General features: G+C 41.8%; 1 protein-coding gene across 1 annotated transcript; it reads right to left on the bottom strand.

Annotated features, from left to right (window-relative positions):
* Nucleotides 1–35,520: 35,520 nt before the first annotated feature.
* Nucleotides 35,521–38,506, bottom strand: LOC311516783 (uncharacterized protein; the record flags this gene model as incomplete). Its single annotated transcript, XM_084621120.1, has 3 exons — nt 35,521–35,526; nt 35,564–35,624; nt 36,780–38,506. 3 exons carry the CDS (start codon nt 38,504–38,506, stop codon nt 35,521–35,523), a joined length of 1,794 nt encoding a protein of 597 aa, XP_084477246.1.
* Nucleotides 38,507–72,089: the final 33,583 nt, after the last annotated feature.

The following is a 72,089-nucleotide window of genomic DNA, read 5'->3' as shown; positions in this document are numbered from 1 at the left end:
CTGGAGCGTGATTAGGGACTTCAACATCTCTGCTCCTCCGTCATTTTTATCATCAGCTCCTGGTCCTTTAAAATGCAGTCCTCACTCTCTTTTCTGTCCTGCCTTTCTATTTTAAAATTTCTCCTTGGGGATCTCTCTCCACTCCCTGCATTCTTTTTTGGCTTCTGAGGTTTGGAACACATCTTGGAACATGTCTTCTTTGCTTCACTTTGGTCACTTCCTTATCTGGCAGAGGCACTTTGCCGATGTATAGGGGGTTCCCCTGAAGGCCACATCTGCAGAAGCACAAGAAACAATACATAGAATATTGTTAGTTCACACATAGCATTGAATCATAGTAAAATACACTTCTTGTAACATACCAATCACTTTCTCACTGTCTCTTAGCAAGCACACATCTCTGTGACCACCCTAAACATGGTGAGTTCGGCCCCGGTGGGAGTTGGGCATTCAAGATGGGGCAAAGGGTCTAGTTGATTTTTAAGTGGATCATTGCAGGGGATTCTGGACAATATTGTAAATTCTGCCACCATTTTCCATAGGTGAAGGTCACTAAAGGCTATACCTCATTCTTGAGGGTAAGCGTGCAGCTTCAGACCCTGACCCTGTGTTGCTCACCTGTGTGCCACACAAGTGATTGCTGAGTTGTGAAGGAAAGTTTCCTACATTGGGGGAAGAAACAAAGCAGCTCTGCCAAGGAACCTCCAGCAGAGGATTGCTGAGTACCCCCAGGAAAGTTTCCTAGAGATCTCTCTGGAGGATTCCCGTGAAATCTTGGTGTGCATTAACACACTGTTCCACCATACTGCATAGCTGCAGAGAGGAATTTGGAGAACACTCAAACACAGTTAGTCTTGCACATTTCTATGCCTTCACCCACTTCTACAATATACAGATCAAAGGACAGCTGTATCACACATAACCAAGCAGCATCAACTCAAAAAGATCACTTACCAGGGCTCTCCTCTTCTGCATCATGTGCGTTAGAGACAGACAGCTGGGACTGGCTAGACCCCTCCAGAGTGGAAAGAGGTCCTGACTTACCACGCCACCAGATGGCCCTGTTGTGTGCTCCACATCGTCCTTCAACTCAAACTCCTTGTCCACAACTTTGTCCTTGGCGTTAGCTCCATTGTCCGCTGCCTCCAGCCTCTCCAAAGTATCCATGGGGTTCGTGGCAGTGGAGGTGGGGTCGCTGTCAAGGATGGCATCCAGCTCCTTAAAGAAGTGGCAGGTCTTTGGCACAGCACCAGAGCAACGGTTTGCCGTCCTTGCCTTCTGGTATGCCTGCTTCAGCGCCTTTATCTTCACACGACACTGCATTGTGTCCTGTTCATAGCCCTTTTCCAAAAAAGCCACAAGAAATCTGCCTGCAGATATTGAAGTTCCTATGGCTGGAGCGAAGCTGGGACTGCACAGCATCCTCTCCCCACAGATCCAACAACTCAGCTGTGGTCCTAGCAAGAGAGCGTTTGCCGGATGGAGCTGTAATGGACAGCTGGGTGTGGTTACTTGGCAGTTTAGCTGTACTACCGTTGTTTTCAGTTTTCTGTAGGTTTTCAAAACATTTTGAAGTGTCTTCCTTTAAGCTATGCCTTATGCCTTTGTGAAAAGAGTCCTGAGAAAAGTAGTGCTAATGAAAATCAGAGGGGGGAGGGATAGCTCAGTGGTTTGAGCATTGGCCTGCTAAACCCAGGGTTGTGAGTTCAATCCTTGAGGGGGCCATTTAGGGATCTGGGGCAAAAATTGGGGATTGGCCCTGCTTTGAGCAGGGGTTGGACTAGATGACCTCCTGAGGTCCCTTCCAACCTTGATATTCTATGATTCTATGTTAGGGACAACTCTGTAGAGCTGTGCAGACCGTGGCCCATTGAAGTCAGAGTTCTGTGCGGGTTCCACCCCAGAGTTGGCTGAGTGAGAGTGATCCTTGAGTTTCTATAGATATATACATCTGTAAAGCATTAGCTGATCCTCTTGGTGAAAAGAACTATATAGTAAGGTGCTTCCTCTCTGTGACCCATGCGATACCTCATATTCAAATGTGCTCCCAATATTTTGCTTAACTAGTTTTGTGGAATTTGACAGTGCAAATATCTCTAATGGGATTGCTCTGAAAATCTATTTTAGGTCAAATAGCCCACCTAGACAGAGGTAAATAATTATCTCTTTAGACAAGCACATCACACAATCCATCAAAATCATTATTTAATTTTCATAGATCACTTCAGCATGTTGAGGTAGTTAGCCTGGCAAATGAAGAAAATAAAGTATATGTGATCTTGATTTTTCTAATGGCATTCTATTCCAGGTGACTGAATTCAAGTTCAGTGACTATATAAATCTGGAAACTTCTTATTCAACAGATCTGATTATTATAGGTGTTCAGAGTTTTATCCGCTTACTCTACTAGCAAAACTAAACCTTCACTACTACAGTACTTACTTCAGTTAGTCCTACAGAGCTGGCACAGTTAAGATACAGAGTCCTACTCCTTCTTCCATCTTGTACAACATCAATAGAACTGTACAGTAAGTTCCAGTTGCTTTCAGGTGGATTAACTTTTTGAAGGCAATAGAGATGCATCAATTCAACTGGGGAACAGTGGATTCCTGTGATGTAATTAAGAGTCTAAGTTGACCTGCAACTCCTTTATTACAAGTGATATACAAAAAGGAAAGAATTAGAATCCAGCTTGAGATTGTAGGGCCAACACGTAGGAGAAATTGAGCATATTTTATATGGAAATAATTGAGAGATAACTATGTTTTATAGACTCACTCTTAGGAGTAGAACAGTACTTTCAGGGCAAGGACTATTTACATGGGCATTTTCACACACACAATGGAAGCTGGATAGGCACAAAGGCCACTGCTAAGAAATAGCATGAGTAGAGCTGCAGGAAATTTTTGGTTGAAATGTTATTTTCACTGAAATGCAGATTTGGGTCAACTAAAACATTTGGCAAATTTGGATTGAGTTTGCTGAAGTATTTAAATTTGGGGGGGGGAAATCAGAAAATATTTGAAATGTTTCATTGTCACATGATCATAATAAAATGTTTCAGTTTTTCAATTCAAAATGACTTTTCACTTCAAAATTTTCTTCGTTTTTTTTTAAACATCTAAAAACCTCAAAGAAAATTATCATATTTTACTTTTCAGTTTGCTGAAAATTGGTGGGTTTGGGTCAACCCCATATGATTTTTTTGCTATTTATTTTGCATAGCCCAATTAATTTAAAAAGTCTGTTATTTGCATAGCTCTAGGCATAAGAAAACCTATGGCGGTTGCCATTTAAAAATTCAGCATTTGCTACAGTTCTCCTCAGGTATCCTTAGAATAACAAATCATTGTAATTGAGGGTATGTGCTAATTGCAATGTAAGCCCAGGTTTAGTGGGACTTGACCTGTGTAGGGAACTGTTTAGTGAGCTTGAGCGTCTACATTGTATTTTAACTTTACATTGTATTTTAACTTTGTTAACATTTTTCTAACCTGTGCTCAAACCTAGGACTCTGGCATCCACATTGCAGTGCACATACCTGAGTCAAAGTAACCATATCCCAGGGTACCTAGCATGCACCCACCCCAACATATGGTCACTCTAGCCCTAGGATCATGGTGCACTGTGAGAAAACTTTTCTGCATGCTCTGCACATTACCAGGAAGCAGCTTGCTTTGCAAAAGGCTTGATTATTTCACTCTCCATTCCAAACTCAGGAGGCCTTGGATTATGAAATGAAAGCTGGCATGAGTATATTAGTTGTGCTTTGCCCCACTCTGTGTGCTTGCTTTTTAGCTAGTAATTGCTGGAGATGACCTGTGAAATCCTGTTACTTTCCCCTTTTTTCTTTGAATACCAGCCAATATTATGTTAGTCATGAAAATGACACAAACTGTAATTCCAGATGATGCTATTTCATAAAGTTGTCAGTGGTTATTAATTTATAGTTCACAAGTAAGGCAAGGGGAAAGGCCAGATAAGCTTCATTTCCTTTGGCATATTGTGTTTGGATTTTTTTTTTCCCCACTGGCATAGAAATGCTGCTAATCACCAATTAAAACTGCTCATGCATTTTCACTCATTTGTAATCATTTTTTAAAATTAGATACTATATTAGTAAGATACAATCAAATGTGATGGCAATCCCCCTTGACCATTAGTGGACTCAAAATAACATCCCTTTGAGCTTAGGGTATCAGGAGTTCTATTCTGCATGTTAAAAGGGAACAGGGGAATTTCTAAAGGGAATCTTTTCTGGAATGAGATTCTAAAAGGGATTAAAAATTGCATCTTGTACCTAAAGTGAACCTCACTTCCACACCATTTGTTGTTTCAGCCTTGCCATCCAACAGCTATGATAGTAAATACTGTGCCTTAGGGTGGCATCTAATTAAACCAAGCAATGCAGCAAACAATGTTCATTTAGAAGTTGTATCACTTGCAACAGACCTTGTTAATTCAAGTTAAATTACTTCTAATTTATGGATTTAATTTTGAATTCTCTCACTTCACATTCCAAGTGTGTGGCTGTGTCCTATGAGGTTTATACAAGTTTATTTCATGAACATGGGCAGTTCAAAGCTCACCAAGCTTGAAATTTAGTTAGTTACTTGTAATTGAATTTTCTCTGGTCTGGGAGCCACAGAAATGGTCCTGGTAATTACACCTGGCCCACAAGAATAGAAGAAGAATAAGATGACACATGTAGACAGCTACTTTTATACTGCAGATGGAACTGACTTTTCAACAGGAGGCTGAATTCTGTCTGTAGCCATCTGATGCATGATCAGACATTTCCCCACCCCCTTTAGTGAATTCAGAATCATCATCATGAAACAAACTAATTGGAATGTAATATAATATAATATAAAAAGGTCTTCGAAATGGGAGGAGTCTAAAATGGAACAGAACGAAGACGACCCCGTTATGTTATCATAAGTCATGCTTCATGAAAAACAAGTACTTGCAATGAGTTTTCATAAGGCCCTAGCTTTTGTTGATGATCCGTCCCTACCCATGTTCACCCCCACCCCAATGGCTCCACTTGCCAACTCCTGACTATTTGGAACCTCTTTGCTTTCACCCTCACAGACAAGCTCTGATCACCCCTTCCTGGCTGTGATACTCTGTGTCCTCTGGTGAGCCTTTACGTGGGGTTTCCGTGCAAGCAACATGGGAGGGGAAGTGAGCCTTGCTGAGCTTCTCTGTTGTGATAAGGTTACAGCCCTAGGTAACGACCAGGTACAATGTTCCTGACAGCCAAGGGGCACCATGCTTTCTGTACCATTTTGATCTTACTAAATATGTATAAAAAGTTCACCATATTGTCAGGAATAATAATAATAAATAAAAACTTACTCTTATATAGCAGTTTTTATCAGTGGATCTCCAGGTGCTTCATGAAGAAAGTCAGCATCATTATCCCCATTTTACAGATGGGAAAACTGAGTAATAGAGAGGTGATGTGACTTGCCTAAATCACCCAGCAGGCCAGTGGCAGAGTCAGGAATAGAACCCAAGTCTGCTGAATCCCAGTTCCGAGCTCTATAAAAACCAATCAGCTAAAGCAAGCAAATTCAACCCAAACAGTTTGTGACGTTTCAAAACATTCAGCAAACTTGAAGAGGAAAAAATGGTCACTCAGCTAGCATTCGGCTATACTGGATAATCTCTGGATATTAGGCTGCTTTTTCCACCCTCAAACGGCAAAAATATGAGGTTCTTTAGCCCCTCCCCCTCCCTAATTTTAACCCTTTGGAAAGGTTGCTGATTTGCAATTTTTAAATGTTCTCCATATGGCATGCATTTTCAGTCACACATTTATCAAAGGAACAAGACTAAAATTATGAAAAAGGCCACTGCCATCACAATTAAAATGATACATTTTGAGCTATATGTTCAAAGTATTGCATAAACTCAGATTTGATGATTCCTAGCACTGTCCACAGGGAGGTGATATTCTGATCTGCAGCTATTTTATGGGGCAGAGTGGGCAGCACAGATGAAGGACAGACTGCAAGCCCTCCTGTCCCCCCCAGATATTGTCACACTTTCAGCTTGCCAAGTTGTCAAGTACACAGTCAGTAACCCACAAGTGCATACAAGGTATGGTCACTCGTCACTTCCAGACACTTTGTGGCTTCTGCACATATCCCACAGTCTGCACTATCAAAGCCCAGAGCAGAGCAAGCCTTAGTTAAATGTCTCTGCAGCTTGAATGTTTTGGGACATGGCTAAAGGGGGAAGCCACAGGCTGCCCGGAGAGTTTAAAAAGGGACTTGGCAAAAAAGTACTGTATTCCACCAATAGATTCCAAAGACTGAGTATGAGATCCAGAGAACTTGATTCACTCAATCATTTTATATAAATATTAATCAGCTCAGATAAAGTGAGAAGAGCGAGATCCTTTTATTTATATAAACACACAAACACACAGAGGGAAGGTTCTGGCCTCTTTTCTCTTTACATGAACTATCCAGTCTTGTAGAGGTATTATACTTTGGGGTATTTCTGACTAAAGTGTTTAGTTATTGACTATTGGTCATCAAGTATATTTCCTCTGTAAAGATTTTAAAAGGGAAAAAGTTAATATGGCAGTTAAGTAGAGAGCGGCCCAGCCAATAAAGTTCAGATCCAGATCCCAACCCAAAGTTTCCTAAAATTCAGAGTGTTTTGGTTTGGGGCTTGGACTGATCTCTAGCAGTAAATTTGCCTTAAAAAATCTGGTGGGGTGTCCTCATTGGGAGACTAACTGCAGAGTGTTGAGGTATAAAAATAGATGGCGAGGTTTCTTCCAAAGTCTATTTTATATAGTAGACTAATATGGCACCTTATATCTAAAGTGATGTTTTGCTTTTTTCACCGATTTAAACACCAAACGTACAATAGTCCACCTACATTTCACTTAGATTGTAAGGTCTTTGGGACAGGGTCTGTCTTTTTGAACTGCTTCTAGCCCTGTGGGGTCCATCCTGGTCTGCTGATGGGGCTCACAGGTGCTAACTTAAATAATAACCATTTTTTAGGTAATACTTCCACTTAGAGTCCTTGGGACTAATTCTGAATGCCCTTACATCAGTGTAAATTGGGAGTAACACCATTGACTTCCATGGAGTTCTTTCTGATTTTCATTGATGTTGGTGAAAGGAGACTCAGGCCCCCAAATTCCAGGTATGCTAAAATTCTTGGAAAACTCATTAATACACACAAATTAATGTCTCTGTCTGAAGTAGTAATCATATACTTTTCTCTCATATCTTCACAGAGGCATAAGAAAGATTTAATACACCAAACAATGAGGAATAATAATTTAATCCTTTGGTACTGGCTAGTCAGTACAAGTCCCAGGCAAAGATCTCATCCAAATAGCTAGGACAAAGGGTCTGGAATTAATATCACTTTGAAAACATAGTGGAGACTTGGCGCCATCTTTGTATCTTTTTCCACAATCAAGAAAAATTGGGCATTTCTAGACAAGATGAGAACTAGTTCCTTCAATAGCACATGTTCTCCAGCATGTAGTGGTTCAAGACTGAAAAACACACAGTTGTTAGTTCTTTTAATACTTTCCTATAACTCAGGAAAAGCTTGTCTTTACGAGTGTTTTTAACATATCTGAAGACATCAGGTTTGGAAATGAAGATATTACGGCCCTTTATAATTATATCATGGTCAGGCACACAGTGCAGATCTCTGGAGCTCAGCATATGTCAAGTGTCCAGCCCCTTCTGCCACAGCTTTCCAACTGATGACCTCAAGACCAAGTTCTCTTCCTACAGATCCAAACTACTGAAACTCATCAAAAGTAATGTGCCACTGACCACTTCCATGCAGCCCCCACTCCACTGAAAATCCAAATCCAGCAGCCCAATCCCCAAATGGAAACCATGTGTTCCCTTTACATAGACTGTACCCTCTCAGATTTCCCATTCCTTCCTGTATGTGGCCAGCCACCTCCTTCCTTTCAGCTTGGAAGCCTTCCAGAACACAGCACAGTAGCAGTGGGAGTCAATGGGGCATCCGATGCAGACCTGAACTACGGCAGGAAATGTCTGACTGCAGCAGCCATAAATCAAATATGAACACGTAAAAGGAAAAGAAACCCTTGCAGGAACAAACTTCAGACTAGAGAGAACTGTGGGAGAGAAGCTATGTCGAAAAATCCCCCAAACAAAAACAAGTGGATAACCAACCCTCATCTGAGAGATCAGCTCTGTATCTTTAATGGTTTTCACTTTTGCAGGCAGTTTAAATGTAAAATAATTAATTAGCTCCCTAAAAGCTCTTTGGGCATTGATATTATTATTATTTTATTTGTTCTGCAGTAGCATCTAGAGGCCCTGCTCATTGATCAGCCTTCTATTCTGCTAGGCACTCTACACGCACATAGCAATCAAAGCTTTCCTCCCCAAGGAACTTATCTTGTAAGTATAAGATGAGAGGCACGATGGATACAACAAACAGATGGAGGAAGCACGGGTAACAGTGGAGTGTTCATGGTGAATGTAATAAACCATGGTCGCAGGACACCAACTGACTCGCCATTGTTAAGTGTTTTGTCCTATTAGAGGTGAATTTTAAGGAGAGATTTAACGGGGAATAATGAAGTGGCCCTGTGGAATTTTATGGAAGGCCTTTCCTATGCATAAAGAGTACCATAGGAGAAACCATGAAGGTGTCTGTGGTAAAATTTGACTACTGGACAATCAAGTTTGGAAGCATACGCAAAGTAGAGATGTGGTGGGGAGGCGATGACTCACTAACATAGGAGAGAGAGTCTGCAAGGTGGGGCTAAACCTTAAAAGTGAAGAAAGAGATTCTGATGAGGTGGAAAATGGGGAGCTGCTGGAAGGAAGGAAGGAAGGAAGGAAGGAAGAAAGGAGGAGGTGCCTGGTGGAAGCAGTAAACCTGGATGTTGAATTTTGCCACAGCATTTTGAATGGATTTATGTACGGCAAGGCTGACTTTTGTCACGGCCAGGAAGGACGAGATTGCAGGAGTTGAGCCATGAGCTAATGAGGCCCTGGATGATCTGTGGAAAGGATGGAAAGGCTAGGTCAGGAAAAAATTGTGGGGCATGGGCTACAATTCCAAAATATTTTCTTATGCTACTTTCCTATATCCAACAAAACTGCAGGAAAATGTCATATAAGGTGCCCACCTGGATTGACAGAGACATGACTGGATGACCTATCAGGTCGCTTCCGTCTCTCATTTCTAACCTTTTACTCAGAAGAGTAATCCCACTGGAGTCTCGTTACTTAGGGCAGGTCTACTCTACCGCCTAGTTGATCTAATTTATGTCGCTTAGGGGTGTGAAAAGCCTCCCTGCCCCTGAACCATGCAAGTTTCGTGCTGTCCACACCAGCGCTCCCCCACTGACATAGTTTTCACTTCTTACCAAGATGAAGTGATTATGCCGACAGCTGTATCAGTGCAGTTCACCGATGTAGCACTGTCATGTAGATTTGCCCTTAGTTGCTCCTAACATGTCACAAATTCCAAATTAAATATTCCAACTTTTCAAATTCAGACAAGCCCTGAGATAAGCCCACCTTCAGCAAAAATTACACCCTGTATCCCACAGCTGCAGGAGAGTTAGGTAGTCCAGGTTGATTCCGTAAAATTCAGTTCTGACAATGTTTTGCTTTCAGATTTGAGTTTATCCCCAGAGCTAAGGATGACAGAAGCCGGGGTGAGAACCAAGCCCTTAAAGAGCTAACCCAAAGCAAATATTTGTACAAACCCCTTATAAAGTGACTCTGAGTTTCACAGAGTAATTACTCTTTCACCTGCAGCTAAGTTTCTTCTTCATTGGTTACACAGGCCATTAGTTGAATGAAGGTGGCAAAGGAGCAGTTACCAATTTTTAAAATACTGTAAAGGAAAGCAAGCTTAGGTGGAGTCATGTATCTGTTAAGGAGGAAGGGGTCATTGAACAGGGCGCAGACTGAGAAAATTATCTTCTTGAATTTATTGACACTGACCGTTTGTGAGCACAATAAGAAGCACTAATTTAGACACTTAACTGAGCAGCACAAATCCCTTATTTTCAGGTGCTTTTAGGGGCATCAGTGGCACCTCTGGAAATAATCCTATTTCTTTATCTATGCAGTTTGGCATGTCGTCATGCATGAAAAGTAAGCCCTTAAAGATCACTTCAGACTGTTTTGATTTGATTTAGTTCTTTTTGCAGCTTGCACAGTAGGTTTACAAATATACTGTTTATCCCCCCATTAGAGCATCTTCAGGGTCTTTCATTACTCTTTCTTCACCAGATTACTATTATTTTTTGTAGTAGCACCAAAACGCGCAAATCAGGATTGGGCCGAACAGTGCCAGGCACTGTACTGACATAGTGACCCCTGCCCACGGGGGCTTATACCTTGAAACAAGACACAACAAGTGCACAGAGGCTTCGTCATGTTCCTTCCCTACCTATCAAACTACACTGTGTGGCTAAATCCTCATGAACCCTTTTGTGAACAAATCCCTTGTATTGCAGATTCCAACTAACAGCTAAAAGTCCAAGTACATATATATAAAAAATATTCTTACAATGACTTTTGTTTGTCTCCCCCCCCCGCCACTTGTTTTCTTCTTCCTATCTAATACTCCTCTATACAACATTTGTTATTGGGTAAGTTAAAAAATCCAGGTATAATGAATCTGGGAAATGAGCTGTGCAACTTTTTCATAAATAAGAAAAGCTCCGAAACGGTAACCAATAACACCATCAGCTGAAGAGCTAAGTAGGCAGAACGGCTTCAAAAAGCCCATGGGATTGCACAGGACAGATGAATGAGTTCCATCAGAGAGATGAAGAAGTTTCAAAAGTAAGGAAGATTCTTCTTGATTTTTAAATTAGAAACAATTAGTTCGCAAATATGCCTTCCATTATTCCATTTAACAACATGCCCAGTTACAGTAGGATGCAGAGTACATTATACAGTTAGGTTCTTAGTATTTTAGCCATCCTGCTTTTTTTTTTTTTTTTTTTTTGGGTAGGATATGCCAACAAGAATGTGGCTCCGATTCTTTCATAGGCTGTAGGTATTACATATTAATCCACTGACTGCAGCTCTTTTGGGTTAGCTGGGCTGGGCTGCTGCTTATGCTGTTAGCACTAGAGCTGTGAGAATAACTGCTTTTTTTGGTTCCCTGGCAGTTCTGAAAAGTTGGGGGAAAAATTGTTTTGGGTGAATCTGAAACTAATTTGTTTTGAATTTTCAGTGAACTGAAAAGTTGAAGAAAAATTCATTTAAAGTCAAATAAAATGTTTTAGTCTCCCCAAACCAAAATTTTTTGATGTTTTGTTTTTAAAATTGAAGAAAATTTTGAAACAAAAGTAATTTGAATCGAAAAATTGAAATGTTCCATTTCAAAAATGTCCAAAAACAAGTTTGGGCAGCAATAATTTCACCCAGTGCTAGTTAGCATCCCGGCTAAACAACTGAAATTTAAAAGCATAACTATTAGGTTCAACAGCAGGGCAGGTCTGTTTTGTATGTTCCTGAGACATGTGACAGCAATAAAGAAGTTAAAATGTTTACATTTTTCAATGGTGTATGCATAGTAGTTGATCCAAAAACTATTTCTAACTCCGTTGTTTACATTGTTGCTTGTGTTTCTTATTTTTACTTCAGTAGAGAGTAGCAGTTTTGAGGTGATGTCTCTATGCACTTTCCTGAGATGACTTCCAGGGTCATCTTTCCACTTTTATATTTATTTATGGTATTTGTTAAATTTTTATTTAGAGATTTTTTTTTAAATCATACCCTATACAATGGCTCCGGGACCATGCACATGAATTATTAAAACAATACAAACATGAGTTGTGATGTTAACTAAATCTAAAAAGACTCAACACCACAATCATCAGTAAGCAAAGTATCTCAAAACTAGAGCTGGGCAAATAACAGATTTTTCAGTTTTCTAGCCTTTCCAAAATAATTTTAAAAAATTGTTTTGAGACAAACCACAAACTAAATCCTTCAAATTTTTTGGCAAATCAAAAAGTTGGAAGAAAAAAGGTTTAGGTCGAACAAATCATTTTGTTCAACCCAAAACAAAATGTTTCATTTAAATTTTGAGCATTTTAAAATGTTTTTATAACATTTTATACATAAAATTTAGGGAAATTTAAAAAAAAATTCATTTCAAGTAAAACAAAAATGAAATGTTTCATCTAGAAAATGTCAAAACAAAATATTTTGACTTTATTCAGGTCTTTGTTTTTTAGATTTTTTTGGTGGTTATTTTTTTTTCACCCAAAACCATTTGGCAAAATTGATAAGATATATTTCAGTGTTGCTAAATCTGTTTCTTTGTTGTTGTTTTTTTCAGGGGAAAAAAAAGTTTCAATTAAGAAATTTCTCCCAGCTCTATCAGGCAAAATTCTGAGAACTGCATAGAACTTGATTTCCTCTTCCATATGTCTTTTACACTGGTGAAATTTCATTGACTTTCATGGAATTAAATTTAAATTAACTCCTGATTTAAATAAACAAAACTAAGAGGAAAAGAGGCGCATAGGTTGTTATTTGATCCTTGGGACTGGCTATTTGGTATCTGATGCAGCTTCATTATGTGTGGTATGGAGTAGGGCATGCTAAAATGACTGTAAGGAGCTCTAGCTTGCACCTGCCTATGACCTCAAGGCCATTTCAATGGTGTTTCATTGATGTGAAACCAGAGTAACACAAACTTCAAGTACATAAAAGGTTGTTACAAGGAGGAGGAAGAAAAATTGTTCTCCTTAACCTCTGAGGATAGGACAGTGGTTTGAGCATTGGCCTGCTAAACCCAGGGTTGTAAGTTCAATCCTTGAGGGGGCCATTTAAGGATCTGGGGCAAAAAAAATTGGGGATTGGTCCTGCTTTGAGCAGCGGGTTGGACTAGATGACCTCCTGAGGTCCCTTCCCTACCCTGATATTCTATAGTCAGTTTCCAGCTACTCTTGCTTTGCAGACCAAGAGGACCCAGCTTTCATAGGCTTAGAAGGCACTGGCTTTCTGCTTGTCTTTATATTCCCCAAAGGTCATGGTCTCTGTCTCAAAAGTCAGGATGGCTTCCTGGGGTGCAGATTCTGTCCCCAGTAGTGATTGTTAAGAGGTCTTTGCCCCTGCTTGTTAGCTTGATGGCTTTGTCTCCCTTATATGTGAATATACTTGCATTGTCCTCTGCCTGTGTTCGAGCAGATCAGATAAATACACATTGCTTTGTCTTGGACAGACTCGGCATGTGCACTGCTTGCAAACACATTTAAAGAACATATTTCCAGCACACCTTTATAACATTGTGTATATACCCAATACATACACTGCACAATGATTTTTGGAACCAGCATGTTACCAGTTTGTATGTGATACAGTGCAAGGTATCTAAAAGGTGTCATGTATGACAACGGTGTGTTGGGACAATGAATGTGTCAGGCCTGATGTGAGTTACAGAATGGTGTACCCTCTGCCACAAGGTATTGAGGGGCTCCCAAGGTCACAATCCTGCCATTTGTATGTTTAGTAGGCCCCTGGAGAGGGCACTGGAATGGGAAAATGGTTTGGTGTCTGAGGCCTATTTCACGGCTAACTGTTGTTGTCTTGTCTCATGGTAATCATATCAGGCCAAGAAGTTTGAGAATGAATTCAGCGACTCGTACAGGGTCCTTTGTAAGGGCTTGATCCAAGGTGTCAATCTGAAAAGCTTCCCTTTCCTTACACTATTACAATCCAAAATGTAATCAGATGTTAAAGCCTGCTCCTGACACGTCTTGCAGAATGAATTGATTAGTTCTATCTCTATTGATTTTCATTCCTGCAGTATGCTCTGTGCAACCTCATGATAGTGATGTTATTTTCTGAGGTGCTTTGATATCAATCGGATGATCTTTCATCTTTTGACCATTTATTTCAGGCAATATTTTTCTTGATAGGGTGTTGCTATCCTCAACCATTGTCTCTCCAACCTGAGTTTCCAATCTTCCAATTTTGGCTAGGTCATCAGCTTCCTCACTCCTGTATATGCCAGCATGTTATGGAATCCATTGAATAGTTAATTTTATTGCCTCACTTTCTGATCCTTTGAGCCTCATTATAAATTGTATTGTTGATAGTACTATAGTAGAATCTATTATGAAATTTAGATTTTTTTTGTTACATAACTGCACTCACAAACAAGATAATGTAAAACTTCAGCATCTACAAGTTGAAGCATGAAGGTTTATATGAATGTTTCCACATATCTGGCATGTAAATATCTTGCAACACCGGCTATAACAGTGCCATGCGAATGCCTGTTCTTACTTCCAGGTGACTTTGTAAACAAGAAATGGGCAGCATTATCTCCCATAAATGTGAACAAACTTGTTTGTCTTAGCAATCGGCTGAACAAGAAGTAGGGCTCAGTGGACTTGTATGAGGTGAATTGAAAAATACCATTTCTTTTGTTTATTTTTTTTACAGTGCAAATACTTGTCAAAAAATAATATAAAGTGAGCGCTGCAAACTTTGTATTCTGTGTTGTAACCAAAATCAGTATATCTGAAAATGTAGAAAAACATCCAAAATATTTATAATAAATGTAACTTGGTATTTTATTATTGTGCGATTAAACGACAATTAATTACAACTTTTTTTTAAATCTAGTTCGGGGTTTTTTGCGTTAATCATATGCATTAACTTCAATTGAGAGCCCTAATTAAAATCTCCCCAGATAGTTGTTTGGCAGCAATTTCCCAATGCTGTTGCAATATTCTCTTTAGCTGTCAACAGATTGTCGATTGGGCTGTCATCAGGATGATAGACATTGACAACTCTTAACTACTGATCCCTAAACCTGATAATGATACAGTCTGCGTCCCCTTTGGCAAGACTGAATTTGATCTCTGTTACAGAACTGGAAATAGAATGCATATCTGACTCTGAGTCCTGTGCTTTAACTGTAAGACCATCCCTCTTCTCTTCCTTTGTGTGAATATTCAAACCTTGCATTTATCCAATAGACACAGCACTTCCCTAAAATTCTTCCTGTTAGATGCAAGCTAAACACCTCTTTTTAGTATCTTTATTTTCCCCAGTCACATTCAGAGTCTCTTGATAAGGTCATGGCAATGCTGCGATCATAATCTCATTCCAGCTTTTCTTTACTCAACAAAGTTTTCCATGTTCTTGATTAAAAACTGATCACTCACTGTCAATAATAATAGCCTCTTATAGCTAAGCTCATTTGTGACATTAAATAGCAAGTCTTGTTATAGTCATGCTGATTTATGAGAGGTGGGTGTTCATGACTTTTATTTTCTGGCACAGAGCATGAAATTTATTAAAAATGCAAGGCAGCAGGATGAAGACTGGCACAGTCTTGACAGTGTAGACTGGTTAGATATACTTTGGTGCTTTACTTCTAGTTTATATCACTCTGATTCAAGTGGTTTACAGAGAATTTATGCTTGGTTCACTTCATCACTCTCAGAAAATAGTGTTAATTTTCACACCAGAACAATAATGAACAGCCACAATGCTTATGGATGTGTGTGGTATTTTGATTAATGTATTTGGTCATTTGTGTGGCTATTATTACATATATTAATTCATAATTGTTATAACTGCCTAATGCTCTCTGTGTTGGAAAAGTTGTAGCACATATTGAGATGGTTTTTTTATCCCAGACGTGCCTGGAAAGGGGTGAATGTGGACTGAGAAAGGGGCTAATGAACCCGGCAGGCCACAGCTGAGGGGAATGAGGTGGCTAAGTAATCCCCTGACTGAATGAGAGAGCCCAGCTGAGGAGAAACAAGTTGGGCTGGATTTATAAAGACAGGAAATTGGTAGCAGAAGGGGTTGCTGGGAAAGGGGTTACAGTGACTATTTGGGAGAAGAGATGAGTGTTTGGAGCTACAGAAATCATTGCCCTGTGGGAGGAGGGAGTGGTGATGCTAATGACCCCAGAGGGGGAGAGTGCCTGATGGTAAGGAACGGAAGTAAGGGCAGGAGGGAACAGACCTTGACTCCTGGCTAAGGGTCCCTAACCGGGAACCTGAAATAGAAGGTGGGCTTGGGTTGCCCTGCCAGCCACTGAGGGAGTGGCACTATGTGGCAGTGAATGGGAAGACTTCCCAGCATTGCTGAAGGAAGACCTTTGGTTTCCCAGAAGGGGAAAATGTGTATAGTGATCAGGCCAGAAGGCTGAGTCCCCAAGAGGCTGCAGCAGCTCATGGACTGAAAGAGGGACTGCAGACCAAGATGAAGAGATGGTGTGCAACTGTGGGAAGGGGTGTTGACCTCTTGAACAGTGACCAGGATTAGTGCTATCTGCAGTGAGTAGAGCACCCTGTGAAACACACCTTAGAAGATCTGACAACTTCAGGATCTTTCTCCCCTTCTATATGTGTATTAAACTCAGATTAACACTAATGACAATTACACGCTCATCAAGGGAAGACTAGACTCTTAAGTGATGTTTACATCTGAACAGTCAAATGTTAAACATTCAATATTAGACATGAATATTTAATACTTATGCTTTTTTTCTTTAACCACATCATTAAATTTTTACCACTTGGGACTATGAAACCTTTCAGTTACTAATGATCAAATTTAAATATTGATCCTCTTTGAGAGGCTAAGGGTAATGCTCACTTAGGACAAAAAATTCTGCCCTGTGTGCCTTGATGTGTGGTGATCAGGAGGAGAAGGCACAGGGAGAACAAAGTCAAATATTCTGCTCAGGTTCAGAGTTTTGATTTGGGCTCATCTCTAGCTCAAAAGGAAGAGTACCAGCTACTAACCAATGCCGTTTCCTGCAGCAGCCATGTATGCTCCTAGGTCATTCATCCAAAGACTGAGCCTGGAGTCTAAGATCTGATGCAGTGGCAGTCTGAGCTTGTATGCAAAATGCTGGGCAAACTTTAACTGAACAGAACAAAAAGGGGAAAGAACAGTTCTAATCAATTCATTTATATATGGGGCAATAAGCATTTAATTACTTGGGTATAATTTATAAAGTTGTTTGAAAAATGGTAAGTATATTTTGTGGTGGGGTAAATTTCCACAAATGGCTTATTAAATTTTTCACTTACAAAAGTGATTTTTCTACCTTCCTGTCCTGCTTTTCAGTGAGAAAAAATAAAAAGTGGGAGGGGGGAGGCAGAGACAGTGTGTGTGGTGGGGGTAAGGTGACCAGATAGCAAATGTGAAAAATCGGGACGGGGTGAGGGGTAATAGGTGCCTATACAAGAAAAAGGCCCAAATATCGGGACTGTCCCTATAAAATCGGGACATCTAGTCACCCTGGGGGAGGCAGAGAGGGTAAGATTAAAAACTAAAACGTGTCAAGTTTTGAGTCTATTTGTCAAAAAAATTGGAATAGGCCAATTTTTTAAAGAAAGTCTTTGGACAGGTCAAATTTTTTTCACATTGATTGGGTTTACATGTTCCCTGAAATACCTACTTGGTTCTTTATTCTCTAAATATTTTTGATTTTTTTTTCTCATGAATAAGTTATCCAAGAGGTATCTAGCAGATGTCTTTGCTAGCTGGAATAACTGCCCTTATGTCAACATTTTCCTCTGTCTCAAGTAATGCCAATGGCAAGCTGTACTGTAGGCTAGAGGAGTCCTTTCTTTGCTTTATTAGAAGCAAGTCATCATTACTCACTCAAGCTGTATGTGCTTTCACTGGTTGGCGTTATTTTGCTCTTTCTTGCACATACTGCATTGTGGCAACACCCCACACTTTATAATTTTTTGTTTGATGCATTGTTAATTATGATCATTAGAGTAAATGCGTGTCTTAGCAAAGGCTTAAGCGCTGTACAATGCAGCCTCTGCGTGCATTCCAGTCAAACAACTGCTATCTCTAGACATGATGTGTGGGTGTTATACTACCTGGTATTTTCTGGGTACTACTTCTCTGCAGATGCCATCTATGCTCATTTGTATGGACTCATAAGCAAGAGCTTGGAAACACAGATTAATATTCATGATGGTTCAAGATGCCATTTGTTGTTCGAATTCAGAATTAAGGCTGGATTTCTACAGGAGTCTCAAAGGGGAAAGTTGAAGAGTTTTTCCATAAAGTTACAAAACATTCTGGATGATTAATCATCTTGGGGGCATTTCTTAATTCTTCATTATGTGTAGTTTGACAAGCAGGGAAAATGTTATGTGCTGTTGGCTGTTACTGACTGTACCATAATACAATAATTAGACCTGCTCTGAGGCCACCATAGGGTAACCAAACAGCAAGTGAAAAATCGGGACGGGCATGGGGAGTAATAGCCCCAAATATCGGGACTGTCCCTCTAAAATCAGGACATCTGGTCACCCTAGGCCACCACCAGCCATCACTATAAGGGCTCACAACATTATTGTTAGCAGAAGGGTTGACCTGGAGCAAGTGAGAAGACTGTCTTGCCATGCCTAACGCCTGATAGTCCCTCTGGGTGTCAAGGTTGGCCTAGGAGTCACTTCAGTCTTTGTTTTCCCTGCATTCCAGGATTACCTTAATCACCCTCCGTCTACGCTGTATTTCAAGGGCTGTGTTCAGTGGTGCTTTATCATAACTGGGAGAACACTTTAAAAACACATTCACTGGTATTTATTCAAACCAAAATGCCAGTGGGCTTTGGTATCTCCAACTCCTTTTCTCCCTTTCACAAACATTCACACCAGTGAATGTCTGCTGGCAAACGCATTTGCCAGAAATCTCATGAATACTCGTGTGTGTGTATATATGTAGCCATCTCAAAAATTTTGGGTGTTTGAGAATTATTTCTACTCACAGACTGAATGATGTTTGATTTAGGTGACCAATCACAGGACACAGGGAATTACTGATTCCAAATACTCCAAGTTGCGGTGAGTTGTTTGGGAGGCTGAAACATGTTTGTATAAACCCTTCATCAAAATTTGAAAAATGAACAAATCAGTCTGTGGATCATTTGAACAGGCATAAGAGCTAAATGAATAGAATAAACTGTTGCATATGACTGATATGCCCAGCTCTCTTCTCCATTAATTGGAAGGGGCAGGGGTGCTCATATAGTAAAGTTTTGTGGCTAGCTTCCAGCCTCCCAAGACTCTCTCAATATGTTAGATCCAGAAGCCAAAAGAAGGGGACCCAAGATTATTCTGGAAGAAAGACTCTAGCATGGCAGTGCAAAGCATTAGTGCCAAGCTGGTGGGGTCCTCTCACTTTTTAAGCAAGTGTTGGAATTGCTAATGGGGTTAAAGTATTCTTCTCATTTTGTCATGCTGAGCTGAACAAAAGTGTCATTGTGTGCATGTTTCAAAAGCAAACATGAACAATACAGTAAGAAAATAATGTTTCATTGTTCAGTGCTGGCCTGATGTCTCTTGAATTTCAATTCATCCTAGTTCACGAATGGAAAGAGCTAAAATTCTTCTCTTGGGGGCCCAATCCTGTCCCCATTAAGTCAGCGGCAAAGCTGTCATGGGCTTCAGTGGGAGCTGTCTCAATCCCTGTATACTAATGCCTGGCTCTTGTTAACTTAAATATGAGCCCCTCAAATGTGTCATAGGGCACAAATTGAGCCAAACAGTGGAGGAGAGTAGGGGTCAGGGATGAATTTTTTTTGCTGCTTCAGTTGGTATTATATTAATCCCTTGAATTTTGTAAATGTAATTATTTTTCTTTTTAATCATTTAACGGTGCTTCAGATGGTAGGAAATGCCAGCCTACCTTTGAATGAGCTGTCTTTTGATAAGGTCACCTCAGGGCTCAAATAGCAGTGAGTGAGGAGCGACAGAATTCTAATTAGCTAATGTATGTGAAATGGATTGCTGCCATTCTGATTAGTCTCGTTAGTCAAAATAATATTGTCCTATTCCCATCTGTTGAACAGGTGCTGCTTGCTCATTTCTGTAGAGAGCAGAAGTGGAGGAGGAGGCTGCGCTTTGAAACCCATATCCTGTGGAAAGGCCATTGCAATTTCCAGTGCTATACAGAAGCTATTTATGCTTCCTAGTACTTAACTTCAAGGGATTTTTCAGGGCTTGTTTAATTTATTTTTTTTTTGACTGTGGTGGGACCTTACCTTTATCACCTGCAAGGCTAGTGAATGCCCCCAGTTAGTCATGCTCTGCACCTAGGGAGGTGAGTAGCTAATTGGCTCCCAGCCAGAGGGGGCAGAGCTAAGTATAATAAGTAGACTGAAGAGCCCCAGTTGTGGGGGAGATTGCAGAGGAGGTAGGTCTCTCTGTCAGAGGAAAAGCCCAGGTGGATAAAGAGGGGAAGTGCACTACAAGGCAAGGTAGGCTCCTACAGAGGAAGCCCTGAGACAGGGTTTTGCAAGTTGAAAGAGAAGAGTTCAGTAGCCCAAGGGGACAGAAGAGTTATTCAGATTTATATGGACTTGTTCATGATACCTGGGAAGGGGTTCGAACTTTGTGACTTTGCTGCTGGCTCCAGACCTCTGGCTAACAGCCAGCAGGAGACACTGAAGCCAAAGATACCAGTGACATTGCACCCAGGCACAAAGGGGCACTTCCAGGATAAGGGTGCCCCACCACAGTAGTAGTAATCACAAAATGATCTTTGTAAGCAGGTAAATTAAAGCTAATGGAGAATTTTACACAGAGGGTTATAGTGTGTGTGAAGAGTGGTGGTGATACTATTAATTATAATGATCAGCTGGAACCACGTCTAGACATCAGTGATAAGTTTGGGTTTTATTATGTACTGTACAGATAGTGGTAAGGGTTAACCTGTACGTAGCAAGCTGGACACAAGACCATGTGTATTCTACATGACAAGGTGAAGCTACCTCTTGCAAGGAGGCCCCCGGCTTCTATGTCATATTGGTGTTGAATTTAGGCAGTGCCTTCAAATAAACTTTGAAAAAGTGTTTCTAGTGAATTAAATGTGAAGCTGAATAATAAGTACAGTATTCCTGTGTTTTGCATTGGTATTAGATTAACTTTATTTTGTGTAGCTCCCAAACTTTCAGTGTACCAGATTTCTTTCTACGGGAAACTACTTCTACAATGGAATGAGAGATCTAGGGGATTTTTGCAACTGTGGAAGCATGAGAGACATCTTGAGGTTCTCCTCCCCCACCCCCACACTCTAAGGCTTTTAGCACTGGGCAGGGATATAACTCCACTCTTCATCCCCCTTGTCAGTAGGTGCAGAGATTTCAAGCCACCTCAAATGTCAAAACACGAGCACTGTAAGACACCAAGCACCTGCCCCAGTGCTCAGTATCTATCATAGCACACTGTCATCGTTAGGCCTCAGAGTTAACACACTGAAATTAACAGGAACAGTTAATATCTCTTAGAGCTGTTTCTTAGTCTATGAAATACTGGAGAATGATGGGGAAGCTATTAATTCAGGAATATCCACTTCCTGGCTCCAGCTAGGCTGGTAAGGTTTATTCTTCCCAGACCAAAACCTAGGAGGAAAAGTGATAACCCTACGGATTTTGGCTTAGGGAAGAAGAGGGGTTGAGTGGGTTGCTAGCAGTTGCCCAGATAGCTGAAGAGAGACAGACAGACAGACAGCAGCAAGCAGACTGTCTGCCCCAACCCAGAGTTGAAGATCGGTGGGCTGAGGGGAATGTACAAAAGCTTTCAAGGAAAGATTATGTTGTAGATAACACCTTTTGGGTATAGGCCTTTATCTGTTTTATCCCTTGCTCTGCTTGATATGTATCTTTGTGTGAATAAATAATACTTTGTTTTGAAGAAGCTGGTTTTGGTTCACTTGTGACTGCATCTAATTAACAGGCTCCCAGAAGAAAAGGGCTGACATGTCCAACACCATTGGATCTGTAAGGTTAACACAGGAGGTAATCAGAGGGTTGATAGTCTATAGATCCAGTCTAGGAGTGGAAGTGCTGTATGGTTCCACCTCAGAGAGGGGTGAAGGTAGTGAAACATGTCCCAACGGAGTGCACTCAAAAGGGACATGAGTTCTAAAACACTGCTTGCCCTGTCGCTGTGATAGTGGTCATAGAGGTGGGCTGTGATTATCTGCAATAAGTGACAAACAGCTGTAAAAACAAATTTTGCCAAAAGTAAAACAAGAGGAAAAGTGGTTTATATTTTTTGGAGAGAGAGAGAGAAGGCAAGGACAGTTAAAGAAAATGACTTATGCACAGCAGTAAGTAGAGATGTGCAGAGAAAGGGGGGATAAACCCAAGACAGCTTGAAAAATCAAAGCTGGTTGAGCTGCTGTGTGCTGAAGACTATATTTTGATGATTTTGAGATGTGCACTAAAAAAGAGTCAAACATACCAAACCTATTTAATTTCTCACGCAGACAACTCAGAAATCAAGGTTTCCAACAACATACCATAAAGCCACTTTTTTTTGAGCTCTTACAGTGTACAGGAGGGATGTGCATCAGCATTCAACATCCATCCCTTTGAATTTGAGACCTATTGCATTCCTGGGCATTTGGCTAGGCAGGCCTTTTTTGTCAGATCAAGACTGCTTCTTAGGTTCTTCTCTCGTCTTTTTCCACATGAAACAATGTGGTGGAGACAGGGTAGAAGGTCATTCACCATGCTGGAGAGAAGAATGAATAACAGCTAGGAAAGGGTACAAGCTCCCTTAGCTCAGCTATACCTACTTACTCAAGCCTGAAGAGAGGTAGCCACTATGCATTTGTAAGGGGACTGTTGCCCCCTTACTAACATTCAGTGGGGTATTTTAGTTGCTAGCTCCCTACTAAAAAGAGGGAAGGGTCGATGGGGAATCAGGACCCTGAGACTGACAGCACCCAGAAACAATGGGGAGAGGCCAATGCTCCAGGTCAGTCTGAACGACAGCGTGGGCAGGCTAATCAGGGAGTCAGGAGGCCAGGGAGGTCCTGTCCTCCGTGTGAGCCGGATTTGCCTGGGTCAGACAGAGTCGGGCCGAGCTAAGGAGAAAGCAGGGGCCCAAGCTGAGCTGGGGAGCAGAGCTGTGCCAGATCCAGAGGGACCAGAAAAGCAGCCCAGAGAGAGCAGACCCTGTCCTGGAAGCAGAGCTGCACCCCAAAGCCAGAGGCACAGGCCAGAGAGAGCAGACCTGTCCTGGGAGCAGAGCTGCAGCAACCAGAGCCAGAGGGGCCAAAGAAGCAGCCCGGGGAGCTGGAGGCAGAGCAGCAGCAGCAGTGCAGAAACAGAGTGGTGGAGCTGGGGCTGGAGCGATCTGGACCTGCGTGTGGTGAGCAGCTGGGGAGACCGAGGGGGACCCTGGGCAGCGGGCCCAGCACAGGGAGACGCCTCAGCCAAGAGGCTCTGCAGGCCAGGCTTGGATCATAACCCCAACAGGGCGGGGGTGACACTGGGAAGAAGGGTCCTACCACTTAGAGCCTGAGAGCGTGTGGCCACCACCAGAGCAAGTAAGTGTCCAACCCACAGCATCCCTGCAGCACAGCCAGGGCCTGAGAAGGCGGCCTGGGACTTACAAGGAACAGACTGTGAACTGCCCTGACATTCCAGAGACACTGTTTGTGATGTTCCCTGCCACAGAGCGGGTCGATGTGTTTCCTTTAACCTTTCCCATTTTTCCTTATTCTTTTTAAAATTAATTGTTGATTAAATAACTTGCATTTGCTTTAACTTGTATGTAATGGTCAGTGGGTCAGAGAAGTGCCCAGTGCAGAGAGAGTACCCCAGAGTGGGGACACCCTAGCCCCTGTCCTAAGTGACCACAGCAGGGTTGGGGGTCAAGCCCCCCAGGAATCCTGGGCCCAGCCTTGTTGGGGTTACGAGGACTCTGCCAGACAGGAGAGTGGAAGGGGAGTCCTCAAGGGCAGGGAGGCCACTGGGTAAAGGAAGTGGGAGCGAGGACTCAGATCCTTTCGCTAGCCCACTTCACCGGGGTAGTGCAGAAGCCAGGAAAGTTCCCTACAATAGCGGGACTATTCCCCCGCTTACACATTCTTCTAGCTCATATTCTATGGGGAAAGGGAAGAACAGAAGCAGATGAATCTTCTTCCATCACCAAGCAGGGTCTAAGCTGATTGACACTGTGTAAATATAATTTCTTTCCTCCCTGAGGAGGGTCTCTTCTCTCTCCCTGTATGGCTGGGTCACCAGAGAGTGCTTAATGGCTCAAATGCCACCTCTAGTCCATGGCCGTGTAGAGGGCTCTCTGGAAAACCATGAGGTGGAGAGGCAGAGCTTAGATGGGCATGGAAGACGTGCACTGCCTTGGGCCAGGGAGAGACAGGCTTCCTCCTGGCCTGCAGAGATTTGGAAGAACCAATAACAGAGTTTGGGGCTGTAATAATACCTCACCCTTAGGTAGGGCTTTGCTTTTATAGATCTTTATAAAGGGGGACTGTATCATTATCTCTATTTTCAGTTGGAGGAGCTGAGGCACCGAGAGTTGAAGTAACCTGACCAAGGTCACTCAGCTGGCCAGTAGCAGAGTTGGGAATAGAACCCAGGTCTGTTGGCTCCCAGTCTACTGGTGCCCTACCTGCAATGAGAAGCACGGTAATTATCCCTGAAGCATAGAGCTTCTGCACAGATGGACTTGGCTTTCCATGGATCCCTAGGGATGAGCAGGGTTTCTGGGCAGCCCTGCAGCCTATTCTGCAGGAGTGTGTCACATCCCCCCCACATGGAATGTAGTGGCTAATTCCACAAGGATCCCCTCGAAGTTTTTGTTGTTGTTTTTCTCCCTCTGGAAGCCACTTCACGTGGTTATGCTCTGGGAGTGGGCATCCCAGAGCCTTGAGGACAGCGCAGTCACTAAGCATGCTGGACTAAGCCAGCTGCACATCATCAATATATCCAGAAACCCACGTGTGTCAGAAATAGTTTTCTCAACATGAATATTTCTGTCATTGAGGATATTATGAAAAACATACTTGGGCTGGTTCCCATCACTGAGTAGTGGCTGTGAGTAATGAATGACTCACATAGACATAAAACCGCCCTGCTTAATAGAGGGTCCTGAACCCAAAACTCCAGATCTAAACACTCTGCACTGTATATCTGAAATCTGGTGCAGATCCAAATTTTATGGCTAGAGCCAATTGGGACATTTGGGCACTGCCACAATATAAATGTTTACTACTACATACTAAACCATACTAATCTCTGCTTAATTATCTAATTAATAGAAGTCCAGTCACTGTTGTGATATTGATAAGAAAGTCTCAAAGAATTTGCTAAAAATAATTAAAAAGGCAGACATACAGGACCCAAGTCCACCTTCAGATATTTGTATACAGCTCCCATTGAAGTTACTGGCATAGCAGACTTTGATCCACCTTTAAAGCAGAGAGTGAGTGCACTTTATGGGGGTTCGCTCCATAATTTAATAGGATGTCTGTACATGAATCATTAACTGCAGAGTATTTGGAGTATTTAAAAACATTTAATTCTCGTTTCATTACCAAGTGGAAGATAATTTTTTTAGTTTCAAGTGGCTTTTAAGATTCCAAAATGATAAAGCTCCGCTTCCTAAGGGACAATATTGAAAAGTTAAATGTGATTAGTTATATTATCTCAGCCTTAACTATAGGGATGCTATTGCCAAATCGTTATAGAATGTCAAAATATTAAAATAATGCATTTGTTGGACTTTTTCTCGCAGTCATACATATAGTTATCCAGCAACCTAGTTATATGTCTCCTTTCTGTTTGGTTCAAAAAATGGTGAAAACCAATGAAGAGGGAGTTTTGCCAAGGGCTATGCCAACAGGAGTTGAAGACCTGGTAGGGCTATCCCAGCTAGACAGGACAAAGGGTAGGGACCAGACAACAGTCTATTGGTGGCATAGACAGGGCTGTTTGGCCTGCTAACCAGTCATGGCCCACAGACTTCAGTGGAGCAGCTGCTTTCTGCTTCCGTCTTCTGTGGCATTAGCAAACACGCTTTGGTGCTGCTGCACAGTGGTGACTTTAGCCCTCAATGGTTCTGCATGCATTTGTCGCAATCATTTCACCTGCCCATTTGCATGCAGGCGGTGTGAGAACGTTGGTTGTTCGTTATTGATTCGGAGTGACTTCAGCATCTTTAATCTTCTCACATGACCGAACAACCCTCTTTAGGGATAGCACTGCCTTCCCTAAACCGGGGAAGGAGTAGAAAAGGATTCCTAAACATCATAGAATCATAGAATCATAGAATATCAGGGTTGGAAGGGACCCCAGAAGGTCATCTAGTCCAACCCCCTGCTCAAAGCAGGACCAATTCCCAGTTAAATCATCCCAGCCAGGGCTTTGTCAAGCCTGACCTTAAAAACCTCTAAGGAAGGAGATTCTACCACCTCCCTAGGTAACGCATTCCAGTGTTTCACCACCCTCTTAGTGAAATAATGCATTTGTTGGACTTTTTGGACATCGCTCGCTCCATTATCAACTTGCTAGTATGCTGCATCTAGCTGGTCATCCAACTGTGTGGTAAAAAGCAACTTCACACACAAAACACTGAATTTTGCATCCTAGTCTATCCACACTCTCTCTGATCATCAAAGCAGTAGTATACTACCACAAGAGCAGTTCCTATTGCAACATTTGGATAATTCTGCTTCTTTTCCAGGTGGAAGCTAGGCAATGTAGAAGCAGATGCGCGTGCACACACGTTAACTTAACTTTTTCTGCTCTCAAAGTTTCAGTTCAGTTAAACTTTTTAGATGGAGGTCCCTATCAGTTCTTGTTTTATCTAAGATGCTTAAAGCTAATTATTATTTCAGGAACATAATAAATCAGCAGCAGATGCACTCTTAAGGAACAGATGAAGACCGCAGGTGTGAGTTGTGGGGATCATCTCTTCCACAAATGTACTATGTGGTCTCAGACAAATCACTAAGTTCTCCATTCGAAGTTCCCATCTCTACTGCTGATAAAATGTATAGTCAATTCCTTGATCATACTTTAGTATGTAATGAAATTGTAGTCAAGAGACCAAATAACCAGTGTCAGTCAGATTTATTGCTAAAAGCCCATCAGAATATAGTACAGGGAAAAGGTTCAGTAAGATACCTGTCTCTAGGAAGCCATCATGTGCAGCGTTGTTACATTCCCCTTACACAGATGGTGTTCTTCTAAAATTACACCTCTAAAGCCATCTTTTTACACCTTACCCTGTACAAGTAAATGGTACTGTATACACTGTCTTAAACTAGATATAACCAATCAGCTTTCTGCCTTGTTTTTCTGGTACCATGGCATATCTTACCCTTGTCCTTCAGTACTGGTCTGCCCAAGTAACTCACTTCTTGTTGCTATGGTAAAGCACTCATCTATCCTAGTCTTGACAGCTTCCCTCTTTGCCTAGGCCAAAACTTTCTTCAGTGGATGCAAGGGGTTATGGGATACTTACCATAAGTGATCAGGGTTCTACAAAAAGCATAAGCCAATTTAGGCTATATAACTGCTACTCTATTACTATTATATGCATTGTGTATAACAAGAACATAAGAATGGCCCTACTGGGTCAGACCAAAGGTCCATCTAGCCCAGTATCCTGTCTTCCAACAGTGGCCAGTGCCAGGTGCCCCAGAGGGAATGAACAGAACAGGTAATCATCAAGTGATCCATCCCCTGTCGGTCATTCCCAGTTTCTGGCAAACAGAGGCTAGGGACATCAATAACGTGTTGGTAATTTAGTCTACAAATATATATGCTAGCCTTGCATAAATTAGTCAATAATACAGTTGGGTAAATACCTCACTACCCACTTCAAAGGCATGCTGTGAGGATTAGCTACTTTGTTATGTGTGCAGTGCTATGTTAAGTGACACGTTGATCATGAAAACATTCCTAATTGTTAATAAAGGAGGGAATAATATCAGACCATAACATTGTTTTTGTAAATAATGCTTTTCAGAGGTGTCCATGAGGCAGCTGCAGGTGTCTAACTAATTTTAATGATAGATTGATCTGTTTCAGATTTGGGTTTCAGATGTGGTGACCTAGCTGACAGATAAGCATTACAATAGTTTATAATGTACCCCCCCCACACACACAAAACCCACCCCAACATAGCAGTGACTCATTTGTAAGAGCTAGAGATTTCAATAGAAAGGAATTAATTGACTGGCAAACTTCAGTGTTAAACTGAGTTTTTTTTCAATATGAAAAGAAATGGGCAGTTGCAGATAACAATGGGTGAGGATGTTGCTATTCTTGGTAGGAACATTACCGTGGTCATTATATAATAGAAGCTGTTGTGTGTTCTGGGTAAAGATTAAGGGGAAAGGGAGGATTAGAAACCTGATCACTTGGAACAGTAAATAGAAGAACACAGCAAAGGAAAGAGCTAAGGCTTCTAGGAAAACCAAATGGGCCATATGGTACAGTAATTTAAAACAGTACCAAAAAGGGCAAAAACATTCTCAGCAAGTAATTATAAATGCAGAAAGAATCCACTGGCAGGGCTAGTGTGGAAATATGGCAAGAGGTTTTTGGATGTAAAATGTTAGGAAGAATAACAATGTGAATGGCCAACAAGGGACAAAGTTTAAATGGAAACTACACTCATTGTGGTCAGGGTAGCGTGTTGCAGGTTTCCTGTAGCGAGATGAGCTCCATGTACCATGTGTAAATTACCGTTACGGTTTCAACTGTCATTTTTAGCTAAAGTGGGCATTTGAGTCTCTTGCTAGTGGCAACAATATTACAGAACTATGCTGACAGTCTGGAGTCCTCAATGGTCACAGGGGCAATCAGTATCCGAGCTGGCATTAAAACTGCAGGTGTTCTGTGCTTCCAGAGCCTGGTTTAGTTAGTCCACTATAAACATTACCTCCTTCAGTATTGAGCTTTCGCCCTTGTGGGCAGAGGAGACATTGGCTGCTCAGCAGAGAAGCTGCTGCAGCTAGCTGGTGTCTGAAAACCAAGAACTAAGTACGGGGAGTTGGTAGGGCTGTTAGGTTGACCAGCTGATATCCCACCCCAGGTCCACAAAGTTTCTGAATCCATGTTGCTTGTTGAAAGAAATGTGATTCTGCATCTTGATACAGTTTATTAATAAATTTAAACATAAAATCAAGAAAACATCACAAAAGCTAAGCTGTTATTAATAATCAACATAATTAGTAGAGTAATACTGTAACTAAACAATATCAAATAAAGGTCAAATCATCAAATTACCATCAATACTGGAATTAAGTAATCAAATTAGTTAAATCAGGAAATTAATACAACAAAATCAATCTTTATCAGTTTTAAGAAGGTGGTTGTCTAGTTATGAATCCCCAACTAAAGAATTTTACTGAAGTTAATCAAATCTATAACTTTAATCTTAATAGTGAGACCAAATTTATCTAATGTCTAAACCACAACTTACTTAGATTTCAATTCTAATAAGGTAGCTAAGCCTTTCCCTGAGATTATAATATAGACTTCAACAGAGCTCTCCTGGCTAAGCAGAGGTTTATCAACTCTTATTCACCAGAAATCACAGATGACAATTTCCAGTCTCTCAGGGCTTTTCAACATAGAACATACTTTAATGAGTAATTGTGAGACAATATCTGAGGCTGTTTAAATCTGGGGATGTGTGGACTTCATACGTATGCTTACATACACATGCACACAGCCACACTTTCACACCCTAAAATTAAAATGATGGGTTGTTCCCAAACTGGCATCATGCTTCTTGCAGGCTGTTTGCCTTCAGATGGAGGGAGAGATTTGGTAAAAGGCTGGAATAGCTTGTTTGTTAATGTTGTGAATTCGTCTCTCCAAGGTGATCAATTTTGGAAATTCTGGAATGTCAGTCAGCTTCTTACCCTTGATACTTACAGTTTGCAAACTTCACTTACTCATCCTTGCAGGCAGCACTTCCAGCCCAAGGTCTTTGGACTATTCAGGATCCTATCCTTGCAGCCATGAAATTTGGTCCAATCTGATTCAAATTAGGACATCCTGCTCTGACCACCAAGTTTGACTTCTGGTGCTATAGCTGGGCCATACCGTCCATGTTGTCCCAGTAATGATACACTGCTCCTCTGGAGCTAGGCCTGCCCCTCAGCTCCCTGGCAACTTGCCTAGTAGGCTGCTGCAGAGCTGGGGCTTCCAGGCTCAGCACTTCAGCAGCCCTGACTGGTGGGCTGCTGTGGAACTGGAATCCTAGACCTTTTTGGCTCCTCAGCAGCTTGCCGTGTGGGGAGATGGGACTGTTGCATTTCTTCCCAAATGGAATCTTTTTGAAAATGTTCCTCCCACAGGAAACTTCACACATCCAATTCCTTGTTCTGATCCACAGGGTTGGGTTTGGTTTTTGTGGATTTTTTAAATTTGTTTCCAGAAATGCAAAGTTTTGCATAGGAGAGAAATTTCAGTTCCAGCACAGCTCTAATCTTAGTAGAGAAAAGTTACTTTAAAACGTAGAGATGAAACCCCATTGAAATCTAAAATTGTCAGGTTTCTATAATGTCTCTATATCCATATGATCTGTATGTCCCTCACAGCCATCCTGAGGAGACTGCACTCTTGGGTTTTGGTTCAATGCAGGATGTTAGAGTGAATCCCTGTGTTTTCTCTGTCTCCGATCAGAAAGTCTGGAGGAAGGGAAGGAGGCAGCTCCTACCAGCCCCACTCCACTCCCCATCATCAATCTTTTGAGTTAAAGGTGCTTTTGTTATAGCTGACGTTGTTCAGAGAGATGGTGTTACTGTGCCAATAGAAAAACTCATTGTGATGGCATAAGCTGTGTCTACACTAGGGGACTCTGCTTGTATAGCTACATGGGCAAAGCATTTGTAGTGTACACAAGGCCTTAGGTGTCTGCTTCTCCTTCCCTGCCTCACAAGGACTGGTCCCACCTCCCAGTAGATTTGAATTCAAAATTCAAATTAATCTCTTAAGGTGGGATCCACAAAGGGACTTAGGTGTTGCAACACTGAGCATCACAACTTCTAACTTTTAAGCATCTAGAAGATGACAGGAACAACGCTGTGATCTACAAAGCTGAGTTAGGTGGTTGGGCTCCCTAGACAATGAATGGCAAGAGATGGGCACCTTAGAATGTGATTCACAAAAACCAGCTTACATGGCATAGAGTGGTCAAGCTAGCCAATGGCTGATGCCCAGAAGAGGGGTATTTCCTATGCTCTGCCCCTCTCTGAGATAAGCACCTAAGTCTGAGCTGCAGGGAGGTGCTTATTTCTGCTTAGCTATCTATGAATGGGACCAGTCTTCTGCAGTTAGCTGTCTCAGGCACCTAATCTGTTTCTTGCAAGAATGAGTTTAGTGTGGAGCAAGGCAGGAGAAGAAGGAGAAGGCGGTGGTGCTTCTGCTGCCCACCTTATAATTTTTAGCCCAGTGATTAGAGCACTGACCCAAGATGTGGAAAACCCAAGTTCAGTTCCCCTCTCTGCTAAAGAGGAAGCAAGGATTTGAACAGGAGTTTCCCACTTCTCAGGAGGGTGCTCTAACCACTGGGCTAAAAGTTTTATGGTGAGTGATAGCACCTGCACCACTACCACCATCTCCTCTTCCTTGGGCCAGACTTTGAATGGGACCCACTTGAGTAGGTGTGCTCAGAGGCCACCTACTGCATTGGGACAGAGTAGCTTCCCTTTATGGGGAATTAAGACCTAGTTTGCCTATGAGTGCCTTATGAAAGCCCACATGGGGGTAATTGTCTTGGATCCAGTAATGGTTCCCCAAACTCAGTTAGAGGGGAACTCCAAAGGGAGTCAAGAAGCTTCTGTGAAGAGAAGATCCAGAAGAGAACTTGAAGAGTAACTAGCTAAAGATAAAAAAAATGAGGAGTACTCATGGCATCTTAGAGACTAACAAATTTATTTGGGCATACGCTTTCGTGGGCTATGCCCAAATAATTTTGTTAGTCTCTAAGGTGCCACAAATACTCTTGGGTTTGGTTTTTTTTTGCTGATACAGACTAACACGGCTATCACTCTGATAGCTAAAGATACAAATTTACAGCAAAAAAAAAAAGTTAAGTACATCAGCAGCAGGAAGCTTGCCAAATAGTCAGCGGTGTTACTGGATAAGCGAGGTGCTGGAGAAGTACTAAATGAAGTGTGGAGAAGCTAAATGAATTCTTTGCATTGGTCTTTTCTGCAGAGGATGTAGGGGATATCCCCACACCCAAGTCATTCTGTTTAGGTGAGAAATCTGACAAACTGTCCCAGATTGAGGAGTCAATAGAGGGCAGTTTGGAACAAATTGATAAATTAAATGGTAAGTCACCAGTACCAGATGGTATTCACTCAAGAATTCCGAAGGAACTCAAGTATGAAATTGTAGGCCTACTTAGTTTGGTATGTAACCATCACTTAAATCAGCCTCTGTACCAGGTGACTGGAGGCTAGCTAATGTAACACTGATTTAAATAAAAATGCTATCCTAGCAACTTCAGCACCAGGCAAATTGGTTGAAACTATAGTAAAGAACAGAATTATCAGATATATAGATGAACACAAAATGTTGTGGAAGAGTTAACAAGGCTTTTGTAAAGGGAAATTATGCTTTATCAACCTTTAATTGAATTTAATTGGAGTGTGTCACCAAGCATGGGGACAAGAGTGATCAAGTTGATATAGTGTATGTGGACTTTCACAAAGCTTTTGACGAGGTCTCACACCAAAGTCTCAAACAAAGTAAGCAGTCCTAGGATAAGAGCGAAGGTCCTCTCATGGATCAGTAACTGGCTAAAAGACTGGAAGAGAAGATAAACTGAGATATACTTTTCACTTGATTTGCCATTGCAATATTATATCCTCTGGGGTAGAACTCTGCAGCTGTGTAGCAGTGCACAGCAGTACTGTCACGGTTCCTCCCCCACTCTGAACTCTAGGGTACAGATGTGGGGACCTGCATGAAAAACCTCCTAAGCTTATCTTTACCAGCTTAGGTCAAAACTTCCCCAAGGTACAAAATATTACACCTTGGACTGGCCGCTACCACCACCAAACTAATACTGGTTACTGGGGAAGAGCTGTTTGGACGCGTCCTTCCCCCCAAAATACTTCCCAAAACCTTGCACCCCACTTCCTGGACAAGGTTTGGTAAAAAGCCTCACCAATTTGCCTAGGTGACTACAGATCCAGACCCTTGGATCTTAAGAACAATGAACAATCCTCCCAACACTTGCACCCCCCCTTTCCTGGGAAATGTTGGATAAAAAGCCTCACCAATTTGCATAGGTGACCACAGACCCAAACCCTTGGATCTGAGAACAATGAACAATCCTCCCAACACTTGCACCCCCCCTTTCCTGGGAAATGTTGGATAAAAAGCCTCACCAATTTGCCTAGGTGACTACAGATCCAGACCCTTGGATCTTAAGAACAATGAACAATCCTCCCAACACTTGCACCCCCCCTTTCCTGGGAAATGTTGGATAAAAAGCCTCACCAATTTGCATAGGTGACCACAGACCCAAACCCTTGGATCTGAGAACAATGAACAATCCTCCCAACACTTGCACCCCCCCTTTCCTGGGAAATGTTGGATAAAAAGCCTCACCAATTTGCATAGGTGACCACAGACCCAAACCCTTGGATCTGAGAACAATGAAAAAGCATTCAGTGTTTTACAAGAAGACTTTTAATAAAAAATAGAAGTAAATAGAAATAAAGAAATCCCCCCTGTAAAATCAGGATGGTAGATATCTTACAGGGTAATTAGATTCAAAAACATAGAGAACCCCTCTAGGCAAAACCTTAAGTTACAAAAAAGATACACAGACAGAAATAGTTATTCTATTCAGCACAATTCTTTTCTCAGCCATTTAAAGAAATCATAATCTAACACATACCTAGCTAGATTACTTACTAAAAGTTCTAAGACTCCATTCCTGTTCTGTCCCCGGCCAAGACGACTACAGACAGACCCAGACCCTTTGTTTCTCTCCCTCCTCCCAGCTTTTGAAAGTATCTTGTCTCCTCATTGGTCATTTTGGTCAGGTGCCAGCGAGGTTACCTTTAGCTTCTTAACCCTTTACAGGTGAGAGGAGCTTTCCCCTGGCCAGGAGGGATTTCAAAGGGGTTTACCCTTCCCTTTATATTTATGACACGCCCCCCAAATCTCAGCTAGGGTGAAACACTGGCTGGGATTTCTTCCTGGAGCTCTAGGAAAACAGAGTTAATAAGACACATGCATCTCTAATTATACTACCAAGTACATAAAGACCAACACTATTTTCCACATCTCAAGGACGATTTTAACCAGTTGATTCTGGGAAACTTTCACGGGAGAGTGCATCAGCCACTTTGTTAGAAGCTCCTGAGATGTGTTGGATGTCGAAATCAAAATCTTGGAGAGCTAAACTCCACCGAAGAAGTTTTTTGTTAGTTTCTTTGACGGTGTGAAGCCACTTTAGTGCAGCATGGTCGGTTTGCAGGTGGAAACGCCGTCCCCAAACATATGGGCGTAGCTTTTCCAGAGCGTAGACAATGGCATAACATTCTTTTTCAGTGACTGACCAGTTGCTTTTCCTCTCAGACAGTTTTTTGCTGAGAAACACTACAGGGTGGAATTCTTGATCAGGTCCTTTCTGCATTAAAACTGCTCCCACACCACGCTCGGATGCATCTGTGGTTACTAGGAACGGTTTGTCAAAGTCTGGGGCCCTTAGTACAGGGTCAGACATGAGTGTCGCTTTAAGCTTGTTAAAGGCCTTCTGACACTTTCCGGTCCACTGAACAGCATTTGGCTGTTTCTTTTTGGTTAGGTCTGTCAGTGGGGCAGCGATTTGGCTGTAGTGTGGTACAAATCGTCTGTAATAACCGGCCAAGCCTAAGAAGGATTGAACCTGTTTCTTTGACTTTGGGACAGGCCACTTTTGGATAGCATCCACTTTGGCCTGTAGGGGGCTGATAGTTCCTTGACCCACCTGGTGTCCAAGGTAAGTCACTCTGTTTAGGCCTATTTGACACTTCTTAGCCTTAACAGTTAGTCCTGCCTCCCTTATGCGCTCAAGGACTTTTTGTAGATGTTCCAGGTGGTCTGCCCAGGAATCCGAAAATATGGCCACATCGTCAAGGTAGGCGACTGCATATTCTCCTAATCCCGCTAGGAGACCATCTACAAGTCTTTGGAAAGTGGCGGGTGCATTTCGCAGCCCGAAAGGGAGTACATTAAATTCATACAGCCCGAGATGTGTGATGAAGGCTGACCTTTCCTTGGCAGATTCATCTAGCGGTACCTGCCAGTACCCCTTGGTTAAGTCCAAGGTAGAGATGAACTGGGCCCGTCCCAGTTTCTCTAATAGTTCATCAGTGCGTGGCATTGGATAGTTGTCTGGGCGAGTTACAGCATTTAGCTTACGGTAGTCCACGCAAAAACGTATTTCCCCATCTGGTTTGGGAACTAGAACCACTGGAGATGCCCATGCACTTTCAGAGGGGCGGATTACACCCATCTGTAACATATCCTGGATCTCCCGTTCTATAGCAGTTTTAGCTTGAGGAGACACCCGGTAAGGTTGGACCCTAATTGGGTGAGCATTACCTGTGTCAATGGAGTGGTATGCCCGTTCAGTCAGTCCTGGGGTGGCTGAGAACGTTGGCGCGTAGCTAGTGCACAGCTCCTGGATCTGCTGTCGCTGCATACGCCCAAGGGTCATGGAGAGGTTCACCTCTTCCACACCACCAGCACATTTCCCTTCGTAGTAGACACCTTTGGGCCACTCAGCGTCGTCTCCTCCCTGGGCTGTAAACTGACAAACCTTTAATTCTCTGGAATAAAAGGGCTTTAGAGAATTAATATGGTACACCTTAGGCTTCCGGTTGGAGGTGGGGAAAGCTATGAGATAATTAACAGCTCCCAGGCGCTCCTGGACCGTGAATGGCCCTTCCCACGATGCTTCCATTTTATGGGCCTGGAGCGCCCTTAAGACCATGACCTGGTCCCCTACTTTGAAGGAACGCTCTCTGGCATGTTTATCATACCAGGCTTTTTGCTCTTTTTGAGCATCCTGTAAGTTTTCTTTAGCAAGGGCTAAAGAGGTTCGGAGGGTGTTTTGTAGGTTGGTTACAAAGTCCAGAATGTTAGTTCCTGGAGAAGGTGTAAATCCCTCCCATTGCTGCTTTACCAACTGCAATGGCCCCTTAACCTCACGGCCATATATAAGTTCAAATGGGGAAAACCCTAAACTGGGATGTGGTACAGCTCTGTAGGCAAAGAGCAACTGCTGCAACACTAGGTCCCAATCATTGGAGTGCTCATTTACAAATTTACGTATCATGGCCCCCAAAGTTCCATTAAACTTCTCCACCATGCCATTTGTTTGATGGTGGTAAGGAGTGGCAACCAAGTGATTTACCCCATGAGCTTCCCAAAGGTTTTTCATAGTTCCTGCCAGGAAATTAGTCCCTGCATCTGTGAGGATGTCGGAGGGCCAACCTACCCTGGCAAAAATGTCTGCTAGTGCCTGGCACACACTTTTAGCCCTGGTGTTGCTTAGAGCTACTGCTTCCGGCCATCGGGTGGCAAAATCCATGAAAGTCAGTATGTACTGCTTTCCTCTGGGTGTCTTTTTCGGAAAAGGACCCAGAATATCCACAGCTACTCGCTGAAATGGAACTTCAATGATGGGGAGTCGCTGTAGAGGGGCTTTGACCTGGTCTTGGGGTTTTCCCACTCTTTGGCACACCTCACAAGACTGGACATAGGTAGAAACATCCTTGCCCATTCCCTCCCAGTGGAATGACCCCCCCAAACGGTCTTTGGTCCTGTTCACCCCAGCATGGCCACTAGGGTGATCATGGGCTAAGCTCAAGAGCTTGGCCCGGTATTTAGTTGGAACTACCAACTGTCTCTGAGGATGCCAGTCTTCCTGGTGTCCCCCAGAAAGAGTTTCCTTGTATAAAAGTCCTCTTTCTACAACAAACCTGGATCGATTAGAAGAGCTGAGAGGCGGTGGGTTGCTCCGTGCCGCCGTCCAAGCTCTCTGGAGGCTTTCATCTGCTTCCTGTTCGGTCTGGAACTGTTCCCATGATGCTGGAGACATCAGTTCCTCATTGGATTGGGGACATAGGCTTGGTCCCTCTGGAAGCGATATAGGGGATGGAGCTGTTTCTGTTGACTGTGAACCGCTCTCCGCTGGTGCACTATGTTGGGATTCAGGCTCCGGCTGAGCCTCTTGTGTAGGGTTATCGGCTGCTGCCAGTTCAGGTTCGGTGGGGCCCTCTGGTGTTGAGGTTGCAAGTACTGGATTCAGTGCTGGCACGGGGTCTGGTGTTGGTTGTTTGGCTGGTTCCGGTTCTGGGACTGGTTCCGTCTGGGTCTCTGGGACTGGATCCACTACTGCTGTTGCAGACATTGGCCTGGGGTCCGGGTCCATCACCTCTGACCGGGCCCTGATAGAAGTTTCCGGAACAGAGCTAGGCCCCACGGCTTGTTTAGCCTGGCTGCGGGTGACCGTTCCCACCCTCTTGGCCTGCTTCACGTGATTGGCCAAGTCTTCCCCCAACAGCATGGGGATGGGATAATCATCATAGACTGCAAAAGTCCACATTCCTGACCAGCCCTTGTACTGGACAGGCAACTTGGCTGTAGGCAAATTGAAAGAGTTGGACTTGAAGGGTTGAATCGTCACTTGGATCTCTGGGTTGATTAAATTGGGGTCCACTAAGGAAGCATGGATAGCTGACACTTGTGCTCCGGTGTCCCTCCACGCGGTGACCTTCTTCCCGCCCACACTCACAGTTTCCCTCCGCTCCAAGGGTATCTGGGAGGTATCTGGGCCTGTGGACCTCTGGTGTGATTCCGGTGCAATGAACTGTAATCTGTTGGGGTTCTTGGGGCAGTTGGCCTTTACATGCCCCAGCTCGTTACATTTAAAACATCGTCCAGCTGACGGGTCACCGGGGCGAGGTGGGTTGCTGGAGAACGGGGTGGTGGGACGATAAGGGGTCTGGAGGGTTCTTTGGGAGGTAGGTGGGGCTTTGGGCGGCCCCCGGTAATAGGGTGTGGTCTGGGGTGGTCCCTTCTGGTCTCCGCTCCAACTGCGACCAGTTTTCTTCTTCTCTGCCACCTCCACCCATCTGGCTCCAATCTCTCCTGCCTCAATTACAGTTTTGGGTTTCCCATCTAGGATGTATCTTTCTATTTCCTCAGGAACACCCTCTAAGAATTGTTCCATTTGCATTAGGAAGGGCAAATTTACTGGAGATTCAACACTTGCTCCTGATATCCAGGCATCCCAATGTTTCACAATGTGGTAGGCATGTCGGGTAAATGACATGTCTGGTTTCCACCTTAGGGCTCGGAACCTCCGACGAGACTGCTCGGGTGTTATCCCCATTCTGACTCTCGCCTTGGATTTAAACAGTTCATACTTGTTCATATGTTCTTTAGGCATTTCAGCTGCCACCTCAGCTAAGGGTCCACTGAGCTGCGGCCTCAGCTCTACCATGTATTGGTCAGTAGAGATGTTGTACCCAAGGCAGGCCCTTTCGAAGTTTTCTAAGAAGGCCTCAGTATCATCACCTGCCTTGTAGGTGGGGAACTTTCTGGGATGGGAAGTGGTACCTGGAGAAGGATTGCTAGGGTTGGTTGGTATATTCTGCTGGGCCTTTATCCTCTCCATCTCCTCCACATGCTTCCTTGCCTCCATTTCCCTCTTGTGGGCAGCCTCCTGTACCTCGTTCTCCAGCCGCATGAGTTCTATCTGTCTTTCATGTTCCCTTTGTTTTTCCTCAGCCTGAAATTTGGCTAATTCCAGCTGTAGTCAAGCCGAGGATTTGGCCATTCTAACCTCTCTGTTTTTAACTAACTTTACACCCGAGGTTTAGAAATAAACAAACAAAACTTGGCTGTAAAATTTTGCTGTGCTGGAATAGAATACCTATTCTCTGATAGTGATTGTCAGCCTACAGAAAAAGACAATTCCCTTGTCTCTGCTCTGGGCCCAAATTAAAGCAAAAAACCTCCAACTACTTGGAAACCTGCTTACCCAGCCCAAAGAAAAAAAAATTCTTTTCAAACCTGTGCTCCTTGTAAAACAAAAAAAAATCAAAATCCTAAAAAAAACCCTGCCACTTTTGTCTCCAGGCAAATGGGTAGAGCACACACCCCCTATTTACTTTTAGGAAGAAAAGAAAAAAAAACCTCTGGGTTGGAAGACTGTGAATTTCCCTGCAGGAGTTAAGTACCCTGCCTCCAGGCAAAGAAAACCTGCAATTCACAAGATAATCCCCTTTTGTCTCTGCTTGGCCACAAAGCAGAGAGAAACCAAGCTGCTTTCAGTTTCAAAGCTGCCTTCTGGACTTCCTAAAAATTCCTTTTTAAAATCTGTATTTCTAGTTCAAAAAAATCTCAACTGGATCTCAAAATGATTTCAGGTTAATCCCACCACTGTGCCACCATGTCACGGTTCCTCCCCCACTCTGAACTCTAGGGTACAGATGTGGGGACCTGCATGAAAAACCTCCTAAGCTTATCTTTACCAGCTTAGGTCAAAACTTCCCCAAGGTACAAAATATTACACCTTGGACTGGCCGCTACCACCACCAAACTAATACTGGTTACTGGGGAAGAGCTGTTTGGACGCGTCCTTCCCCCCAAAATACTTCCCAAAACCTTGCACCCCACTTCCTGGACAAGGTTTGGTAAAAAGCCTCACCAATTTGCCTAGGTGACTACAGATCCAGACCCTTGGATCTTAAGAACAATGAACAATCCTCCCAACACTTGCACCCCCCCTTTCCTGGGAAATGTTGGATAAAAAGCCTCACCAATTTGCATAGGTGACCACAGACCCAAACCCTTGGATCTGAGAACAATGAACAATCCTCCCAACACTTGCACCCCCCCCTTTCCTGGGAAATGTTGGATAAAAAGCCTCACCAATTTGCCTAGGTGACTACAGATCCAGACCCTTGGATCTTAAGAACAATGAACAATCCTCCCAACACTTGCACCCCCCCTTTCCTGGGAAATGTTGGATAAAAAGCCTCACCAATTTGCATAGGTGACCACAGACCCAAACCCTTGGATCTGAGAACAATGAACAATCCTCCCAACACTTGCACCCCCCTTTCCTGGGAAATGTTGGATAAAAAGCCTCACCAATTTGCATAGGTGACCACAGACCCAAACCCTTGGATCTGAGAACAATGAAAAAGCATTCAGTGTTTTACAAGAAGACTTTTAATAAAAAATAGAAGTAAATAGAAATAAAGAAATCCCCCCTGTAAAATCAGGATGGTAGATATCTTACAGGGTAATTAGATTCAAAAACATAGAGAACCCCTCTAGGCAAAACCTTAAGTTACAAAAAAGATACACAGACAGAAATAGTTATTCTATTCAGCACAATTCTTTTCTCAGCCATTTAAAGAAATCATAATCTAACACATACCTAGCTAGATTACTTACTAAAAGTTCTAAGACTCCATTCCTGTTCTGTCCCCGGCCAAGACGACTACAGACAGACCCAGACCCTTTGTTTCTCTCCCTCCTCCCAGCTTTTGAAAGTATCTTGTCTCCTCATTGGTCATTTTGGTCAGGTGCCAGCGAGGTTATCTTTAGCTTCTTAACCCTTTACAGGTGAGAGGAGCTTTCCCCTGGCCAGGAGGGATTTCAAAGGGGTTTACCCTTCCCTTTATATTTATGACAAGTACTATACAACAATTAACAGCAGACAGCAAAGAACATCATAGTCAATTAAACATAGGTTACATTTAGAGAGACAGCAGCTATAACTTTGTCAGAATTTAGCAAAGGAGGTGAATAGTGGTATCTCCCAGGAATCTGTACTTGGACCAGCCCTGTTCAACACATTCATGAATGATCTGAAAAAGGGGTGGGGGGAAGAGCGAGGTGGCAAATTTTAAAGTTGATACAAAACTATGCAAGATAGCTGATTATGAAGAGTTACAACAGGATCTCACAAAACTGGGTGATGGGGTAACAAAATGGCAGAAGAAATTCAATACTAAGTGCAAAGTAATCTGCACTGGAAAATATAATTCCAACTAGATGCGCAAAATGATGGAGTCTAAATTAGCTCTTACCACTCAAGAACGAGATCTTGGAGTCATTGGGGGTAGTTCTCTGAAAACATCTGCTCAGTGTGCTGTGGCAGTCAAAAAAGCAAAGAGAATGTTAGGAATCATTAAGAAAAGGATAGATAATAAGACAGTAAATATATATTGCCACTATATAAATCCATGGTACGCCCACACCTTAATACTGCATGCAGTTCTGGTCGCCCCAACTCCAAATATATATATTAGAATTGGAAAAGGTACAGAGAAGGGTAACAAAAATGATTCGGGTATTGGACAGCTTCCATATGAGAAGAAATTAATAAGACTGGAACTGGTCAGCTTGGAAAAGAGATGACGAAGGGGGGTCATGATTGAGGTCTACAAAATCATGATTGGTGTGGAGAAAGTGAACAAGGAAGTATTATTTACCCCTTCACATTATAGAAGAACTAGGGGTCACCCAATGAAATGAATAGGCAGCTGGTTTAAAACAAAAGGAAGCACTTGTTCACACAACCTGTGGAACTCACTTGCCGGGCATGTTGTCAAAACCAAATGTATAACTGGGTTCAAAAAACAAATTAGATAAGTTCATGGAGGAAGGGGCCATCAATAGCTGTTTGCCAGGATGGTCAGGGACACAAATCCTTGTGCTGGGCGTCTCTAAATCTCTGTCAGAAGCTGGGACTGGACAATGGGGGATGGATCCATCAATTTCCCTGGTTGCTTCATTCTTTCAGAAGCATCTGGTGCTGGCCACTGTCAGAAGACAGGAAACTGAGCTGGGTGGAACATTGCTCTGACCCAGGATGGATGCTCTTATGTAAGAGGCCTGAGTCAGAGAGCTGAGCCGGGAGCATACAGGGTGAGCTCTCTGGGAAACCCACCAGAATGGGGAGCCTGTAAGAGGTGCTCCTAGAGAGGGTTGCAGCCAGCAGGCTTCCAAAAGGGCCTGGCCTCAGCCAGGGGTCTCCCAGACGCTGGCTAGAAGCCAGATCTAGAAAGGATCTCTGCTGTCCCTGGAGAAGAGTCACAGACTGTGGACCCTGATCTCAGAGAAGGATTTTATACCGGTAGGGGCAAGAGGCCTAGCACAAGGGGCAGAGAGCCTGGAACTGAGAGAATCCCTGGGGAAGAGCCTGGGTAGCACTGGACTCAGGTTGGGGACAGATGGACTAAGAATGACCTAGTCACCCAGCTGAGATGTTGGTGTGAAAGTTTTGGATTAAAATTAGAATTTCTGGGGGAGGATTAGAAAGTGTTTGGGTTTTTTTGTGTGGAAAAACTGAAAAATAAAAAACCATAAGTTCTTGTTCCTTTGCTGAAAATAATACAAAACTGTTTTGGTTTGTTTGTTACTGAAAACGTTTTTCAGTTTTCCCATTTTCCATTTTTAATAAAAACATAAGAACTCAAAGAACAATTCTGACTCACTTGAAAAACACTTTATTTTAATTTAAAGGTTTTTTTTATGGTGGGGAAAAAAGCCTTCCCGATCAGCTTTTTAATTAAAATGTTATTTATCTTTTTTTTAATGGATTTAAATCTACAGGTTATGCACAGTGCTAGCCTATGTAACCACCTCAAGTAAGAAATGCAGCAGCTCTGCAGCAGCTCGGTAGTCTGGGAGTTTGGATCACCCTTCCACCAAGATACAGTCTGTATGCTAGAATGGGGATTTAGACACTGGGACCAATTTGCGTCTGACTAATTCAGTCATTTAGTAAATGGGTGCATTAAGAATGTAGGATCGGGCCACTACAGATTGGAAAACAATAGTATACATTAATGTGTTCTAATTACCATTTGTTATTGTCTTTTATGTAATAGCCTGCACATTCTGAAGGCAAGAGAAATTACAGGCTCGCTATTTTTTTAATATAAGAAAATGTGAAAGTTAACAAGTTCAGTGCACTAAGTGGTATGTTGCATAAATAAATAGAACAATGCTATAGACGGAATATCCTGAACATCTTAAATATCTTGTTGAACATCTTTATCTTGTATAAAACCATATTAAACTTGCTTAGTAAAAACAGTTATTGAGGCTGAATCCTTCTCTGTATTCTAATCTTGATACCATGTAATTGATCGATGAATAGGTCTGCTTTGCATTAACAGGTTATGCCAACACATCATCCGTATCTACCTATTCTTTGGGTAGAAAACCATTGGCCGAGGCTGCTGCCTGTATGAGTTACCGTTAGAGAGAGAATTGATGCTAGAGTTTACATACAAACTATGCCAAAATCTAAGGAATACTAAGCTGAAGTTTATTTCAAAAGCTATTGTTGCCTACTTTATTCGATTTTTGGCCATTTTAGATTCCATATTAAATTTGATGTATTTAAATTTAAGTAAGATGATCAACATAGATTTTTCTTGAAATTATTGAAAAAATATATGGAGCGCATGAAAGATAATTAGTGCTTGCTTACTTTCCAGAGAAACTGTTTATTTTTAGCATGTTTTCCTGTTGGAATAAAAGTAGCATCTTCTAAGCAACTCTCTAGTTCTTCTCCAAATATTTAATAAGGGCTATATTCTGGCATGATGAAGTTTTCATTGTAGTCAGTGAGAAGTTTGACAGCATATTACAACTCAGTTCTGATGCATTCTTCCTGTTGTGGATGCCATGTTGAGTAGCAGCATTTCTATTTACAAACACCAGCAGGGGCATTGGAGCAGTTTGGACGGGGGGGGGGGGGTCGCTGAGAGCCATTGAACCAAACTGTAAACCCTGTATGTAATGGAAACCACTTCAAGCCGGCGGGTGCACCCCTAGTTCCAGCACCTATGAACAACAGACCTGGGAGGTGGTATGGTTTGATCCATAATGTCTTTTTGGGCAGACTTCCCTCACCACCCTTTGCTTCCCCAGCCCCACCCTGCTTTTCAGGTTTTATAACCATCCATTGCAGTATCACCAACCTCAAGCATTCCAAACCACGAGTTCTCTCTCTCACAAACACACCCACATATACAATTGTAAGATTCCCTTAAAAATCATGAGATTTTTTTAAAACAAATTTGGGGGTGGGGGTGCTTCTTTTATCTTGTAGTGTTGAGCCCTTAGGAGGTCAATTTTGGCTTAAAAATCATGATTATTTTGTGTGTGTATGCATGCATTTTGGGTAGGATTCCTAGGTTGTTGTTTTTGAATTACAATAGCAAAGTCCTCTTGAACCCAAGCAGGGTGTGGGTGTGAGACTATTTGCAGATGAAAATTTAACCGGAAATGAACACAAAGTGCATGTGCGCATGCACACACATCCCTTCTGCTTCCTCTTGCCCCTTGCCCCAACAAACCCATACTCCAGCTTCATTTTGCCAACCCCTCTCCAGGAGACTTACCCAGTCATGCTCCCTTTACTACCCTGTTTTAAAATAATGCCGTTACAAACTGAAATAACAGCAAGCAAAAGGCAAACCAAAGGAGAAGAGATCTGGTTTTAGATGAGATTTGATAAGCTGTGGAGATGCGGAGAGATACAGGGAGGTCATTCCAGTTGGCATGAGTTCCAGAGAAGCCTCCCGCACAAAAAGTAAACAGCTTGTATGAAGACACAGATTCTGATTGATTTCCAGCAAGGGATTTGTTTATGAAGAAACATGTTCCATAGAAGTATGAGCTGGGGAAAAGAAGGCAAGAGTTCTCAATGTATTGTGATAATAAAAGGAACTGCTGCAAAATAAACAGGCTTTTTTAAAAAAAAGTATTAACAATGAGTGTTTAGGTCTTCATCTTGGAAAGATTGGACATGTTTCTCTAAGAGACTCTTTAAGCTAGTTTGTCCCTAAAGGTTAGTAGTAGCCTGCGCCTAATTTCAAATTTATGATTGTGTGCAGGTGTAAATTGACATAGAGCCCTGTGGTAATAAAAATGTGACTGCAGAAATGTATTGTAATAAAACCAGATGACAACTAGAGGACTAATGACAAGTTGTTAGTGAGTAGGTCACCTTCAGAATAAATCTGTTTGGACAGGGAAATGTTTTCTGTACTGCTCCCTTGACAAGTGGAATTTCAATAAAAATGTATATTTTTAAAGGATATTTTAATAAAAATGATTGAAATCCAAGACATGACTAGCAAGGAGAGTTTGCCTTTGGTTTTAATTCCAGACAGTTATTAATCAGAAATGATCTGGGCAGATGATGTTGTTGTTATCCAAATGGATTATACCTTCAGCCCCCCAAAAAGTTTTCCCCCAATACTGTTTCCTTTAAAGCACTGTGAGAACAATTCGTTCCAGCATTCGCACCAGGCATTTCTGGGGAATTAACACACAGTAAAATGGCCACTTCAATTTCTCATTGTTTATAAATGTTTCCTCAGCAGCTGTATCATTCATTGTAATTAAAAGGGTTTTTAATTGTCTATTATAACAGACAATAGACACATCTTTACCATACAAGAAGGAAGAATAATAGTTCCAAAAAGCTTAGGATTGTCAAGACCTAGAAGAGATCAATAATACTGTTGTCATCGTGGTTCCTATAGTAGCATTCTTGCCTGTGAGATCATGAGGGTACACCTGAGCTCATACCCCGTGCTGACACGGCAGTGCTGGGGCAGTGTGGAATTGGCCAGAGGCTGGGAAAAGTCATTCTGGGTTCCTTAAAACATTCTGGACACAGTTCTGGTTCTCAGACACATCTGTGCATTGCCCACTGAAGTAGTTAATGCATAGCTGAGAAATGAATTTGACCCCCTTCTCTAGGGTGACCAGACAGTAAATGTGAAAAATCGGGATGGGGGCAGGGGATAATAGGAGCCTATATAAGAAAAAGACCCCAAAATCGGGACTGTCACTATAAAATCGGGACATCTGGTCACCCTACCCTTTTCTCAATGAAACAAGTTCAAATTAGGGATAAGTGAACCAATTTAAATGAAAGAACAGATGCAGCTCTTTGCCCAAAGCTGGGATTGTGCATGAAGTTCAGTGTTGATATTAATTTAGTCCTACAAAGAAAAAGGTGTGTGTAAGAAAGGAAAGAGAAAAAAGCTAAGGTTGCACAGAAGGGCACAGTGGCCTTGCACTCAGGAAACATGAGTTCTTTTCCTGGCTCTGTCACTGACCTGCAATGAGACCTTAGGCAAGCCACTTCTCTCTCTGTGCCTCATTTTCCTCACCCAACCTTTTGTCTGTCTTGTCTATTTAAATGACAAGCTCTTTGGGGTAGGAACTATATCTTACGCTGGTTTTGTACATTGCCCAGATAACTTGCAAATGAGAAATGAAACTCAATTCATCAAACAGAATCTTCATTACAACCCATCCACCCAGCCTGTAACTCAGTAACCCTTTTTACTAGTGCAGGCGGGACTTGTCTGAGTCATTAATATTACTGTACCTAAAATAGCCTCTCCTTCATTCCTTCGTTGATCACAAGTAGTCCGAGGGCTAACCCTCGACCTACAGATATCTAATTCGGGTTTCTCTCTGACAGTTAGGGTTTGTCAGGAACATCTATTTTAAAACTTTTTCTATCATTATTTAAACTCATGTTCACAATCATGTGCTAGTGACTGAGAACATCTGACTGTAGAGAGATTTTGACCTCTGACACTATTTAATTAAAGAACAGACTGTATAAAGGAATATTTGTTCAGCAGTAATTGCATTTTGATTGGTTCATATGGGAAGAGGTCTGTTCTACTGGAATATGGATATTTTAACCTTGCATGTTAACAGACTGGTGTTTGCTTGGTGCTTGGGTTTTCTATAAATAGGTTTTGATTCTCTCCCCCTCCCCCGCCAAAATAAGGATGTAAGTGCAAGAAATTATAAATGGGTAACTGCTTATGACTATTTGTAACAGTCAACATTTTTTATTGAACTGTGGAAAATATGCTTAATTTAATATTTCTCTGTAAAATATACAAAGGATGTGTCTACACTGCAACTGGGAGCTCTGCCTAAGTTGGCTTTGCCTAAGTTAGCAGTGTAGTGAGGGCTAGCACAGGGGGCGGCTCAGGCTGGCCGGATGAGTATGTATATACTCAGGGGGTCTGGACTGGTTTGTAGTCTGGTGGCTAGCCTGAGCTGCTACCCCTGGCCATGCTGCTATTTTTAGCATACTAGCATGTGTCTGTCTAGCGGAGCTGGGAAACACATTCCCAGCTCCAGAGCAGATGTACTCTGAAACCTCTATAATAATAGGACTGCCTTTTGCTGCTATAGATAATGCTAGGATTCATGTTTTATAAACCCAGATTTTCCAGAGGTTGATTTAGAAGGTTTGACCAGGAAGCTGAAATGGTAGATATTGGATCTGAGTCTCCTATCCCTCCCACTGGTGAAAATCCAGAGCAATGAACTTGACAAGACAGCCAGCATTCCCAGCCTTACTATTGTACATAGCTATTGGGCTCCTCACATGCCCCTCCCATATATTTGTATAATTGAAGCTTGGGAAGTAGCATCTTTTTGGTGTCCAACTCACATGGTGGCTGTCCTGGGGTGTTATGATTATGGAGCACTACAGGGCTTATTAGCTGCTCAGTAACACTGACATTTGTGTTATGGTGGAATTTCAATAAGTTAGACTTCTCCTGGAGATGTTGAAAGCACTGGACAATGTTGGGGTGTCGTGGTTAACGTGACTCTTCAATGTTACACGGAAAGCAGATGCAGTACCTCTGGACTGGCAACCTGGGGTGGTGATCACAGTCCTTAAGAATGGAGACCAGAGGGTGTGTTCCAACTGTAGGGGGATCAAAGCCTATGCCAGGGTGCTGGAGAGACAGTTACGCCCATTAGTGGAACCTCGGATTCAGAAGGAACAATACAGATTCTGTCCTGGCTGTGGAACAATGGATCAGCTCTTTGCTCTCTCACAGATACTGAAGGGGCCATGGGAATTTGCTAATCCTGTCTACCTTTGTTTTGTAGACCTGAAGAAGGCATATGACCGTCTTCCCCAAGATGTCTTGTGGGAAGTGCCACGGGAGTATGAGGTGCCGATGCTGATTTTGCATGCTATCTGGTCCCTCTATTCGCAGAGTAAGAGTTGTTTGAATTCTTGGCATTAAGTCAAGTTTGTTCAAAGTGGGCGTTGGACTCCGCCAAAGGAGTGTCTTGTCCCCACTCCTGTTCATGATTTTCATGGACAAGTTATCAAGGTGAAGCCAAGCTGTGGACTGCATCCAGTACAGGGACTTGGAGGTGTTATCTCTGCTGTTTGCAAATGGTGATATCCTTCTTGCTTCTTCAGGCTGCAATCTTTAACGTACACTGATTTGGAGGTGCTGATTCTCATCCCAGCTGCTTCACACTCAGCAGCGAAACGCAGCGTTTCGCTGCTGAGTGTGAAGCAGCTGGGATGAGAATCAGCACCTCCAAATCAGAGGTCATGGCCCTTGCCGGAAGAAGGTGGACTGCTCTCTCCAGGTGAGAGGGGAGCAGCTACCCTTAAAGGATGAGTTCAAGTATCTAGGGGTCTTGTTCACAAGTGATGGCAAGCGTGAGATCAACCAGCGGATTGGTGTGGAAGCAGCAGTAATGCAGGCGCTGGGCCGGTCTGTGGTGGCCAAGTGGTAACTGAGTTCTCAGACAAAGCTCTTGGTTTACAGGTCGCTCTACATCTCCATCCTCAGCTATGGCCATGAACTTTTGGTAATGACTGAAAGGATGAGATCATGGGTACAAGCAGCAGAAATGAGGTTTCTTCATAGGGTGTCTGGGCTTTCCCTTTGAGATAGAGTGAGGAGCTCAGCTATTTGGGAGGGCCTCGGAGTAGAGCCGCTACTCCTCCAGATCGAGAGGAGCCAGTTGAGGTGGTTCAGGCACCTGATAAGGATGTCCCCTGGGAGGCTTCCACTGTAACTATTCTGGGCACGTCCCACTGGACAGAGGGCCCAAGGCTAACCCAGGATATGCTGGAGAGATTATATCTTCCGGCTGGCCTGGAAATGCTGGGCAATCCCTCAGGAGGAGCTGGAATGTGTTGCAGAGAAAGGAGGTCTTGTCGTCCCTACTCTCCATGCTGCTGTCATGACCTTTACCAGGAAAAGTGGTATAAAGCAGAAAAGTTACAGACTTGGCCTTTAATCCAGTTACCAGTGAATTGTTTTACTTTCACATCATCCAAAATGCCATCAGCAATAAACTGTTTCAATCTACATTCAAGGGGGAAAAAATTCCAACTACTTCCTGGGAAGATCTGTCGTTTGCAGTCAACTCTGAAGACAGTCATCTACTCTAGTCAATCCAGCTGTCTCAAGAAGGTCTACACAGTGCCCTGAGTGGAAAAAGTCTTGCTCAGTATGGAGAGGCATCAAAATTAAACAGTGACAGAATATTAATAAAAGATTCACAGCCTCATGTAAGCTAAAGACTGACCATGTGGATGGTGATATCCAGGGGGGCAGGGGAGAGGGGTGGACTTTGAATAAAAGCTGTAGCTGGGAAGTATTAAAGATGCGTGTTATAAAGCACTACTACTCAGGGGCAGCCTCTAACAGATATATATATATGGGTTTCAAAGCATTGCTCTGTACAACCAGCAGAATCCAATTTCAAAAGGTACTTCAGTGCCCAAAACAGGGGTCTTTTAGGGTTTTATCTGTTTGGTTTATTTAGAAGGCACAGCCTGAAGTCTTCTTTCACCAAGCAGTGATAAAACTGCACCTGCTCCCAGCTGGGAAATTGAAATAGAGAAACAATTCTTTTAAACCATTATTGTGATGTTATGGAAGAAGGGGGCTCATCAGTTGTTCTCTTCTGTATTTATTTTTTACTCCCAGTTTAATAAACTGTGATATTTACACAGCAGTGCTAGGAGTGGTTCTGATGATCACTGCTCTGGCCTAGAGAGAAGTGGAGGTTGGCTTTGTGTCAGTTGTGCCTACCCACTTTTGCCTAAGGTAGCACAGAGTCAGATTACAGAAGTGGGATTTTGCAGTATAAAATAATACAATTTCCAGGGCAGTGGTCACATGTTGGCTCCAGTTCTGTGCTGCAAAGTGGTTGCTTTGTGTTGTGCTGCTGGTGCATAGTGTCCCTAAAGCCAAGATAATTGTCCACAAGAGGATATCCTCAGTAGAAGGGAAAACTTTGATGGAAAAAAGCCAGCACAGCAGCTTGTAAGCCATCACCACCACTTCCAGCTCTTCCCAGCAGAAAGCATAGGGGGCATAGCTAGGGTTTTCTTGTACTCCAGCAATCCCTGGGTGCCACTGTTGGCTCCTTGGGACCATTAGCAACTAGCTCAAGAGAGAACAACCCTCAGCCTCCTGTAATTTAGTCAGGGGACCAGCCTGATGCACTGCTGGCCCAAGAGTTCTGCACTGTTTCATTTTGTACAGCTGGGTGATCTCTGTCATAGAGGAAGTTGAAGTTAAGTGAAGTACTAACAAGAACAGGACATGTTCCAAAGTTAGGGAAAGGCATAACAAGGGAGCTGTGTTACATCCATGAGAAGCAGGCTGGATTTGTAGCTGGAAGGCAGCAGTTGGTTGCCACTGGTCAGGTAAGTGTTGGAGGAATTAGACCCACCAAAAAAGAGGAATAATTTATAGGCAGATGCAGAAAACAGCTTGTTCTGTCAGTATTCTTGTTTTTTTCTATTTTACCTGAAGAACAGAATTACAATCACACAATTAAGACCACACAAATTAATTCCCACTGTCCACAAAGAAAGAGATCATTAAAGACAAAAGCATCTCCTTTAGGATGTATGCAATAGATGAGTTAGAAAACAACCCTGGAGAAGGCCCCAAGAACATTATTTGAGGTTTGCCACTGGCAGCGTAGGGTGGGGGGGAAAGGGGAGTAGGTGGGTGGTATGATTTCTCTATCTCCATCTTCCTTTCCAACCTTTTCCAGGCACCCACATTAGAGGACACATAGTCTGAAGTATCATTAAAACCAGTACTTTAAGCCATTAGGATAAATGAGTGATCTTTATAAAGTCTGAAGAATACAAGGGCTGAATTCTTGGTATCATTGAAGTAACTGGCAAAACTCCCAGTGACTTCCATAGGCCTGAGATTTTTCCGTAGGTAAATTACAACTGTTGGCCAAGGAAGACGACACAAATGGCTTTAGATGGTCTTAGAGCTTCTTCCCTCTAATTCAACAAAATTCCTTATTAACACAGCATGTTGGCATTTTCCAAAATAATCTGTAAATTACAGCAGGCGCAATGGGTCAGAGCAACACCCTCTGCATTGTTCAAGCTTCTTGATGGGGCTGTGTGGTATGTTGAGTGGCTACAAAGGGAAACCTCTGCATTCCTTATGTGCCATGGAGGTCTCCACACACTCCCAGTAAGATACACACAGCTATAGAACATGGACAATATAATGCCCTTAGAAGTCTAGGGTCGACTGTACCTCACCTATGATGCAGGCATCAACTGTTGTCAAATACAGTGAAGTCCTTAGTGGATATTTTAAGTGACACAGTGAGAACTAAACTATTTTGAAATCATGGTGTGTTTCACTGTCTCTCTCTTTCTCCTCACTAAATTAACTTAATAGATTTCGTCAGAAACTCGGTTCACATAAATACATTTCTTCTCATTATGTAATATCAATTTTTCTCTCTAGCAATGAGATTTGCAGTCATTAATATTTAGAGTCCTCTACCTGCCTTGGTAATGGTAATTCTTTCTATGATAGGTGAGTCCCTTATAAAGCATCAAGACATTACACTTTAAACCTACTATGTTGTTACCAGCTGAAGACTTAAAGCAATATTTTTCATACATTTTACTAAAATTGAAGTATCTTTCATTCAATATAGCTGCCAAAGTCACTTTGTGCTCTTACTCCTGCATAAATTCCAGCAAAACATTTTTGTAACGATCAAAAGATAATTCTTCAATTTTTGTAATACAAATATTGTGATATATTTGATTGGAGTAGCGTAAACAGCAGTTTATTTCCAGGTAGCATTTATATAATAATCTATTGCACTGTGTATTGTAAGCAGAATGGGTTGTGAAATCTCTTAATATTTTTCCTGTAATGCATTGCATATATATGTATGCAATGTATACCTAAATAAAAGATCATATGAATATACTCTGGCAGGATTTACTCAAAGCCTAGGATTAAACATTGGTTATAAACTGAGACGTTTATCTTAATTTACTATCAGTTATTTTTTTCTGAAGAACAGCTTCCCCACATTGCTTTTCTTGCTTATAATGATGTTATAAATATTACATGTTTGCACAAATGGATGGAATTTCTTAGACCAGCCCAGATATTGTGGAAATTATGCCTAGAAGACTGTAAATGTCATTTAAGCAAAAAGGAAATACAGAAAGACAAGCCAGGAGGCATAGAGTGGAGGCAAATATTTGTGAACTGTAGCACACCCAGTAAGTACAGATAGGAATTTCTAGATCAATGGGAATTAACATTTCTGAGCTCAAATTCCAAATGTGCGTTTTTGATGGTTGTCTGTAATGGGGCTTTTATTATTTTTAATGACAACTTTAATGGGGCTTCTATTTTATTTCCTTCCTTTTGTTCTGGCTCTCAGTCTCATGTGTTCACTTATTCACCTTCAGAACTTTCATCAAAGTTGTTCCTCATATAGCACTTGGTTGAATTAGTCTCCATTTGCCCCTTCTTCTTCAATGGCATCAGGCCATCTACTGATTTGGAGGATGTGGATGTGAAATACCTCTTGAGCAGCTGGTGCTTTTTCAATTGCCTGAAACTCCACAGTTATAAAAAGATCTATGACTACTCTCCCGTTTATTCAAGGAATCTATTCTCTCTCTTTCCAGTACCTTATGATTGCCCTTTCAGTAAGAGCTGTTAAAGGCTCCTCATGTTCCACACTCTGTTTAGCACATGATAGACAATTGCTTGCTCTTAATGCTGGGTTTGCCTCTAGTTTTCATCCTAAGTTTCAGCCATTCAAGGAGCAAATTGAATCAAACAATTGTGTGCCTGTCTACTGCATTGGCCTATAACTAGTACTCATGGGGTTAAAAATAGAGAACATAATTTTGTAGAAATTAGATATATTAGAACATTTTTAGCCCCCACCTCATTCTTGAGTCTCCTCCCAATATTGTGAATCTAGGATTGGCAGGAAGCTGGAATGAATGACCCCAGGAAAAGTATTTTCCATCTCAGACTTCTATGACATTATGTTCTTGCTCCCTTTGTTCACTGCAGTGGTAGACCTCATAATTGTCACTACATTGACTTACTGTATTGTACCTGGTTATATACAGTCCTACATTATTCACAATGACCAAGCATGTAGTCAGGCACCCTCCCTTTTGTTAAACAGAAATATTGGTTGTGTGTGTGTTTTAAAGCAGAGCTAAACCTGCCTGAATTTAGGGTTATGATATATGCTTCTCTTCTGTTATTTCTTTATACACAACAATGCCACAGCTAACAATTGCATCAAACTGAGCTAACCGATCCTACAGAACTACAAATCCTCATAACCTGTACAACATTAAGATACATAATATAGGTTTTGGTCCAGGTGAGAGCAGGTATCTATGTACTGGTAAAGGGATATTGAACTGTTACAGTGTAATTATTATTTTGTTAATATGCTTTGTAAGTAGATATTACTTAAGACAGTTGTAGTACCTTTCCTCTAAGGTTCTTAGAGAGTTTTGCAAAATGAATGAGAACCTCATAATTATAGCTATGCCGGCACTACATGGAACATCAGAGTCCCCACTCCCCGCCCGCACTGAATTTTGTTGTGTTAACAGATTCAGAGTTGGAGCTGCACTTTGTAACTCCATCCCATCAGTTCTCACAGCATCCCTGCAGATAAAGACCATAAACTGTAGATAGACTTTTCACGTAACTTGCCATTGAAGTATTGTTTCCTCTGGGGTAGAACTCTGCAGGCATGTAGCAGTACACAGCAGTACTAGACAACAATTAACAGCAGAAAGCAAAGAACATCATAGTCGTAGGCTACATTTAGAGAGACAGCAGCTATAACTGAATCAGAATGTGGCACAAACACAAGGCAGCTATTCTTCTAAAAAAGAAACAACATTGGATTTTTACTGATCACAAATGGACTTCACTTTACATAATAGCAGAAACATGCTGCATTACTAATCCAGAAGGGAGAATGTCTCCTTTAGAAACTAATGGTTCCTGGGAGGTCTCCCGTTCAGGTATTGAGTTGGCCTAACTGTTTGTGAGATCTGACAGGAATGAGCACAAAGGAGCATGGCTGCACTCCTGAGCAAGACTTTTGTACTTCCCAGGAAACATTTTACTATTTTAGGTATGTTAATAAAATGGGATTTTTTAAAGATTTACTTTTACGTCATGTATCTAAGTGATCTCTCTCATGACTTTTCCTATCTTTGTGCTCTAGTTGTATGTATACAAGTTATATAAAGGGACTGTGAAACATGTATGAATTTCAGTAGGTGTTTATCCTGCGGAATACTCTCTGAGCTGTGGAATGTTTGACTGGTGCCCCCTAGGGGAACCGTAAGCATCAAGATGTACTAAAAAAGAATTTAAAAAATGAGGAATGTGGATTTACAAATAAGACAAAGTTTTCAGAAATGCTGGGTGCATAACTGAACCCAGCCTCTAGGCAGAGACTTCTCATTCACCTTGGCAGCATTACTGGGAATGTATTTTTGAAAGGCTGGCCTCATTTTGCAATGCTTATCTAGTATCTTATGCCAAAATATGCTTTCAGTAAATAGCTTCTCTTTGCCATGCCTTTTATTTTCCTCAAGCACATTTTCTAAGGCTAATACAAAGTAAATATCACACCACTTACAGCATCCTAAGACACTAATGGAGTGCAGGATCTTAGTTTATACACCCAGCCTAAATGGCCTTCTTCAGGGGAAACTTTCAGATTCTAGATAAAATTATTTTAGTACTTTGGGGAGAAAAACACAGGATACCAATACCGTGAGTCCTCACTATAAGGAGAAGCCAAGAGCAAGTACAGCAAGGGTGATAAGAGAGTGGGGAGACTTAGCTAGCCAAATATTAAGATTCTGTGACATGTTCAGAACCATAACTAACTACTAGAATTAACCAAAAGCCACTCAAGTCCCTCACCCTCCAAAAATTTTTTTTTGACTGTGGGAAACACAATTTTAGAATGAAGTTGAGGTTCCGCTGTGGTGCTCTGCCAACACACCTTGGCCTGCTAACCTTAGAGCAAAGAACCATGCTAATAAAAACCACTCTGGCCCAGATCCAAGGGAGTTAGGTGTCTAAATACCTTTGAGGATGTGGGCCTCTGTTCCTTTCCATAGCTTTAGGAGAGGCAAATATGTGATCAAGCACTTTCATAGCATACCTGGTAACAAAATTACACCCACCTTAAGAAAAGGGTACTAAATCGTCACCAAGGGAAGTTATGTTAAGGATGGCTACACGTAGGGAGCAATATGATGGCCATGGAACAAAACAAACACAATGATAGACAGATACCTACCTAACTGAAGAACACTGACTAAAGCCACAAATATCCCCTGACCATAGTCTGATACTGTATTGTAAATGTCTAGATAGGAAGATAACTAGAGCTACTAGTTCTGGTTAAAATAGACTATAGAATCTCATACTTATTGTAGGTTGTTTTGTTTGCACATTATGCATATTTCATGTGAAGTGACTACCACTGAAAACTAACTAAATATAACAGTGACTACATGACTGCTGTAGTATATGCGTGTTCACTAACATCACATTTTTACAGTAGGTGTGAGAGAATAAAGAATTCAGATCCAGAGAGAAAAAAATAGAATATGTTGTCAACAAAAAGAAATGAGAATTGAGCAGAGCAATTAAACTTGTAAATAATGAGAGGCTTCTCAGCTACCTACTGTACGTAAAGTCATGTGGAGTAAGAGCCTGATGCTTTGCTGCATACAGATATGTCACTCATCCGCTATCTCCAGCAAGGTCAGCTGCCCCTGGAGGGATAAGAGAGAGAGACAATTGCACTTCATTATTGTAATTGGACAATCATCATTATCACAACCTTTCACTTCTGAAGAGAAATTAGAAAAAGAAAGGATATGTGTAAATCAGATAAGATAATCACATACAGTTCTTAATCACTTCTGAAGCAGAGAACAGACCCAATGTCATCTGATCTAGGTGCTCAATTGCATAATTCAGATTAGTATATTCTGATTATCAAGTACATTCTCATTTGCGAATACGTGAATGAATGCTTGCACAGAATAATCGGTGACAAATCCATAGTCTGGATTGATCCACACAAAGTATTCATTAAATGATCTTAAATATACAATTTATAAAAATTGTGCTCTGTTTGGAGACAATTCATAAACAGTAAAATGGGCTAAATTTGGTGGCTATATTGTTTGCAGTCGACTATTCTAGTGTCACAGAATAGTTTGGGTATTGATCTAAAAGGCTGCAATTTTAGAGTTGTGTGCCTTTGTCCGTGTCCTAACACTGCCAAGCTACTACTAGCCTGAATTCCCTGAAATATAAAGTTATGCTATCGTGCTTTCATAAAGAATAATTAGTGATTATCTTTACTGAAAACTTGACTAATTATTCACTATGAAAGACAGAGGGAGCAGGTACATAAATTGACAAATGACACTATTAACTCCAATTACAATATGTCATTTGATTTGACATCTTGAGCCTTTGCAATTTACAATTTCCCTTGGAAAACTGCTGTATACTACTGATTCAAGCATCTAATGGAACATGTGCTAATAACAAGCATTATCTTGTCATGTTTTAAAATGAAATTGAATTTAAAACAAATTACTGTAGGCAGGCATGTGCTGCACATGACAGCATCATTTGGGTACAGGAAGAACTAATGGCATTTATGCTTTTAAATCAAATCTAATGATTGTTTACCAGGGAAAGGTCAAACCTAAGGTCACTTATGGCTGCAATGAATCTATGCCGTCCTCAACTTTCCAGGAGAAAAAGAGCACTACACATTAACTTTCAAGGGGTTTCCTTAAAAATCTTTTTTTATAGTAAATGGGAATTTTTCTTTCTGATACAAAATATATCATCTATTACAGTGTGTTATGCAGACGAACATTTAACAGCATTCTTTCCAGTCTTTTCTACATTACTACAAAGACTTGTTGAAATGACATTTTTCCCTTTAGATAAATAACATTTCTAACAGGCAATATAGTTTTGTTGATGGAAATAATACAGTTACAAGATTGTATTTTTTTACATTGACAAGACTTTTGTCACTGCATATATTCAGTGGGACATGTGGGTATTTGGTATCTGTGAAATTATACCTTATTTAGATGCCAGACTTTGGGAACTAAAATTTGAAGATTTAAACCCATGCATCTCACCTTTATCAGTTATAGAAAGAAGACTCATTTAATACATTTACACCTCTAAAAAGGATCTGAAATAGCTTTTTTTTAATAATGCAAATGTCACATTTTTAAAGATTACTATCTTAGGATGTTTCATTGCAAGAACAATTTCCCTGTCCCACTGCAAAGCTAGGAAGTTCCCTTTTCCAGAGGTATAAGTCTTCTTTTTCTAACTCTGCAAGATTACAAGATAACAGACCTTCAGTTCATCACAGATCCACAGAATTGAATATCATCTTCCCAGGCCATTGTAATCTTAATGAAGAAAATCAATATTTGAGGGAAACAATTTGTTAGAGATAGATTTCTTTTTTGCTTTAAGGAAAGCACCGTAAAATTATTCTGGGGAGTGTTAGAATTAGTTTAGGGGTAGATAGGTCAGTGGGCAGAATGGAGGTAAATCAATGAAATGTGCATGATAAAGGCAATTTATCATATGGGCATTGTCACTGAATATGTGATTGTGAATGTGTGTGTGTGTATATAAAAATATGGAAAATGTGTAGGGAAACTAAATGGATCTTTCTTAGTTTTGTCTCTTTGAAAAATGGTTCAGACCAGAAAATGAACTGTCATGCAAGATAATAATGAAGTGTTCATACAGTAGGCAAAACTGGGATTTGAGTCAGGCCCTCAGGTGTGGAGGAGCTAAGAGAAGATAACATTAGTCACTAAACTACATCTACTGGACCCCAAGAAATGTCAGAGATTTTGATTTTCTAGAAGGTCAAAATAAGATTCGGTAAGTGATGAGACTCAAACTGATTTTGTTTTCTCTGAGGGGGCCACTCCTGGTAGATTCTGTGAGAGGGGAATGAACCATACCCTGCTATCTTTAGTGTTCTGTAGTGCTTTTAGTGAGATCTAGGTGGACCCTGAAATACCTTTAACCAAAGTCATCTTTGGTCACATACTTTCCAGAGGTGCAAAACACTAAATATGTTGAATTAGATTTAACATAGATTTAGAGAGTAGAGGGTTTTGCTTGATGTAGGATTGTTATTAAAATTTGTGAGCACTTTCCATTGGCTAAATGGCTTGACCCAAGAGTACAGGGCACCTTATCAGTAGAAACCCTCACTTGCATTAGAAGAAACAGAGATGAACAAATTTCGGTATAAATATATTGGAGAAGATTTACAAAACTGTAATGAACATCCTAGGTCACTCCACAGCAGTGTAAGCTCTGTCATAACTTTAAAACAAGGGGTCCTGCTAAGTACCGGGGCTGTGATACATATATTCTCCTTGCATCCTGGATAATGAGAAGCAAATGGATCCAAGTATATTGAATGTGTGGGAGTAACATGTGGTCAATCAGTGATCTGAATCAATTCACTTAGTAAGACAACAAAGACGATGATAAATTTTAGGCCAAATTCAGAACCACTGTAAACAACTCCAATTTCAGTTAAGTCTGTTTTCACCCTTTACACTGTAATCCAGTTCTGGTGGATGTAACTCACTGATTTTTAATCACAGCACCCATAGAACCTTTTTATCCATACTTTGCAGCATAAATTCTTCTGATCATGCAGGTAAAGGAAGGTTGTGTAAAATAATATACTCTTTCAGCTTAATTTTTCCACTCTTTACCCCCTGTTCTATTATGACTCACCTATTTCATTGTCTTGAGCAAAACCCACTTATAATTAAGTCAAAATTACATTCAGCCCATGTCTTGCTGTAGATGCAAACTGAAACCTTTCACAGAACTGTTCTTCCATCGTCACATCGCTCTAGTCACAAAGCAACATATTTCCACTAAAACTTCAAAAAAGAGATGGTTTATTTATCTAAGAATTTTGCTCAGAAAGATAAGCTCATGGGATGTAAATCTCATTTTCACAAGGATCCCAGGGACACCACAATGGTTGTACTTCAGTACAAATTAAACTGTATATTACAGGGCATTTGAGCAAAAATAACAAACAACACAAAGCAGTCATAATTTCTTTTGATCTTACACTGACAAAAAACAAGAGTTCTGTTTCTTCCATTTAGAAAAGCACCAAATACTATAAACTTCTAGGCTGTGTGGTTTCTTGCCAATAGCTTCATAAATAACCAAAGAACAAAATGATCCTGCTGCTTTGTGCCATCTCTGAGCAAAGGCAAGTCTGAGTTTCACACCTAAAGCTTCTCTTTACTTTCTCTGTATGGTTAAAACACATAGGTTCAAATCTGCTATCTGTCTAACTCATGAACTCAATTGAGCTACACCACTGATTAGTTTGTTCATGAATCTTTAAGAACCAGAGATGACTACACACCAAAACAATACACTTTGGACCTGATCCAATGCTACTGAAGTCAGTGGAAGTCTTTCTTCAGTGGGCATGAGATTAGGTCATTTCATTGTTTGCTGTCTAGGTTAGATATCATATTAGAAAATACACTGAACATAAGCCAAACACATCCATTGGGTTCAATGGAGTTATATCAGGAATGGCTTTTGGCATTTGTCTCAAGCAAATGCAAGGATCCCTCTGGCCTGATTTTCCTCTCACTTACACTAGTTTTACACCAATTTAACCTCATGGACTTCAGTGGAGCTACTTCCAATTTACACAGCTATCAGAGGAGAATCAGGCCCTCTTATTCTGTGAGTTTACTTGCTAAGACCCACCTGAGTGTTGCTGAACACACCTGGGATATGGAAAATATATACCTCAGATCCTTCCTCATGCATGGGAATGTCATTTTGACAATGCAAGGGTACAGCTGAATGCATCAAAGAAAGGGTTAGTAGGTCAGATCATGGCCCTGCTCCTACTGCTATGTACTACTCTGACAATACACAGCAACTGGAAAGCCAGCAGATCCATCCCTCTGTGAGAAATCCTCCTACATGGAGGCATGTCTGGGAGAAAAGGTTAGTGGCTGGGATATCCCTATTCTCCAGCAATCCCCTTTGGGGTTATAGGCAACAGAGCATAAATCTCATTCATAAGCTTCCCTGGTTTTTTTCTGGGGATCAATGTGGCCTCCAATCATGAATCAGGTGGGTGTACCTTGCACATGACCCCTTCTGAGCTGTGCAGTTTGAACACAGCCAGGATCTGGAGGAATATTATTTAGTTTGTAAATGTTACTCAGTCTTCATGATATTTCATGAAACTTCCTTTGTCTTCATGGATCTGTGTTAAATGGTCAAACAGACAGAGAAACTTACTCAGGCCTTGTCTACACTAAAGGGAAAAGTTGATCTAAGCTACACAGGGGCCCCACACTACACAATGTCAATGGGAGATGCTCTCCCGTCGACTCCCCTTACTCTTCTCGATCTGATGGAGTACAGGAGTTGACGGGAGAGCAATCTGAAGTCGATTTAGCTGGTCTTCACTACACCCACTAAATCAACTGCTGATGCATTGATCGCCGTAACATTGATCTTCTGGTAAGTGTAGACAGGCTCTCAGTTTTCTACCAATCCATTATGCCCTGAAGCTGAAACTACCAAATGATAACTGGTTATTTTAATCAGATGATAAGAGGTGGAATCATTCTGGCCTGATGCTAGATAATAGAGAATACGATATACAGTATGTTGGTCATTATTCATCATATACTCAGGTAAGACCAACTCAGGGGATTTTTCAAAAGTATAACAGCATCTTTTGAATTTTAGGAACTGTCTTGCCATGGTATCAGACCCATAAATGTAACCCATGCCTAAATAACAACAATGGAGTTCCATTTACAGGAAAACAACATCTTTTCACTGGCTTAAGAGAGTTCATTAATATGCCAGCAAAAAAGTTTTATATTGTAGAAATCAGATGAGGAATAGTTTTTATAGCCAACCACTAGTCTACCCACTGTAGCCGTGTCTTTGCTTACCGAGTATTAAGAGTGCTTGTTCCAGATGAGAGGTTTTCATGTTGAAAACTGATTAATGTAGTTTCCATGTTTCTGTTTTATGTAATTAAATCTTTGATGGCTACATTCTGTGTTTCCATAGTATGCTTTGGTATGGCTACAGAAAAGCAAATTGCATTGCTCTTTTAGTACTGCTAAGGAAAGAAAAATGCCACTTTCTGCTTTGCTTAATGCAAATGAAATGCTCATCCTGAGCATAATGTCAACTATATTCTTAGCATTTGCTGGTACATAGAAAAAGAATGGTCAGTACAAGAAATCTGTCAGATTTAATTTGTCAGACTTAATGCTAGGGAAGGTGTCCAAGTTTGATTTGGCTATCAAACTATCTATGTTTCTGCACCCAGAAATGTCTAATGTATTATATACAAAGCCAAAGTTAGTAGTAAGAAAAACTTTGCAACCATCTTAACTTTTTGAATGCTGGTATTTTCCTTGGGAGGACATAACTATAATGCAGTCTGTTCTCTTTAAAGGGTCAGTTTGTGAAAGACCTTTAAGTAAGTATCCTGTGATTAGCTAAGAGGCAGCTCAGGCTAAAAGTGAGCTGTTGTCTTGTGGAATCTTCCAGCAGACCTCCCAGGTAGCTTTTGCTCTTGATCTTGTGCACTAGCTCCTTATGCTCTCTCTCCCATCCCCTCAATGTGTACCCACAAAAGGGCCAGGTGCTATGGTCTATGATGGGGTGTACAAAGCCAACACTGGGGAACAGGGGGTTAAGGAGTAGCTCTGACCTCAGTGGGCTCCACCCAGCTTCATCTGCTGAACATGCTTGCAATGGAGGGGAAGCTTAAATGAGCTCAGCACAGTGCATTTAAGGTGGTCAGTGCCCGGGCACAGGTCTGGACTGATAGTTTCTGGAATGATATAGCAAAAGTCCTGTACTGCCTAGAGCAGACCCCAAGATGGAGCTGCAGACTACTGCCAGAGAGACTGTGGAGTGCCAACCTGTGAGTGAAGGGAAAGAACAGCCAGACCCCAGCTAGGACTCTGGAGAGATAATGGAGGGAGGTGCAGTAGGAAATGACTCAGGGAGCAGGAGGTGATACCATTGCCCAGGTGATGCAGCTGAACTGCCAGCCCCACGCCCTGACTTGGAACATGGAGGAGTGGGAGAGCCCGAGTTCCCCTACTTCCCCCACACAGTGTTGAACCACGAGGCACTTGTACCAATTGCAGATTTGAAGCCCAAGATGGTACTGCCAAATCACAGACTGGAGCCACAAGGTGGGGAGTAGTGAGCTAATGCTTAACCACTAGGGTCCACCCCCCTCCCCATCACAGGGTCTGATCAAGCTCCAGGTGAATTAATGGGAGTCTTTCCATTGATTTTAATGAGCTCTGGTCAGACTCTACTTGATTATTTCTGTCCTTTAAACTTACTAGTTGCAAAAGTGGTTCACTAGAGATGGAGGTGACCTACAGGAATGTATAAGAAACACCTGCAGAACCATGTGAGTGCTGTATAATTTTTTGTCATTTAACAAATTAAACACTGCACCATGCTGCTGCATCAGGTCACTAAAGGAGGTACTAGTGGAAAGAATGTTAATGATCAGTTATACGACATGATTTTCAGTGAATCAAAACCAAATAAGGGACTTTATTTTACTCTATTTCCCATTGAATGTTATTTCATCTTCTCATATAGATGTGAAAGCCAGAAAGCCACCCAAGGTACAGACAGACACCTAATGCCCGCAACCGCAAATGCCTTAGAAAAATACTAGGTATTAAATGTAATGAACTTATAACAAATGCCAAGATTCACCACAATTCCTTTTATCTAAAGTTATCCAAAAAAAGAAGGTGGAAATATTTGGGACATGTTAAGAATGAAGTCATGGTGTCTTGCAGGGGCATGCATGGGGGGGAGGGGGCTGGCCCCCCAATAATCATCTCCGCCACTGCTCCAAGCTTCTGCCTGGCTCCCTGCCCTGGGATTCCCTCCCCTGAGCCTGTCCTCCCCTCTTTTCTGCCAGGGTGGGAGTCGGGCTGAGCGCAGCTGAAGGGATATGCCTGGGAAAGGCACTGCAACTAGTGCTCCCGCTGAACCCCACTAGATGGTGCCCGGAGCAGGGAAGACAGTTGGCAGCACAGCTCTGCCAGAGGGGGCGCTGGTAAGCCTGCTGAGTCCCATCTCTTCCTTGCCCGCAGCCTCGAGTAAGTGTTTGGAGCCCACGTGGGGTGCACAGAAGGGAGCTTGGGACAATGGGGGGTGGTGAGGCAGCAAGGCCCCAGGGGCACTGGGAGGTTGGGTGGGGAGCTCAGGGAGGCAGCAGAGGCTAGGGGGGGTGGGGAAGGTAGTGGGGCACTGGATGGGGAGCTGGTGTTTAAAGAGCCCCGCCAAAAATAGTCACATTTAAATCCCTGTGCATGCTCCAGAGCATCTGCCATGACATGCTTGCTGTTCTGCAGCTGGGGGAACATTCAAAGGGGCTGACTGAAGGAATCTCTTTATTGAACACTTCTCAAAGAGGGAATGTTTACAGGACCTAACATAAAGGACATGCAAAGAGTGGCCCAGGATAGACAGGGATGGTGCAGCCCTGTTGAGGCCCTGCACAATGTCTGGTAGCACAGGCAGGATTCAGAGTCCTTATTTAACTTTCACTTAATACAATGAATTTCCATATTTGTAAAAGTTAATAGGACATCTGTTTGTTTTTGTTTTAAAGTTACTGTTGACCTCAAGGAAGCCCTTTTTTGCTTCCCAACTTCCCGCATATTCATTCTGAATATGAATTCAGGGATGAACTGTGACTTTTTAGCGAGGAATAATAAGACCTAATTGTCACTTACTGCAAACATTTAAGTCAATTAAAAAGTCATTTTTCCTTTTTGATAACAGAACCTTAAAAAATATTCTGAAGAGAATTGAGTCCCATATCCCTACCTCAATTACCTCAGTGTAAATCTGGAGTAACAGAGATCAGAATTTTGCCCAGGGTATCTTTCTGTCAGTCATTCAGCCACTGAGAATAGTTATAGAAAAGAGCTATTATTCATCATTAAAACATCCAGCTGAATAGTATTGAAATAGATATATCTGTGCAGTTGCTCATACAATAAACAAACCAGTATTCATATGAGAATATACCAAGAAGTTTTCATGTGGAGATGATAGTGAAGTTTGAGACCCTTCACTAACAAACTTGATAGAGAAACACCAAATAAGACCAGTTTTCTAATAATTAAACAAAACCTTGTTTGCAATGGGCATGTTAATAGTTCAGCTTTAAGGCTAGAGTTATTAGCTGAACTTCTTGCAAGAATATTATAGAGGAGGAAAAGGATTGTGGAAGAGAGATGGTTTGAGCCAGGGGCAGGGCATAGGCAACAGCAGAAGAGGGGAGAAAGCTTCTGCTTCTTCCCCTGCCTGTGCCTCCACTAGCAACTGCAGTGTTTTGCTGAGGGTTTTCCTCAGCGGATGAGCTGTAACCCAGCAGGCACCGTCTCACCACCCACTGGTGAGTTATGCCATACCAATGGAGCCACACAACAGAAGACTATTTAGATAAGCTTCAAGTAGCGCAGAACTCGGCCACCAGATTGCTTCCCAGAATTGGCTCTTCAGAGTATATTAGACTTGTTCTCCAGGCACTGCAGTAGCTGTCTTTATGCTTCCATGTGCAATTCCAGGTGTTCATTTTAAACTTATATTTTGGGACTTGGCTGCTTTAGAGAGAGCTCCCCTCCCTCTGTGCCAGTGAGAGGGCTGAGGTCTGTTGGGATGTTGTGTCCCAGATGTGCTCACTTGACAACTGGAAGCAGGGTGTTCTGAGTAGAACACTGGCTCCTTCCCCTGATGTGGTCCATCAAAGCCCAGATTTATAGGCTCACAGAGCAATAAAAATGTCATCTTTTTAGTCAAGCCTTTCTGAATGAGTCTGAAATTAAGCTTCTCCCTTTTTTGACTACTGAACTATAATTGCGCCAGAAACTAGGAAGGCACTTCTGCAGTTGGATTGTATGTGCTCTGTGAGCCAATAATCTTTCAGAACTTCTCCAATGTGACCATAAATGAAGGTCTTGTTACCATTTAATATAAAGATCAGACACTACAGGTATTCACAGTAAGAAATTGCTGCTTATAGTAATTCATATAAATATAACTAATATGCTCCAAAGGACATGAGAGCTGGTAGACAGTGGACTGAAATTGAGTCTGGGAATGTTCAAATTAATTTGTAGTACAGATGGAGGCTTTGCACTCTTCCACTAAGTTATTGCCACTTTTATTGGATAGTGTTCTTCAACATCAACCCTGTTTCTACCATCTAAAAGACATGTATCTCTAGGGTTGCCAACTTTCTAATTGCACAAAACTGAACACCCTTGTCTGCCCCCTGCCCCAAGGCCCTGCCCCTGTCCTGCCCCTGCTATGAGGCCCCACCCCCACTCACTCCATTCCCCCTTCCTCCATCAGTCGATCTCCCCTACCCTTACTCACTTGCTCATTTTCACTGGGCTGGAGCAGGGGTTTGGGGTGCGGGAGGGGGTGAGGGCTCCCGCTGGGGGAGCAGGCTCTGGGGTGAGGCCGCGGATGACATGTTCGGAGTGTGGGAGGGGACTCGGGTCTGGGCCAGGGGGTCGGGGTGTGGGATGGGGGTCAGGAGTGCAGGCTCCGTGCAGTGCTTACCTCAGGCAGCTGCTGGGAAGTGGTGATATGTCCCTATGCCTCCTAGGCAGAGGTGTGGCCAGGTGGCTCCATGCGCTGTCCCTGCCTGTAGGCGCTGCCCCCACAGCTCCTATTGGCCGTTGTTCCTGGCCAATGGGAGCTGCAGAGTCGACACTCAGGGCAGTGGCAGCACGCAGAGCCCCCATAGCTGTCCCTGTGCCTAGAAGTTGGAGGGACATGTTGCCGCTTCCTGGGAGCCACACAGAGCTGGGTAGGGAGCCTGCCAGTTCTGCGCCAACCCGACTTTTAATGGCCCGGTCAGTAGTGCTGACCGGAGCCGATGGGGTCTCTTTTCAATTGGGTGTTCCAGTTGAAAACTGGACACCTGGCAAACCTATGTATCTCCACTGTTGGTATTTGCTGCAGTAGTAGTGGCATATTTCCATCATGAGATAGTAATATTTTGACAATCAAAAAGTAAGCTTTCTAGAAAGAGGCAGAAACATATATTTCTTTTTCCATGAATACCAAGAATTTTGAGTCAGACAGAAAATTTCTGCACAGACTCTAACCTCACAGATCAGTGAGAAAATAAGAGAACTCTTGGACTACTATAGTATGGACTAATGACAATCAGCAACTATTTATAAAGAGGAGAAGTCATGCTTACAGAGTTTAATTGAAATCTTGGAGAAGCTAATAACAACTGATTGGATGAAGCAGTAGATTTCAAGAAGACTTTTAAAAGGAGTGATGTGAAGTACAGAAGATGGTCTTTATGATAAATGATTATGGGTTTGATGGTTTGGTGAAAATTCTATATGGAGTAAAACATTAGGAATTCAAGGCTAGAGCGTGATAATGTCTCAGACAATAGATCCCAAGTTCTCAAAGGGTTTTAAGTTCCTTACACACATTGATTTCAATGGGAGTTAGGAGCCTCAATACCCTGGAGGATCTATGCCAAAATGAAGAAAAATATCAGCCTCTATCTTTTTATCATAAATGTAATATATTTATATATTACATACAAATTTCTAGGGTGCTCGTCGATGTAGTATCTTGGTGCCATTTATGCGGTTCTAAAGAAATGGTAGATTCTTGCAAGTTAGACTAACAATGTTTCTGTTTAATCGCATTGTTAACATGGTGCTTATAAACTATTGGTATCCCAAGTGTAGCCCACCATTGGAGAAATGCTGCCAGCCATTTTCATTAGAGGGCTTGCTGAAAAATTAATCTTCCATCTCACTGAAACGTGGCAAGACTTGGGCTCAGCCTGTTCTTTGGGGACTATTGTGCTTCCTGAGTAAAGGCCCTTTGCGGAAAATACTCTGCCTCTGCCTTGGAAGTCCAAACTGAGTTTCATCAGCCCTGGAATCCACATTCAGCATAGTTGGCATGATAAGAGAGGCATTCCTTTGGGTCCAAGACCATTTAGGACATTAAAGATAAGAATAAAGGCCTTTGAATAACATATTAACAATGATTTGCTCCATTTAGCAGATAGGTCACTGCATGCTCGATTAGCTGTAATTTTCAGGTAGCTTCCCCACGTTAGACCTGAGTAAAGGACATAATAATTCACCATGCATTTGATCAAAACATGGTTTTCCATGACCAAATTCATCAGCTGATACATAAGGACAATCTCTCCTGGTTAGCCTAAGCTGAAAGAAGGCAGTTCTGCTACAGCTGATATCTGGGCATCCATGATTAATAAGGTGTCCAGGAGGACACCAAGTTTGCACACCACTTTAATGATAGAACAGGTGTAGGTGAAGTTTTGTCTACTACTTGTTCCTCTAACAGGTGCAAACATATGTAATTTGGTTGCATCAGGCATAGAGGTAGAAATAACCTTGAGAAAGTTATCATAGAAGGAATGATAGAGGGTTATAGTAGGGGACAAGCAGTTAGGAGATGGATAGATGGTGTGCAACAAGTCACTGGGAGGTCAGCTAATGAGTGCTTGAAGCTAGTGATGGATCAAGAAGGCTTCCAAAAATTCTGCTATGATGTCACCAATATTCAGACATAAATAAATGGATTTTACTTATTTAGTTCCTCCATTTGTTTCAATCCTTCAGCCAACATCACCTCTATTTTTACAGGATTGAGTATGAGCCAACAGCAGGACAAAAGGCCAATAGAACTGTCAATATTTGTTACCCAACAGATATTTGTGTAATTACCAACCCTTGTGAGTATGGTACCCTCTCCTTTTGAATGACAGAGTGGTGTAGGCCATTCTCACCCTCCCCCAGTCGTAGAGGTTTTTATCTAATTTTTACTTTGTTTTCATTCTTTGTATCCTTTCCTAAAAATTTCTCTATCATATTGGTTGTTGGTGAACTTTTAAATCTAAAGAGAAAAAACGGTTTTCAACTGTTCTGTTTGACTCATTGTGCTACTGGTTATATTCACATGCATGAGTAAGATTGCATTACTGAATGTCCTAACAAGCTTGTCTCCATTGCGAAATGATGATTTAATTCATTGGTGAGTGCTGGAATAAAAACTAAAATGTGTTTTGAGGGGGTTTTTTAAATTAGTTTCTTTGCCCTCACTGGAATAACGAAATCAATTTACAAACCAGTACAAGACAGAGAATGTTTTAGAGAGTCCATTGCCACAGCATGGAAACAAAGAAACTAGGAACTGTTTATAGTTGTCAGCAGCAGCAGTAACATGGGTTCAAATGGCAATTTAGACATCACAGTGAGAGACAAAAGGATTGGCAGTTCAAAACTGCAAATAACATTCCTTTTATGAACTACTGAGATGTGTTTAAAAGGTAACCCTCAATAACTAATATACTGAAAAATGATTCACTAAATTACAGGACACCCATGCTTTAAAATCCTGTCATTCTGATTACTATATTTCTTTTCGCCACTTCAATTAGTTAGTGTCAGCAAAGTACTTTGAAAATGTAAAGTGCTATATAAACACTAAGTATTTCTATTATTCACTGTTGGCATGATTTTAGCAGATAACACCTCTGAAACCATTCGAGTTGAAGATTAACTCTTTCTGCTATTTGAAGGCTCAGACACCAAGCACTTAGATGGTATAAAGTATGGGGTTTTTTTTATTCCTTTGTTCTTGACATAGTTGCTTATTGACTCTTGGTAGCAATTGTTGGGCTAATGAGGTAATTGGTTTAGCAATGGGGAGGATATAAAACTGAGAGGAACTAGCATTAAGGGGTGGAGTGTAGAGGATAAGCTGGGTAGAGGAGAGAAGCTGTGTGACATGCTTCCCTCCCGCTTTATACCTATGGTATGTCCCGCCATGTTTAAAAACTGAGGTACACATGGTAAAAAAAGAAACCGACTATTTAGATTGTAATCTCTTTGGGGCAAGGGACAGCCACTCCATGTAGGTCCAGTGCACAATGGGGCCCTGATCTTGGCTGTGGCCTCAAGGTGATACTGCAATATAAATAATAAGTTAAAAGGGAAGGTATGGCTTTATTTGCCCTTATATTTATAATGCCAAGGCTTCAGTTTCCACCCTCATTTCTTTTAGAGAAGGTCACCTCCTCTCAGGACAGAAAGGTACAGAAAGGAAACTATCTCTATACATAGAAAGACTTTCATTGTTATCCTAGGTGTGACAATCAGGGTCCAGACACCCCAAGGGGAGAACTGGGGGTCTGAACCCCAAAGAATACATAATTGAATCAACTTGTTGTGTACAGTGTTGTTGTGCATAAAAATTTCAATAAGGTCTCTTAGGAAAGCTTGTAAGGTTCTGGACTTGATGGTCATGAGATGTGGATGGGTTATGGTAGAGAGTGTGTGTGTGTGTGTAAAATAAATGCAACTGTAGTGCAATGTCAGCATCACTTCACAAAAGGGTGAAAAGCAATCAGGCAGCATGCGGCTGCCTCCCCAGATAGATGAGACTCCAAGCACCTAGCATTTTATAGCCAGGAAGAGATATGTGATGGGCTTTTAGGGTTAATGGGAAAACACTGACAGCCTGGCTAGAATTTCCCCTCCCAAAGTAACCATGAGTCCCTCATGCCAGGAGAGGGGCTGAGGGAAAGCCCTTTTAAAAGAAGTTTTGAAATTGAAATCTTTATCCAGAACTGTCGGACAGTCTTGAAGGTGAGGGCCTGTCTATGAGGACTGGATCCATCTATGGCAGGGTTACTCTGGGAGAGAGTTCAAAGGCAATAGATAAATTTCCTTTTCTAATACAAGTTGTCTAGAATGTAGTAGTGTAAAGCCTACGGTTGCATCATTATGTATGTTTCTTGTGTAACTCGTACATGGTTACTTCTCTTACTCTTTCATCTTTGAATCTGTGATTTTTTTTCTATTAAATAAACTTTTGTTTGTTTTTACCCCAGGCAGGTCTCTGGAGTGCAAACTGCAGAGTCTGTGTCCCAAAGATAACTGGCAGGCTGGTTTCACACCTTTGGCAGTGACAAACCAGAGGGGAAAAGTCAGTGTCTGGTTGTTAAGAACTTGAAGGTCAGATCTGGGGAGACTTGGGACTGGACAGGCTGTTGGTGTCACCCTACAAGGAGTAACCAAGCTGGTGGAAGCCAGGTGAGACCTTGTGCTTGTGATCAAGCAACTGGTGTCAGGGATCTGAGCCTAGAAGCACAGCATTATGACACCCCAAAGCTACAGGGCAGGAAGTGACAGAACCCCTCCTAGGTCTGGGTGATCCCCAAAATGTCACACTAGGTGCATTTATAAAAACTAACATTAAATCGGCACCCATCAGGTCTGCAGTGTTTTACATGTTCTGTTAGATTTCCTAGATATGTTGAACCCTGGCAAGCTCACCCACGTGCACATTGGCTTGTTTGTGTTTTCTCTTCTTGCTGAGCAGAAAAATTAAGAGAATGTTTTTAGCCTTATTTTGAATTCAAATTTTGGTTACATCCAGCATAGAGATGGAAATAACCTTGAGTTGTTATGGAAGGAATGGTGGAAGGTGGTCATAACAGGGAATAACTATCAAGGAGATGGGTGGCATGCAGCAAATCACTTGAAGGTCAGCTACTGAGAGCTCAAAGTTAGCAATAGATTGTGACTTCCAAAAATTCTGCTATCTCACAAGCATTCAGACATGAATAAATGGATTTACTGAATTATGAGTTTAAAGAAGGGTCAGAACAGTGATTATACCCAAAAACTACAAAAGCATCTATCAAAGCAAGATCTAGTTTAGTTCTGTTCTTAATACTTCATTTATGGATACAACTCTTATTTCCCAAGACTGTTGGCTTTCTACATTGTGACAGGTCCGAAGAGTTATGTTTCTCCCTAACAGTATCTTTGACTTAGCACAGGAAGCACTTCCAAACATTTTAAAATAAAAAAAGTAATGAAAAGTCTAAAAATGTGACTACTGACTACCTGGGAATATTACAGCATCAGCATTTTGGGAAAACTCTTGATGGAAGTCTCATACATATTCAGACAAACTTGATACTTCCCAAACTGACAAACGCACATGAACTTTGTTGTTGTGTGGGTAACCTTGGCTGCAAATTGACTTTTGAAAATGGAACTTTTGCTTCTGTGACAAGTAAGCACTCTTGAAAATGTTATCCTGTATCTTTAATTTTATTTATAACCTGAAATATTTCTAACTCTTAAATCTTAGAGCTGAATTTATCTGAATGATCAAGTATGGTCTTTTTCTTTGTTTTTTTTAAACAGGAAGTGTGGTGTTTTGGTAGGCAGTAAGGATGGGATGGGCATCACTAGAAACTTTTGTATGGTAGGAGACTGGAAACAGAACCAGTGGCAAAAGCAAATCGAAGCTTAACTGAAAAGACATACAAACATTAAGGCGAATCAGTGGTACAGGTGAGAAAAGACCTCTAGAATTCTGCACTCACAGCCCTATTGCCATTTCTGTAGTATGGTTAGTCAAATGGATTATTATTGATTTTTTTTAATGTCAGATGTGCAAAAATGAGTGAAGCACCACATGCCTAAGTGCCACAGTTTTGGATGTACAGGATTAGGCAGGTCCATATAATTTGCCATTTGCTTTTTCAAACACTTGGTGTTTTCAGGAGGAAGGACAAAACAGTGGATAATTTTGAGTTTCCCAGAAATCTGATTGTCCAGTCTTTCCCTAAGAGTTTTTTTTTAAAATACCTGTTATCTGAGACAATCTGGTCTTCTCCAAAGACCAACCATTTGCTCCTTAGACGCATTCTAGGAGACACAGGGACCAGCTGTCTCAGGGAAACTCTCTCAATTGTTTCTTCATTTTCATACCATCTCCAAAGCCCTCTCCAGAACATGACTGGTAATCCTCATTTAAAGGCTGCAGGATTTGGCCTCAACATTTTCAGCATGGTACCTGTTAATACTGTGAATTCAT

The sequence above is a fragment of the Lepidochelys olivacea genome (assembly GCF_965140295.1).
Source record: "Lepidochelys olivacea isolate rLepOli2 genome assembly, chromosome: 2".
Taxonomy (NCBI): domain Eukaryota; kingdom Metazoa; phylum Chordata; order Testudines; family Cheloniidae; genus Lepidochelys; species Lepidochelys olivacea.
This window is presented reverse-complemented; position numbering and strand designations above follow the sequence as displayed.